The sequence below is a fragment of the Rhinoderma darwinii genome, chromosome 2 (genome assembly GCF_050947455.1).
Source record: "Rhinoderma darwinii isolate aRhiDar2 chromosome 2, aRhiDar2.hap1, whole genome shotgun sequence".
Classification (NCBI taxonomy): domain Eukaryota; kingdom Metazoa; phylum Chordata; class Amphibia; order Anura; family Rhinodermatidae; genus Rhinoderma; species Rhinoderma darwinii.
The window spans coordinates 71,683,519-71,755,607 of NC_134688.1; the positions used below are offsets into that span (position 1 = coordinate 71,683,519).

At 43.6% G+C, this 72,089-nt stretch overlaps 1 long non-coding RNA gene across 1 annotated transcript; it reads left to right on the top strand.

The window, feature by feature from the left end:
- The first annotated feature begins 26,393 nt into the window (after positions 1–26,393).
- On the top strand, positions 26,394–37,808 carry LOC142740616 (uncharacterized). The gene is made up of 3 exons (XR_012880817.1): positions 26,394–26,543; positions 35,275–35,439; positions 37,548–37,808. It is a non-coding gene; the product is annotated as an uncharacterized LOC142740616 (long non-coding RNA).
- Positions 37,809–72,089: the final 34,281 nt, after the last annotated feature.

The window sequence follows — 72,089 nt, forward strand, 5'->3', positions numbered from 1 at the left end:
CTGATGTATGATGTTGTCTGTGCTGCTTCTGTGGGTATCCTACAAAAACAAGCAAACAAAACGGCTTTTACGGGGCATCTTTTTACGCACTGTTATTTGAAAATGAGACGTAAAATCCCTAGACAACCCATTTAACTCCCACTGAGTTTGTATGTTCTTCCCTTTTTATATAGATTTCCTTTCTAGTGTCTTCTTTAGATTATGTAAAATTTTATGAAATTCTGTAAATTTCAGAAATGAATTGTTAATACACCTTGTGTAAGAGACTAAAAGGTTAATCAATGAAAAAAAATGCTGATATGAGCCTTGTGATAACTGGCATCAGTAGTCCATTTTTTTTCCAGATTAATATTGCAAAATACTTTTTTTTTTGTTAAATTGCGAAATTTACAAATTGTCTTACATCAAAATAACATTTTTTGATTTTGGCTGCTATACAATCTATAGTTTTCTTTTATATATATTTTGCATGTCTGCATACGAGGGCTGTTATTCAGTCAAAACTTGTGAGAGATAACGAGTGAATTTCCCGTATCGAACCGGCCGTCAGATTCGATTAGATCAGAATAAATTTGTCTCCAATCGATTGTGCCACGATTTCTCTGAAAGATCAATTAGAATCATATCCAACCCCTTTCGAGCTGTTCAATGCCAAGACAGCATTAGTGACATCAAAGCGACAGCAACATACAGTATATGACTATGGGTAAATGACTGGTAGCCGGTGGTAACAGCAGCCTGTTTAAAAACACTGTACTGTCATATATTTTATGTTTTTAAACTTAAATAAAACGGTCCAAAAATTATCCCTTTTTGGCGGCGATGCCAGACGGTGTTTATACACACACGATAGTATCGGAAGAAGCAATCGCTTTTTAACAAGCGGTCCATGATGTCTATTTTAGAAGGCAGTGGCACGCTATCAGCACCAGGATAATAAATAGATGTGTGGTACGCTATGACGGAATCCTTTATGGACAGGTCAGGTATTTTCGGGTAGGTGTCTCACTGATAGATGGTGTCCTTTCTTATCCCTCTTTTGGGACACGCTCTGCACCTTTATAGGTCCTTTCCTTCTTTACAGTTTGGAAAACTTTGCTAGGAAATTATTCTTCTGGTATAATATGGGCGAATGTGGACGGACCCTCCCCTACCTGGTTCCCAAATATTAGGACCTTGATAACCACCTCAAGAAACTAATGGAATGTTCCCCTCTGGCCTGCCAGGGGTGAGCTGGGCTGGGCCATTCCCCCAGTAGATTTTTAGGACCCCATCTGTCATGAACAAATATACAGTGAATAGTGAGGTCCCTGTTCTTCCCAAACCTCTGTCCCTACCTACTTGTATGACCCGACCTAAACAACGGCGCACAACTGGGCCGCGTACCCTATACTGGTAAAAGTGAAACTGACAAACAGATAATACAGAGACAGTACAAAATAACAAAGGGTCACCTGGGAAGTACACAGAGGGAGAGGCAGGGCAATTGCGCCGCGGACAAGTCCGGGCGCAAAAGGCGGAGTCAGGCAGGCAGGGTCAAACCGCGAAAGTACGCAAAAACAAAAGTCAGAAGGCAAAGAAAAGTCTCCTGAACTCTAATTACAGACAAAGGCCAACTATCCCATGCTGAACTAAATAAGGAGCGGGCGGGAGCTCAGGAACATCAGCCAGGCTTTTATTGACTGCCTCAGTCTGCCAGGCCAGACGACGCCCGAGCGAGCAACTCACGATGTCCTGGAGACCGAGGGAGCCGCAGGCAGAGAGTACGTGACACCATCATTCCCATGATCACCCCCGTGGCCGCGCTACACCTCTGAAGTCAGTTAGAATATTTTTCTACAGGGCTGGTGTTAGGAGGGGGGTCAAAGTGGGCAAATGCCCAGGGCCACCATCCCCACAGGGTCTCCTGTCGGAGGTTAAAAATATTATCCCACTGTTATCAGTGGGTCCCTCTCCCATCTGGGTCAGGTAGCAACCATTACAATCACAACTGGGCCTGGAAGAGAAGGGGGCCTGTTAATGGCAGCATTACTATATGGGGGCATAAAGGGGGCACTATTACTGTATGGGTGCACAAAGGGGGCACTATTATTGTGTGGGGCACCAAGTGGGTGGCATTACTACTCTCTGGGGCACTGTGGATGACGAGTTTGTTTAGATGATGGGGTATAGGTGGGATGAATTCAAGAAAAGCAGGAAACCAACTTGTCTGTATTTTAAATTCTGCAGAGGGGATTCATGGGTAGAAGTCGTCGTCTTAGGTTTCTGGGCAGGATGGAGAAGAAAAGGGAAAGTGAACAAATCTAATCTCAGAAGACGTCACCTGTGAGTCACTGGATGTCGCTGTGCTGTATATGGTCTACAACCCTCCTGTGTAGGACCACTATCTACCACTATATGGTCACTGGATGTCACTGTACTGTATTCACTTATATGGTCTGTAGAGCCCCTGTGTAGGACCGGCATCTATGACTATATCGTCACTATAAGGTGGTGATATTGGTTTTTGTTCAGTGGTTTTGATTCAGTAACAGTATGGTAATATTATTCAGTCACTATGTGGTCATTGTGTGGCGGAAGTATTGTGTAACTATGCAGGTAAGAGCCTATTCACATCTGCATTGGAGGCTCTGTGACAGATCTGGACGAAAATACCGGAAACCATAGCGCAGCCTGCTGCGCTTTTGTTTTTGATATAACCACGGACACCATGACGGAAACTAGGCGGTAATTTTGTGGTTTTAGTCCTCAACATAATCACTGACGCACGTGTGAACAGGCCCGAAGCGGGATTAGTTTGCGTGTACGATCCCAACCTGAAAACACAACCAGCTGCCATCTTTTAACAATTTAAAGCCCAGTTACCTCTGCTGGTACCTCTAGCGTAGGTGGAGGTAAACAGGTTAAGGACGGGCCGCTACTCTTGGTCCAGTGCTGTGTGCTTGCCCCCCTAAGCTAAAATTTGTGGCCTGCATATCAGGATATTTTTTTTTATTCAATCTCTTGGGATGCAAGGTGATCATAAAACAGCAATTTTATTTATTTTTTTAAAGCGTTCATGGCATAGACGACCTGTTAACTTTATTCGGCGTTAACTACGATTACGGCCATACCAAATTTATATGTTTCACTACTTTTTCACAATAAAAAAATTCTTACATAAAGTCGCCATATTCTGAGAGCGATAACTTTTTATTTTTCTATCTGCAGAGCTGTGAGGGCGCGTTTTTTTGCGGGACATGCTGTAGTTTTTATTGGTACCATCTTGGGGTACATTTTTTTGGTAGCTTTATATTACAATGTTTTGGAGGTGATGTGAACAAAAAACAGAATATCTGTATTTTTTTAAAATATTTTTCTTACAGCGTTTAACGCACAGGATAAATGATGTGATTATTTTTGTGTCTTTATGGATGTGGCAATACCAGTTGTGTATAGTTTTATATATTTTTCTAATAATGACTTTATAAAGAGAGAGTGGCAATTTTTATTTTTTTTATTTTTCCAAAGCATTATTTTACTTTTTTGTTCCACTAGGGGACTTAAGGATCCAATCACCTCTTAGCTGGTATAATACATTGCATTCTGGCAGGGCCTAATAGGCTTCTGTACATGGCAGGCCAGGAGGCCATTATTAGGCCTCCAGTTGCCATAGCAACCATTGGCACCCCCGCGATCGCCTGCTGTTGTACAGAAGAAGCCCCCTCCCTCTGTCAACCACTTAGTTGTTGCGATCGCTATTGACTTTGGGGACTTAGGGGTTATACGGCCTATCAGGACGCGGATCTAGTTGAAATCTATGACAGAGACCCCTGCCGTTCTCTGTTTTGTAGGATACAATCACTGCATCACGCCGCCGCTTCTGGCCGTTAACCTTAAAGGCTAAAAGAGGCCTCACCCGCTATGCTTGTTGTGCAATTCACCGGGTTGGGTGAATATAGATTTTATTTTCACATTAAAAATATTTTTAAACAAAAATAATTTGTTTTTGCATCTCCGCTTTCCAAGAGCTGTCATTTTTGTATTGTTCCGTCAATATCACTGTATAAGGGCTTGTTTTTTGCCAGATGAGTTATATTCTTTAATGGCATCATTTTTGGGTACATATAATATATAGATTAACTTTTATTATATTTTTTGTGGGGGGGTAAAAAAAAAACACTTTCGGCGTGTTTTTTTAATTTTTATGTTTTTTATGGTCTTCACCATGCTGTTTAAATATTTGTTAACTTTATTGCTTGGCTCGTTACGATTGTGGCGATACCATATATGTGTATTTTTTTTCCCACTTGTACAAAATAAAACCCACTTTTTATGAAAAAAATGGTTTTGTTTAATTTTTACTGTATATGTAAATGCCCGTGTTGTACGGTTTATGGGTGCGATTACGTTTAAGAAAGCCAGTGGAATTGACCATATTGATTTGAGAATTCTTTGAGGTGATAGAAACTTCCCCAGAGGGTGTAGTGTGACCCTACTGTCTGTATTCTTGTACCATATTACGTTTTATATGGCCACCGGTTCACTGAGATACGCTTCTTGTGATGTCATCTAGAATGTGGGCAGATTCTATTTCTCTACACTTTTTAATCTAGATGTGTTAACATCTTATGACATCATCAAGTCTATAAATTGGGGTCACACATTGACCACAGTGTCGGTTTCTCTTGCTGGCTCTCATCATGAAGGTGTCTCTGAAGAAGAGGATAGTGAAGACGTTTTTCAAGATGAGGATTGTAGAGAAAATGGAGGTTGGCGGACGTCAATTTCCTGATGATGTAGAGATGGAGGACGTGGAGGAGTACGAGAAAATGGAGGTTGGCGGACGCCAGTTTCCCGATGATATAGAGATGGAGGATGAGAAAGACAAAATGGAAGTTGGCGGATGCCAATTTCCAGAGGATGTGGAGATGGAAGACGTTTCGGGGGTTACCGTTACCACCAGGGCCTTAAACCCCCTGAAGAGAAAGTGGCCATTTTAATTCCATCTGCCACTCGGGGCCCATTTACCATCAGGGCCCCGTACCCCCGGGAGAGAAAGAGGCCTGTTCAGTTCCATCTGTCGCTCGGGGCCCATTCACCATCTTTTGTCACCCCAACATGGTGGTCTTTACCACCTAAACCATCTGAAATTGCCATGAAGACTCCTCCAGCGCTGAGAACCAGTCACGTGCAGAACAGAAGCGAGATCCGGTAAGTCCAACGTCTTCTGCTCCGTCTTCATCTCCTTGAGGTGAAGGTTTTGTGATTTTTTGCGCTAATTCAGATTTTTTGTATTTCTAGGATACAACTCTGAAAAAATTCTAAATTTTTTTAAGCTCTCTTATGATCCAGGACTGAGCTGTGTAAGGGTGGACTGGCGGCCATATCCACGTGTGAAGAAGGACCCTCCTCTTCTTCATGTCACAGATCATCACATGTTAAAGGGCTGAAGAAAACCGCACAGCAATTCTACTGGATTCTGGAATAAACATATATTTTCTTTACAATTTTTAGTGTTTTCATATATATATTGGGGAATTTATCCAGGGAGCCTTTTATCTACAGGGATCATAAGGGTGTGGAAAATTCATAGGTGTAATAATCTGCAGAATATATCAATAAGTATCTATCAGCAGGCAGAGCGATATTCTGCAGATCTCCAGAGAGATCAGTGGTGTAATAATCTGCAGAATATATCACTATGTATCTGTCAAGAGGTAGAGGAGCAATGTTCTGCAGATCTCTAGAGAGGTCAGTGGTGTAATAATCTGCAGAATATATCACTTTGTATCTGTCACAATGTAGAGGAGCAATGTTCTGCAGATCTCTAGAGAGGTCAGTGGTGTAATAATCTGCAGAATATATCACTTTGTATCTGTCACGATGTAGAGGAGCAATGTTCTGCAGATCTCTAGAGAGGTCAGTGGTGTAATAATCTGCAGAATATATCACTATGTATCTGTTAGGAGGTAGAGGAGCAATGTTCTGCAGATCCCTAGAGAGGTCAGTGGTGTAATAATCTGCAGAATATATCACTATGTATCTGTCAAGAGGTAGAGGAGCAATGTTCTGCAGATCTCTAGAGAGGTCAGTGGTGTAATAATCTGCAGAATATATCACTTTGTATCTGTCATGATGTAGAGGAGCAATGTTCTGCAGATCTCTAGAGAGGTCAGTGGTGTAATAATCTGCAGAATATATCACTTTGTATCTGTCACGATGTAGAGGAGCAATGTTCTGCAGATCTCTAGAGAGGTCAGTGGTGTAATAATCTGCAGAATATATCACTATGTATCTGTTAGGAGGTAGAGGAGCAATGTTCTGCAGATCCCTAGAGAGGTCAGTGGTGTAATAATCTGCAGAATATATCACTATGTATCTGTCAGGAGGTATAGGAGCAATGTTCTGCAGATCTCTAGAGAGGTCAATGGTGTAATAATCTGCAGAATATATCACTATGTATCTGTCAGGAGGTAGAGGAGCAATGTTCTGCAGATCTCTAGAGAGGTCAGTGGTGTAATAATCTGCAGAATATATCACTGTGTCTTTGTCAGGAGGTAGAGGAGCAATGTTCTGCAGATCCCTAGAGAAGTCAGTGGTGTAATAATCTGCAGAATATATCACTATGTATCTGTCAGGAGTTAGAGGAGCAATGTTCTGCAGATCTCTAGAGAGGTCAGTGGTGTAATAATCTGCAGAATATATCACTATGTATCTGTCAGGAGGTAGAGGAGCAATGTTCTGCAGATCTCTAGAGAGGTCAGTGGTGTAATAGTCTGCAGAATATATCACTATGTGTCTGTCAGGAGGTAGAGGAGCAATGTTCTGCAGATCTCCAGAGAGGTCAGTGGTGTACAAAAACGATGCCAATCTAAAGTAGACATATGGGAAATGTGAGCTAGTAACTATTTTGGGTGGTATAACCATCTATTTTACAAGCAGATGCATTTAAATTCTGAAAAATGCTATTTTTTATACATTTTCTCTAAATTTTGCAATTTTTCACCAATAAACACTGAATATATTGTCCAAATTTTACCACTAACGTAAAGCCCAATGTGTCACGAGAAAACAATCTCAGAATCGCTTGGATAGGTTTAAGCATTCCGACGTTATTACCACATAAAGTGAAATATGTCAGATTTCAAAAATGTTCTCTGAGCCTTAAGGCCAAAACAAGGCTGCGTCCTTTAGGGTATGTTCACACGCTGAGAGGCAGTTACGTGTGAAAAGACAGACTGTTAACAGCTGCCTCGTTTCACACGTAAAAGCTCCTCCTCGTAATTTACGAGGCGTCTGAGACGCTCGTAAACCTTGAGCCGTGCTTCATTGATTTCAATGAAGAACGGCTCAAATTACGTGGCAAAGAAGTGCCCTGCACTTCTTTGCCGAGGCAGTAAATTTACGGGTCGTCGTTTGACAGCTGTCATACGACGACTCGTAAATAACAGGTCATCTGCACAGTACGTCGGCAAACCCATTCAAATGAATGGGCAGATGTTTGCCGACGTATTGCAGCCCTATTTTCAGACGTAAAACGAGGCATAATACGCCTCGTATACGTCTGAAATTTGGCCGTGTGAACATACCCTTAGGCTGGGTTCACACGACCTATTTTCAGACGTAAACGAGGCGTATTATGCCTCGTTTTACGTCTGAAAATAGGGCTACAATACGTCGGCAAACATCTGCCCATTCATTTGAATGGGTTTGCCGACGTACTGTGCAGATAACCTGTCATTTACGCGTCGTCGTTTGACAGCTGTCAAACGACGACATGTAAAAATACAGCCTCGTCAAAAGAAGTGCAGGGCACTTCTTTCAGACGTAATTTGAGCCGTTCTTCATTGAAGTCAATGAAGAGCAGCTCAAAATTTACGGCTGTCAGAGAAGCCTCGCAAAATGCGAGGAGGAGCATTTACGTCTGAAACGAGGCAGCTGTTTTCTCCTGAAAACAGTCTGTCTTTTCAGACGTAAAAGCCTGCTACCGTGTGCACATACCCTAAGGGGTTAAAGCAGGGCTTCAAAGTAGTAAAAAGATGGCAGACCAGGGGGCCTTCATTAGGCCCCCAGGCTGCCATAACATGCATCATGCGGGAGGGGGGGCGATGGCATGTTGGGGGAGCCGCCGCCGTGAATCTATCTATTTAAATTCTGCGGTCGTGATTGACCGTGGCATGTAAGGTCTTTAACAGGCAAAATCATAGACCGTTGCAGTGAGGTTTCGGCTGTATTACACAGCCTTCACCTGCTAAGTATAGAGCGCTTTCAGCCCGTGAACCCGCTCCATACTTCCCTTTAACGGCTGTCACGTACATGTACGCGGCATGTCATTAAGGGGTTATTTATTTAAATTCGAGAAAAAACACTTTAATTTAAAAAAATTGTGTTTAGTGTTGAAATTACTTTTTTCATCTACAAAAATGTAAAATTATCATTTAGATGGTCACTGTAGTATGAACAATGTTTGTATAAATCAATAGTACCAGCGCATATTACAGACTTTGTAATATGTCTTATTAGGGAAAACTGCCTCTTTCTCCACTTTTGAGCCACTATTACCCTCCCCCTGTTTCATTCACAGCTACACTGCACATTACTGCTGTATGATGTTGTCTATGCTGCTTCTGTGGGTATGCTACAGAAACAAACAAACAAAACGGCTCATGAACTGACATACACTTCTTTTTACGTGGCGTCTTTTTACGCGCTGTTATTTGAAAATGAGACGTAAAATCCCTAGACAACCCATTTAACTCCCATGGAGTTTCTATGTTCTTCCCTTTTTATATAGATTTTTGTTTCTAGTGTCTGCTTTTCTTCATTGCAAAAAATTTAGATTATGTAAAATTTGATGAAATACTGTAAATTTCAGAAATGAATTGTTAACACACCTTGTGTAAGAAACTGAAAGGTTAATCAACTAAATAAAATGCTGATATGAGACTTGTGATAACTGGCATCAGTAGTCCATTTTTTCCCAGAATAATATTGCAAAATACTTTATTTTTTTGTTAAATTGCGAAATTTACAAATTGTCTTACATCAAAGTAAAATTTTTTGATTTTGGCTGCTATACTATCTATAATTTTCTTTTATATATATTTTGCATGTCTGCATACGAGGGCTGTTATTCAGTTAAAACGTGTGAGAGGTAACGAGTGAAATTCCCGTATCGAACCGGCCGTCAGATTCGATTAGATCAGAATAAACTCGTCTCCAATCGATTGTGCCACGATTTCTCTGAAAGGTCAATTAGAATCATATCCAACCCCTTTCGAGCTGTTCAATGCCAAGACAGCATTAGTGACATCAAAGTGACAGCAACATACAGTATATGACTATGGGTAAATGACTGGTAGCTGGTGGTAACAACAGCCTGTTTAAAAACACTGTACTGTCATATATTTTATGTTTTTAAACTTAAATAAAACGGTCCAAAAATGATCCCTTTTTGGCGGCGATGCCAGACGGTGTTTATACACACACACGATAGTATCGGAAGAAGCAATGGCTTTTTAACAAGCGGTCCATGTCTATTTTAGAAAACAGTGGCACGCTATCAGCACCAGGATAATAAATATATGTGTGGTACGCTATGACGGAATCCTTTATGGACAGGTCAGGTATTTTCGGGTAGGTGTCTCACTGATAGATGGTGTCCTTTCTTATCCCTCTTTTGGGACACGCTCTGCACCTTTATAGGTCCTTTCCTTCTTTACAGTTTGGAAAACTTTGCTAGGAAATTATTCTTCTGGTATAATATTGGCGAATGTGGTCGGGCCCTCCCCTACCTGGTTCCCAAATATTAGGACCTTGATAACCACCTCAAGAAACTAATGGAATGTTTCCCTCTGGCCTGCCAGGGGTGAGCTGGGCTGGGCCATTCCCCCAGTAGGTTTTTAGGACCCCATCTGTCATGAACAAATACACAGTGAATAGTGAGGTCCCTGTTCTTCCCAAACCTCTGTCCCTACCTACTTGTACGACCCGACCTAAACGACGGCGCACAACTGGGCCGCGTACCCTATACTGGTAAAAGTGAAACTGACAAACAGATAAGACAGACAGTACAAAATAACAAAGGGTCACCTGGGAAGTACACGGAGGGAGAGGCAGGGCAATTGCGCCACGGACAAGTCCGGGCGCAAAAGGCGGAGTCAGGCAGGCAGGGTCAAACCGGGAAAGTACGGTAAAACAAAAGTCAGAAGCCACTGTGGATGACGAGTTTGTTTAGATGATGGGGTATAGGTGGGATGAATTCAAGAAAAGCAGGAAACCAACTTGTCTGTATTTTAAATTCTGCAGAGGGGATTCATGGGTAGAAGAAGTCGTCTTAGGTTTCTGGGCAAGATGGAGAAGAAAAGGGAAAGTGAGCAAATCTAATCTGAGAAGACGTCACCTGTGAGTCACTGGATGTCACTGTGCTGTATATGGTCTACAACCCTCCTGTGTAGGACCGGTATTTACCACTATATGGTCACTGGATGTCATTGTACTGTAATCACTTATATGATCTGTAGAGTTCCTGTGTAGGACCAGTATCTACCACTATATGGTCACTGGATGTCACTGTACTGTATTCACTTATATGGTCTGTAGAGCCCCTGTGTAGGACCGGCATCTATGACTATATCGTCACTATAAGGTGGTGATATTGGTTTTTGTTCAGTGGTTTTGATTCAGTAACAGTATGGTAATATTATTCAGTCACTATGTGGTCATTGTGTGGCGGAAGTATTGTGTAACTATGCAGGTAAGAGCCTATTCACATCTGCATTGGAGGCTCTGTGACAGATCTGGACGAAAATACCGGAAACCATAGCGCAGCCTGCTGCGCTTTTGTTTTTGATATAACCACGGACACCATGACGGAAACCAGGCGGTAATTTTGTGTTTTTAGTCCTCAACATAATCACTGACGCACGTGTGAACAGGCCCGAAGCGGGATTAGTTTGCGTGTACGATCCCAACCTGAAAACACAACCAGCTGCCATCTTTTAACAATTTAAAGCCCAGTTACCTCTGCTGGTACCTCTAGCGTAGGTGGAGGTAAACAGGTTAAGGACGGGCCGCTACTCTTGGTCCAGTGCTGTGTGCTTGCCCCCCTAAGCTAAAATTTGTGGCCTGCATATCAGGATATTTTTTTTAATTCAATTTCTTGGGATGCAAGGTGATCATAAAACAGCAATATATATATTTTTTTTAAAGCGTTCATGGCATAGACGACCTGTTAACTTTATTCGGCGTTAACTACGATTACGGCCATACCAAATTTATATAGTTTTTTTTGTTTCACTACTTTTTCACAATAAAAAAATTCTTACATAAAGTCGCCATATTCTGAAAGCCATAACTTTTTATTTTTCGATTTGCAGAGCTGTGAGGGCGCGTTTTTTGCGGTACATGCTGTAGTTTTTATTGGTACCATCTTGGGGTACATTTTTTTGGTAGCTTTATATTACAATGTTTTGGAGGTGATGTGACCAAAAAACAGAATATCTGTATTTTTTTAAAATATTTTTCTTACAGCGTTTACCGCGTAGGATAAATTATGTGATTATTTTTGTGTCTTTATGGATGTGGGAATACCAGTTGTGTATAGTTTTATATATTTTTCTAATAATGACTTTATAAAGAGAGAGTGGCAATTTTTATTTTTTTATTTTTCAAAAGCATTTTTTTACTTTTTTGTTCCACTAGGGGACTTGAGGATCCAATCACCTCTTAGCTGGTATAATACACTGCATTCTGGCAGGGCCTAATAGGCTTCTGTACATGGCAGGCCAGGAGGCCATTATTAGGCCTCCAGTTGCCATAGCAACCATTGGCACCCCCGCGATCGCCTGCTGTTGTACAGAAGAAGCCCCCTCCCTCTGTCAACCACTTAGATGCTGCGCTCGCTATTGACTTTGGGGACTTAGGGGTTATACGGCCTATCAGGACGTGGATCTAGTTGAAATCTATGACAGAGACCCCGCCCGTTCTCTGTTTTGTAGGATACAGACTTTCAATCACTGCATCACGCCGCCGCTTCTGGCCGTTAACCTTAAAGGCTAAAAGAGGCCTCACCCGCTATGCTTGTTGTGCAATTCACCGGGATGGGTGAATATAGATTTTATTTGCACATTAATAATATTTTTAAACAAAAATAATTTGTTTTTGCATCTCCGCTTTCCAAGAGCTGTCATTTTTTGTATTGTTCCGTCAATATCACTGTATAAGGGCTTGTTTTTTGCCAGATGAGTTATATTCTTTAAAGGCATCATTTTTGGGTACATATTATATATAGATTAACTTTTATTATATTTTTTGTGGGGGGTAAAAAAAAAACACTTTCGGCGTGTTTTTTTATTTTTTTTACGGTGTTCACCATGCTGTTTAAATATTGTGTTAACTTTATTGCTTGGCTCGTTACGATTGTGGCGATACCATATATGTGTATTTTTTTTCCCACTTGTACAAAATAAAACCCACTTTTTATGAAAAAAATGGTTTTGTTTAATTTTTACTGTATATGTAAATGCCCGTGTTGTATGGTTTATGGGTGCGATTACGTTTAAGAAAGCTGACCACATTGATTTGAGAATTCTTTGAGGTGATAGAAACTTCCCCAGAGGGTGTAGTGTGACCCTACTGTCTGTATTCTTGTACCATATTACATTTTTTATATGGCCACCGGTTCACTGAGATACGCTTCTTGTGATGTCATCTAGAATGTGGGCAGATTCTATTTCTCTACACTTTTTAATCTAGATGTGTTAACATCTTATGACATCATCAAGTCTATAAATTGGGGTCACATATTGACCACAGTGTCGGTTTCTCTTGCTGGCTCTCATCATGAAGGTGTCTTTGAAGAAGAGGAGGATAGTGAAGACGTTTTTCAAGATGAGGATTGTAGAGAAAATGGAGGTTGGCGGACGTCAATTTCCTGATGATGTAGAGATGGAGGACATGGAGGAGGACGAGAAAATGGAGGTTGGCGGACGCTAGTTTCCCGGTGACATAGAGATGGAGGATGAGAAAGACAAAAAGGAATTTGGCGGACGCCAACTTCCAGAGGATGTGGAGATGGAGGACCTTTCGGGGGTTACCGTTACCACCAGGGCCTCAAACCCCCGGAAGAGAAAGTGGCCATTTTAATTCCATCTGCCACTCTGGGCCCATTTACCATCAGGGTCCCGTACCCCCAAGAGGCCTGTTCAGTTCCATCTGTCGCTTGGGGCCAGTTCACCATCTCTTGTCACCCCAACATGGTGGTCTTTACCACCTAAACCATCTGAAATTGCCATGAAGACTCCTCCAGCGCTGAGAACCAGTGACGTGCAGAACAGAAGCGAAATCCGGTAAGTCGACGTCTTTTGCTTCGTCTTCATCTCCTTGTGTGAAGGTTTTGTGAATTTTGGGGCTAATTCAGATTTTTTTTATTTTCTAGGATACAACTCTGAAAAAATTGAACATTTTTTTTACGCTCTCTTATGATCCAGGACTGAGCGGTGTAAGGGTGGACTGGCGGCCATATCCACGTGTGAAGAAGGACCCTCCTCTTCTTCATGTCACAGATCATCACATGTTAAAGGGCCAATGAAAACCGCACAGCAATTCTACTGGATTCTGGAATAAACATATATTTTCTTTACTATTTTTAGTGTTTTCATATATATATATATTGGGGAATTTATCCAAGGAGCCTTTTATCTACAGGGATCATAAGGGTGTGGAAAAGTCATAGGTGTAATAATCTGCAGAATATATCAATAAGTATCTATCAGCAGGCAGAGCCGTATTCTGCAGATCTCCAGAGAGATCAGTGGTGTAATAATCTGCAGAATATATCACTATGTATCTGTCAAGAGGTAGAGGAGCAATGTTCTGCAGATCTCTAGAGAGGTCAGTGGTGTAATAATCTGCAGAATTATATCACTTTGTATCTGTCACGATGTAGAGGAGCAATGTTCTGCAGATCTCTAGAGAGGTCAGTGGTGTAATAATCTACAGAATATATCACTATGTATCTGTTAGGAGGTAGAGGAGCAATGTTCTGCAGATCTCCAGAGAGGTCAGTGGTGTAATAATCTGCAGAATATATCAATAGGTATCTATCAGCAGATAGAGGGGCCAGAGCAATATTCTGCAGATCTCCAGAGAGGTCAGTGGTGTAATAATCTGCAGAGTATATCACTATGTATCTGTCACGAGGTAGAGGAGCAATGATCTGCAGATCTCTAGAGAGGTCAGTGGTGTAATAATCTGCAGAATATATCACTATGTATCTGTCACGAGGTAAAGAGGACAGAGCAATGTTCTGCAGATCTCCAGAGAGGTCAGTGATGTAATAATCTGCAGAATATATCACTATGTATCTGTCAGGAGGTAGAGGAGCAATGATCTGCAGATCTCCAGAGAGGTCAGTGGTGTAATAATCTGCAGAATATATCACTATGTATCTGTCAGGAGGTAGAGGAGCAATGATCTGCAGGTCTCTAGAGAGATCAGTGGTGTAATAATCTGCAGAATATATCACTTTGTATATATCACGATGTAGAGGAGCAATGTTCTGCAGATCTCTAGAGAGGTCAGTGGTGTAATAATCTGCAGAATATATCACTTTGTATCTGTTAGGAGGTAGAGGAGCAATGTTCTGCAGATCCCTAGAGAGGTCAGTGGTGTAATAATCTGCAGAATATATCACTATGTATCTGTCAGGAGGTAGAGGAGCAATGTTCTGCAGATCTCCAGAGAGGTCAGTGGTGTAATAATCTGCAGAATATATCACTATGTATCTGTCAGGAGGTATAGGAGCAATGTTCTGCAGATCTCTAGAGAGGTCAATGGTGTAATAATCTGCAGAATATATCACTATGTATCTGTCAGGAGGTAGAGGAGCAATGTTCTGCAGATCTCTAGAGAGGTCAGTGGTGTAATAATCTGCAGAATATATCACTATGTATCTGTCAGGAGTTAGAGGAGCAATGTTCTGCAGGTCTCTAGAGAGCTCAGTGGGGTAATAATCTGCAGAATATATCACTGTGTCTCTGTCAGGAGTTAGAGGAGCAATGTTCTGCAGATCTCCAGAGAGGTCAGTGGTGTAATAATCTGCAGAATATATCACTATGTATCTGTCAGGAGGTAGAGAGGACAGAGCAATGTTCTGCAGATCTCTAGAGAGATCAGTGGTATAATAATCTGCAGAATACAGTATATCACTATGTATCTGTCAGGAGTTAGAGAGGAGAGAGCAATGTTCTGCAGATCTCTATTTCAGTGGGAGGCGGATGCTTCTTTTTACCACTAGCTGATTTTTTCAGCTTCAGACAAAAGAAGCGTCCTGCCCGATCTGAAATGAATGAGAGTAGGAATCTTTTGACTGACGGCAGGAATAATTCTGCGGCCGATTTTGCAGCCGGACCCACCAAGCAAAATCCACCGTGTGAACATGGTCTTAGTGACCCCTTTGCGGTGCAACTTACTCGGCGGCAGCGGCAGTAAAATGGAAGAAACTAGACACCAAAAATTAAACGTTAGGCCCCCTGTGTTTTACCATAGATAAGTTAGGCCCCCTGTGTTTTACCATAGATAAGTTAGGCCCCCTGTGTTTTACCATAGATAAGTTAGGCCCCCTGTGTTTTACCATAGAGAAGTTAGGCACCCTGTGTTTTACCATAGATAAGTTAGGCCCCCTGTGTTCTACCATAGATAAGTTAGGCCCCTGTGTTTTACCATAGATAAGTTAGGCCCCCTGTGTTTTACCATATATAAGTTAGGCCCCCTGTGTTTTACCATAGATAAGTTAGACCCCCTCTGTTTTACCATAGATAAGTTAGGCCCCCTGTGTTTTGCCATAGATAGGTTAGGCCCCCTGTGTTTTACCATAGATAAGTTAGGCCCCCTGTGTTTTACCATAGATAAGTTAGGCCCCCTGTGTTTTACCATAGATAAGTTAGGCCCACTTGTGTTTTACCATAGATAGGTTAGGGCCCCTGTGTTTTACCATAGATAAGTTAGGCCCCCTGTGTTTTACCATAGATAAGTTAGGCCCCCTGTGTTTTACCATAGATAAGTTAGGCCCCCTGTGTTTTACCATAGATAAGTTAGGCCCCCTGTGTTCTACCATAGATAGGTTAGTCCCCCTGTGTTCTACCATAGATAGGTTAGGCCCCCTGTGTTTTACCATAGATAGGTTAGGCCCCCTGTGTAGAGATGAGCGAACTTATGAAAAGTTTGGTTCGGCTAGTTCGCCGAATTTCACGAGAAAGTTTGATTCGGACTGAACTAGTTCTGACCGAACCTGTAATTTCCGTGCGCCGAGCACGGTACTGTCCAGGGTGCTGATAGAGTTAATGGGCTGCACTAACTCTTTCAGCAACCTGGACAGTACCATGCTCGGCGCACGGAAAATACAATTTTAATGTAATAAAAAAAAATACGTTCATACTTACATTCCTCCTGTCCGGCCTCCAGCGATGACGTTTCATCCATGTCGCCGCTGCAGCCAATCACAGGCTGTAGTGGCGGTCACGCACGTCAGGATGATGTCAGACGGCCGGCCTCCAGGGATGGCGCTTCATCCCACGTGACCGCCTCTGCAGCCAATCACAGGCTGCAGCGGCCTCTGCAGCCAATCACACGCTCCTCTCCTGAAATACTCTGTGCTGCCTTAAACTCTGTGGACAGGTCAGGATCCTGTTTCTTTTAAATGCTGCTGGGGAACCCGCTCGATCCACTATTTATATGCTACAATGCAGCATTTAAAAGAAACAGGATCCTGACCTGTCCACAGAGTTTAAGACTGAGCTACGTAATGGTAAGAGCAGAGTTCACAGCAGCACAGAGTATTTCAGGAGAGGAGCGTGCAGATTCTGTGCTGCTGTGAACTCTGCTCTTACCATTACGTAGCTCTCAGTCTGTTACCTCTCCTCCACTCCTGTCTTCAATAACACCTTCACATGATTGGCAAGTCACCACCCCGCACAAGATCCGCACGCTCATCTCTTGAAATACTCTGTGCTGCTGTGAACTCTGCTCTTACCATTATGTGGTGACTTGCCAATCATGTGAAGGTGTTATTGAGGACAGGAGTGGAGGAGAGGTAACAGACTGAGAGCTACGTAATGGTAAGAGCAGAGTTCACAGCAGCACTGAATCTGCACGCTCATCTTCTGAAATACTCTGTGCTGCCTTAAACTCTGTGGACAGGTCAGGATCCTGTTTCTTTTAAATGCTGCACTGTAGCGCAGCCTTATATAGTGGATCGAGCGGGTTCCCTAGCAGCATTTAAAAGAAACAGGATCCTGACCTGCACCAATAAAAATTAAACTCACCTTACCTGTTCCCACGACGGCCTGATGGGTCTTGTCACAGATTTTTAGCCTCTAAATGACCGAACAATTAAACACAAAGTATATTAGAAAGTTGTAGAAATTTTTACTATATACTGAATAAACTTTAACCCCTTAAGGACACGAAACAATTTGAGTTTTTTCATTTTAGCCTTTTCCTTCACGCCTTCCAAAAGCCATAACTTTTTTTGTATTTTTTCGTCGACGTAGCCATATGAGGGCTTGTGTTTTGCGTAGTTGTAGTTTTTCATGGCACCATTTATTCTACAACATAATATACTGGGAAGCTGAATCAAAAATTATTTGTGATGTGAAATAGGCAAAAAACAGCAATTACGCCATTTTTGGGGGGTTTTGTTTTAACGGCGTCTATCAGGCGGTAAAAAAAACAACATGTTTACCTTATTCTACAGGTTGATACGATTACGGCGATACCACATTGTTATGTTTTGTTTTATGTTTTACCATTTTTAGAAAAAATAAAACTATTTGCTAAAGAAAAATAATGTTTTGTGTCACCTTATTCTGAGAGCCATAACTTTTTTTTATTTTTCCGTCACTATACCGGTGTGAGGGCTTACATTTTGCGGGGCGAGCCGTAGTTTTCACCTATACCATTTTGGGGTACAAGCGACTTTTTGATCACTTTTTATGCTATTTCTTTGGAGCGCTAAGGTGACCAAAAAACAGCAATTTGCTTTTTATATTTTATATATATATTTTTTTTTTTACGGCTTTCACCAAGCGAGTTAAATAACTCCATCTTATGATAGTTCGGACTTTTTACAGACGCGGCGACACTAGTTATGTTAACTTACATTTTTTTTTTTTACATTAGTTTATGGAGAAAAATAGGAAAAAGGGGGTGTGTGAAGTTGAAACATCTTTTTTTGGAACATTAAGAAAAACGTTAACAGTTTTTTTCCTTTTTTTATTAGTCCCCCTAGAGGACTTGAACCAGCAATCATTGGATCGCTTGCATGATATACTGCAATACCAATGTATTGCAGTATATTGCTATACTGACAGTCTCCTTTAACCCCTTCCCGCTCCTGGACGTACTATTAGGTCATGGTAGCCGTATCGTTCGCGCTCCATGACCTAATAGTACGTCACGGGAGTAACGGCCATTTCGGCCGTCTTCCCGACACATACAGGAGCTGTGACAGCTGCTGTCTCGTACAGCAGCTGCTGCAGCTCCTACAGCGGGGACCGATCGCTGTGTCCCCGCTGATTAACCCCTTAAAAGCCGCGTTCAATAGTGATCGCGGCTTTTTAGGGGTTAAGTTACCGTCGCCGGCCTGCTACACAATAGCGGCCGACGATGGTGACTATGGCAACCGGACACCTAACAATGGCGTCCGGCTATGCCATCGACGGAAAACTATGCTTGCTGTCAGTGAGTAGCTGACAGCTCTAATACACTGCACTACGCATGTAGTGCAGTGTATTAGAATAGCGATCAGGGCCTCCTGCCCTCAAGTCCCCTAGTGGGACAAAGTAATAAAGTAAAAAAAAAGTTCAAAAAAGATGTGTAAAAATAAGAAAATAAAAGTTTTAAAAGTAATAAAAGTAAAAATCCCCCTTTTTCCCTTATCAGTCCTTTATTATTAATAAAAATATATAAACAAACAAATAAACTATACATAACTAGTATCGCCGCGTCCGTATTGGCCTGAACTACAAAATTATTTTGTTATTTAACCCGCGCGGTGAACGCCGTAAAAGAAAATAATAATAAACCGTACCAAAATCACAATTGTTTGGTCACTTCACCTCCCAAAAAATGGAATAAAAAGAGATCAAAAAATCGCATCTACCTAAAAATTGTGTTGATCAAAACTACAGTTCGTTACGCAAAAAATAAGTACTCGCACGGCTTTCTTGATGGAAAAATAAAAATGTTATGGCGCTTAGAATAAGGTAACCCAAAAAGGAAATTATTTTTTACAAAAAGTATTTTATTGTGCAAACGCCATAAGAAATAAAAAAAACTATAAACATCTGGTATCGCCGTAATCGTATCGCCCCGCAGAATAAAGTGAATATGTCATTTATAGCGCACGGTGAACGCTGTAAAAAAAAATAGAATAAAAGATCAATAGTAGAATTGCTGTTTTTTAGTCACCACGCCACCTAAAAATAGAATAAAAACTGATCAAAAAGCTGCATGCACCCCAAGAAAACTACAATGAATTCCTCAAGGGGTCTAGTTTCCAAAATGGGGTCACTTTTGGGGGGTTTCCACTGTTTTGGCACCACAAGACCTCTTCAAACCGGACATGGTGCCTAATAAAAAGGAGGCCTCAAAATCCTCTAGGTGCTCCTTTGCTTCTGAGGCCGGTGCTTCAGTCCATTACCGCACTAGGGCCACATGTGGAAATTTCTCAAAACTGCAGAATCTGGGCAATAAATATTCAGTTGCGTTTCTCCGGTAAAACCTTTTGTGTTATAAAAAAAATGGTATAAAAAGGATTTTCTGACAAAAAAAAAAAAATATGTAAATTTCAACTTTACTTTGCTCTAAATTTCCGTGAAACACCTAAAGGGTTCATAAACTTTCCAAATGCTTTTGTGAATACTTTGAGGGGTCTAGTTTCTACAATGGGGTGTTTGATGGGGGTGTCTATTATATAGGCCCCTCAAAGCAACTTCAGAACTGAACTGGAACCCAAAAAAATAAATAAATTAGGCAATACTTTGCTTCTTACATTATACTGATAATGAGCTGTGCCCACCCCGAGATGACCTCAGTTTTGTTCGTTTGTATAAACGGAGACCCCTATTAGACCGTTTCAGTGCCGGTTTTCCCAAGCATACACCCCCATGAAGTGTATTCCTATTGATGAGTCCTTGGTACATTTTAAAGGGAGGCTTCAATTCCGCCAGTACCTGCCGAGTAAGAGGGCAAGGTATGGCGTGAAGATGTATAAGCTGTGCGAGAGTGCATCAGGGTATACCTACAGATTTAGGATATATGAAGGGAAGGACACCAGTATTCAGCCCCCAGAATGCCCCCCCTTACTTGGAGTTAATACAAAAATTGTGTGGGATTTGTTGCACCCACTGCTGGGACCAGGGTTACCACCTCTACCTGGATAATTTTTATACCAGCGTCCAACTCTTCAAGTGCCTCGCTTCCAGAAGTCCTGCGGCATGCGGCACTGCTAGAAGAAACCTGAGAGGCCTCCCTAAGACTCTGCTTGGGCAAACAAGAAGGGGTGAGAGCAGGGCACATTCTAGCAGCAACATATTGTGTGTCAAGTACAAGAGAGAAGTCCTTGTATTGACAACAATACATGGCCACACCAGTACCCAAGTACCTGTAAGAGGTACCAGTCCAGAGACCCCCAAACCAGACTGCATCCTGGACTACAATAGGTACATGGGAGGGGTGGACTTGTCAGATCAAGCCCTGAAGCCCTACAGCGCCATGCGGTGTGGTATAAGTAGCTGCTCCGTGCACATCATACCGATGGCATTGTGCAATGCGTACGTGCTACGTCGATGTACAGGCCAGAGGGGAACTTTCCTGGAATTTCAAGAGGTGGTTATCAAGAAATTAATTTTTAGGGAGTCGGGACCATGAAGGGGGCACCCAGCACTTCTGGAAGCGAGGCCACACGCATCGTACCAGGGCAACACTTTCTAGGAAAAGTTCCCCAAACTGGCAAGAAGGGAAAAAGTCAAAAGAGGTGCAAAGTCTGCTATAAGAGGGGGATAAGGGAGGACACAATATATCAATGTGACACGTGTGCCGAAAAACCAGGGCTCTGTATGAATGAGTGTTTTAAAATGTATCATACATCCCTTGATTTTTAATCTACCCCAGTTTTACTTACCCTGATGCACTCCGCACAGCTTATCCCCCCCTCGTCTTTCCCTTCTGAGCCCTGCTGTGTGCCCAGGCAGCTGATAACAGCCAGATGTAGGGTATTGCCATACCCGTGAGAACCCACATTACAGTTTATGGGGTGTATGTTTCCGGTCAAAATGCTCACTACACCTCTAGATGAATGCCTTAATGCATCTGGGGCTCCGCAAATGCGACATGGCACCCGAAACCAATCCAGCAAAATCTGGACTCCAAAGAACAAATAGAGCTCCTTCCCTTCTGAGGCCTCCCATGGACTCAAACGTCAGTTTATCGACACAAATGGGGTATTGCTGCACTCAAGAGAAATTGGGCAACAAAATGGGGTATTTTGCTCCCTGTGAAAATAAGAAATTGTGATGAAAAATTACATCTTATTGGAAAAATGTTACATTTTTTAATTTCACAGCCCAATTCAAATACGCGCTGTGAAAAAACTGTGAGGTCAAAATGGTAAAAACAACCATAAATTAATTCCTTGAGGGGTGTTGTTTCCGAAATGGGGTCACTTTTGGGGGATTCCTACTGTTTTGGCACCTCAACACCTCTTCAAACCTGGCATGCTGCCTAAAATATATTCTAATAAAAAAGAGGCCTCAAAATGCACTAGGTGCTTCTTTGCTTCTGAGGCTTGTGTTTTAGTCCACGAACGCACTAGAGACACATGTGGGACATTTCTAAAAACTGCTGAATCTGGACAATACATATTTAGTAGTGTTTCTCTGGTAAAACCTTCTGTGTTAGAGAATTTTTTTTTATACAATTGAAATTCAGCAAGAAAAATGAAATTTGCAAATTTCACCTCCACTTTGCTTTAATTCCTGTGAAATGCCTAAAAGGTTAAATAAACTTTCTAGTATTCAAAATGGGGTGTTTTATGGGGGTTTCTAAGACATAGGCCCCTCAAAGCCACTTCGAAACCAAACAGGTACCTTAAAAAATAGGCTTTTGAAATTTTCTTAAAAATATGATTAATTGCTGTTTATGTTCTAAGCCTTGTAACGTCCAAGAAAAATAAAAGAATGTTCAAAAAATGATGCCAATCTAAAGTAGACATATGGGAAATGTGAGCTGGTAACTATTTTGGGTGGTATAACCATCTGTTTTACAAGCAGATGCATTTAAATTCTGAAAAATGCTATTTTTTATAAATTTTCTCAAAATGTTGCAATTTTTCACCAATAAACACTGAATATATCGTCCAAATTTTACCACTAACGTAAAGCCCAATGTGTCATGAGAAAACAATCTCAGAATCGCTTGGATAGGTTTAAGCATTCCGACGTTATTACCACATAAAGTGAAATGTCAGATTTAAAAAATGGGCTCTGAGCCTTAAAGAGGCTCTGTCACCAGATTTTGCAACCCCTATCTGCTATTGCAGCAGATAGGCGCTGCAATGTAGATTACAGTAACGTTTTTATTTTTAAAAAACGAGCATTTTTGGCCAAGTTATGACCATTTTTGTATTTATGCAAATGAGGCGTGCAAAAGTCCAACTGGGCGTGTTTAAAGTAAAAGTCCAACTGGGCGTGTATTATGTGTGTTACATCTGGGCGTGTTTACTTCTTTTACTAGCTGGGCGTTCTGATGAGAAGTATCATCCACTTCTCTTCACAACCCGCACCGGTCGCTGGCAGTGCAGACACACAGTGTGTTCTCGAGAGATCACGCTGTGACGTCACTCACTTCCTGCCCCAGGTCCTGCATCGTGTCGGACGAGCGAGGACACATCGGCACCAGAGGCTACAGTTGATTCTGCAGCAGCATCGGCTTTTGCAGGTAAGTCGATGTAGCTACTTACCTGCAAACGCTGATGCTGCTGCAGAATCAACTGTAGCCTCTGGTGCCGATGTGGCCGACACGATGCAGGACCTGGGGCAGGAAGTGAGTGACGTCGCAGCGTGATCTCTCGAGAACACGCTGTGTCTGTGCACTGCCAGAAGCTGGGCGTTCTGAAGAGAAGTGGATGATACTTCTCGTCAGAACGCCCAGCTAGTAAAAGTAGTAAACACGCCCAGATGTAACACACATAATACACGCCCAGTTGTAGTTTTACTGTAAACACGCCCAGTTGTACTTTTGCAAGCCTCATTTGCATAAACACAAAAATGGTCATAACTTGGCCAAAAATGCTCGTTTTTAAAAAATAAAAACGTTACTGTTATCTACATTGCAGCGCCTATCTGCTGCAATAGCAGATAGGGGTTGCAAAATCTGGTGACAGAGCCTCTTTAAGGCCTAAACAAGGCTGCGTCCTTAAGGGGTTAATATGTGATTTTCTTCCAGGTTTTCTTCTATATTAATGATGAAGGTCAGCATTATGGAGCTGCAGTGCTGGTTTACTGTATTGCCATCTGCACCGTTAAAGTTGTTGCCTGGCATTTTATATTGATGGTCTATCCTTAGGATAGGTCATCAATATCAGATTGGTGGGGGTCAGCTCCTCCCAGTTTACAGGCACGATGCCGTACTCTTTCGTAGCGGCTTGTCCTGAGATTGCAGTACCGGTCCCATTCAAGTGAATGGGACTGAGCTGCAATCCCAGGCACAGTCGCTACGGAATTGTACAGCGCTGTGCCTGGTAAACACTAAAGAGGCAACGAATTCCATGGTCCATTCAGTCAGCTGATTGGTGGAGGTGCCGGGAGTCGGACCTCCACCGATCTGATATTGATGAACTATCCTAAGGATAGGCCATCAATATAAAATGCCCGGACAACCCTATAAATGTGTAACTATTTTTTTTCTGCACTGTTTTGCATTGTACATCCGTTATGTTTGCTGGTGTTGTTTCTGCTGCTGGTACAATGGCACTTTTGCATCAACCATATAAAAGGGCTGGAAACAGGAAGAGGAGACCAGAGTGTGGTAGAAACCACATGGACTGGTAGGAGATCCTGCTGTTCCATTGGTAGAGATAGTAGTATGCATGTTGAGAAAAGTAGCCCAGGCCGTTGTATACAGACACTGAAGCAGCGAAAGAGGGAGAGTCTGCCAAACATTTGTGCCCCTTGTGAGTGAAACTGATATGATTCTGGTTATGCATACAAACTGTACATATTGTAACCACCAAGATTTTCACCTCTGGGGAAGTAAAGTTATGTTTAAGCTTTGAATACTGTGTGGACTGCTTGCTGCTGCTCCATACTTCTGCGGGGTGATGCCCCAGACCTACCACCTCTGGTTCGGTCGCTTTACACACTGTGATTATTTTGCAGATGAGAAAAAAGACCAAGTCACTATCATTGATGAACATCGTGAACAGGCAGAACGTGGAGGCAGCTTTATTGGCTCCAAGACCTGCCTGCCTGCCTCTAAAGATGTCACCTTTTATATCAGCCCGGAGAACCTGGATCATATAAACAGTGAGTTCCTAGAGGTTTATGGCTGTTCCTTAATAAATGACGTATACAGGGAATGGACAGATATTAGAAATGACAAAATCAAAGGGCAGGAATGTTGGCTATTACTGATAACATTGCCCAGTAATGTCACCTGAAATTAATTTAAAGGGGTTGTCCACTACTGGACAACTGATGACCTATCCACTGGATAGGTCATCAGAACATGATCGGTGGGGGTTCGACAACTGGATCCCACACGGTTAAGCCGCACTGGCTGCCTCCGTTCACCAGTCGTACATGCCTGAAGCAGTTGGCTCCGGCCACGGAATAGCGGCCAAGCTGCAGTACTATAGCTCAGCTCCAATTCAAGCCAACTGCTTCCGGCTCTGTACATCGAATAATGTGCCACAACATCCGGTGCTCGGAGGTAGCCGGAGCAGCGGAACGGTGTGGGTTCCGGGAGTCGGACCCGAACCGATGATATACTGATCAGTTGTCAGGTAGTGGACAACCCCTTTAATAAACTGCACTGTATATAGATGTTAGGGCACATTGTTGCAAAGTAATGCTTTGCTCCTGGTTTTGTGCAACAGTCTACGTCCCCCTCCACATTACGTTTATCTCTTATGTGTAGTGTGCACGTTGGTAAAGCTCCCGTCATACACGCTAAACGGGACCATAGGGCTTCATTAGCCAGACGGAGGCCAAAGGAGTGTCATTTTACTGATTTACATCAGTATACCTTTCTTCTTTTTTAAGGGTCGAGTAACGTATTAGAATATGCCGTTCCATCCTGCAGGATCCCACAAATAAAAGCCCATAAAACCGCACAGTAATGTTTTTAAAAAAAAATAGAAGCCTATCGGTTACATATGCCACTGTATGGCATACATCATGTGTTTAACGTATACATCATAGGATTTTCAATAGCTTTACATGTGACGGATGCCTAATAGTGGTAACTGTTACCCTTAGACTATAATGTTATCTATTTAACATATACGTCATACGTTTAACGTATACCATTATAGTCTATGGTAACGGATACCACTGTTAGGCAACTGTCACAGCCTACATTTAACATATAGATCGGAAGCTTTTCCTGGTGTATACATCAAACTTAGGCCATATAAAGTAATGTGAACTAGGACTACAATGTATGAATGATAAGAGCTGTTGTCAGGTGGTCAGCAAAGTTTAGGCTAAAAAATGTAGCACAATGATTATACATGTGATGCGAGCGTGCAACATTCTCAGCCATATCCAAGACAGAGAACGGCCAGTCATGTGTTTAACACAGTAAATCTGTCATCATTGTGTGCACCATTTTCTAAAATACTTTTAGTCCAGAGGCGTAACTATAGGTGGTGAGCTTGTGGTCGCACCCGAGCCATGGCGGACCAAAAATGTCCCACTGCCCCATAGTGATAGTTGAGGGGAAATGTATAGTAAAATTGCCAGAGGCAATAGAAACCTGTTTTTTTCCCAACTACTTTAGGAACTTTGATGCTATTACTGGTCGGCACACATTGTAGCTTTAAATTCTATGTTGTTTGTCCCTACTTGATTTAAATAAAGGTATTTTTTACAATTTAACTATTCTACTAGGTAGCAAGTAGTTGGGAATAAAACGTTTTTCTGTTGCCTCTGATAATTTTTCTATACATTCAAAGTTTTTTACCCGCCAACTACTAGGGTCTTTTTCTATTTTTTGTTAAGCAGTTGAGGGGCAATGTTACAGATTTTGCATTGGGGCCCAGGAGCTTCATGTTACGTCTCTGTTCTATTCCACAATATCGTCTGCAATATTTCTATATGTGACTCCATATATCTGTATTACAGAAGAAAAAGAGACAAAAGGACAAGTCATCAGCACCGATAATTCTTATGAACAGGCCAAGAAAGGAGGCGGCCGTAACATCATCTACAAGCCGGCCTCCAAACACCTTAAACCCGGTCTGTACAAGAAGCCAGCCGCCTGGATTCATCCCTCTGACAGTAAGTTCTCATGTTTTATGGCCATAATTTACTGATGACATGAAAAGAAAATGGGTTAAATAGCTAAAATCAGGCACTTTCTAAGTAGATGTTTATTAGGATTGACCACAAAACTTTACCCTTTAACCCCTTCCCACATCCTGACATAACTGTACGTCGAGGTTTTGACTGACTTTGCGCACCTCCACGTGCAATTACGGTACGGCTTTCATAGCTCACTATCACAACAGACAGTGTGACAGGAGTGGGAGATCGGCTGTCCTGGACGGCTCAGACTCCCTAGCAACCGGCCTGGGACCACTGCAGTTTTTCTCAGAAGTTAATAGATCAGAGTCTGTAACATGTTGGTGTCCCCTCAGAGTGACAAATCCCATTTTACTTGTAGCACAAGTGCTTAGTTGGGGATGGTCAGGGATAGATATTTAGTGACAGCTAGTCAGGGACTTGTCTGAACAAAAAAATCTATAGTATAGGACTATATTCTTACAGTTCATTATCGTTCATTTACTGTAAAAGTTTGTCACAGTTACATATATATAAACACTACATATAAAAAGTAAACGTGACACACTAAGTTCTCATCGCTGAAGAGGGGTACGCTATGATCGGGGTGAAGGAGGACCATTGTTTATTCTGTCGTCCTCCTCAATTGATAATGAGTATCCTCCCCATAGTTGCAGATGGGTTAGTGTCAATGTTTGTCTTGTCACCATTAGTTGCCCCAACTAGCTAGACCAGTATTTTTTACTGTTGACCTGGTGCAGTTTAAAGTTGACCAAACCAATCTCTATGCCCAGCAGTTCATTTCAGCAAACTCCAATTCTTTATTTTGCCTGCCGTTACAGGTGGCATCCCACCTATAGTGCCAAAATGATGCAATTTTTAGGGTTGGTAGTAGATATGGGCCTTGCAAAAAAAAAAGCCATCAGTAAGGTACTACTGGTCACATTACATTATAAAAGGAACATATATTGATAAGTCCCCGATGCATTTTAAGGATAGGGTGAAGTTTCAGCAGTACCTACCGAATAAGCAAGCCAGGTATGGCATTAAAATATACAAATTTTCTCAGAGTCCGGATATACTCATGCATTACAGATCTATGAGGGAAAAGACAGTGTAATTGAAGACCAAGACTGCCCCCCCCCCCTTCACCCACTGCTTGATCAGGGGTACCACATGTATCCAGATAATTTGTGCACAAGTGTACCCTTTTTCAAATACCTAGCGGAGAAAAAACAGTGGCTGTCATGGTCTGTGGGTATGTGAACCCACTAGGCCACACCACCGTAGCGGGGATTCAGATAGCCAAACAACAGAGCACCCCAGCAATACAAAGTCCCACACTAGGGTACCTGAATAGTCCATACAGCGGCCGAGGCTTCGGCACGGATGGAGGTGGGTGCAGCAGTTGGCGCCAGATGTGGCGGATCACACTGGACGTGGAAGATTACACTGGACGTGGCAGGAGACACTGGACATGGCAGATGACAGCAGATGCAGTGGGACACGACTCCAACACTAACAGGGTCAGGACAATACTTGTCAATTGGTGAGAGCAGGGCACTGCACATCAAAGAGGTCCTATTTTAAAATATAAAGTCAAGAAAGATGTCTCAATGCAGCACACTTGTCCCCGCTTGTGGTACAACAGAGAGGTAGGAGAAAGTTCTGCCTGTTTCAGTGATGTCCCCAGTTGAGTGCATGAAAAACATTCTAACAAAGTGTGATAATTTTGTTAAGTGTGATATGCTCAAAAATGTAAAAAAAATATCTATTGGGGTTAAAATTAGAAGAATTGTTTTTTAATTTTTGTTTTTTTGTGTGTTTTATTACATAAATGCAAACTGTACTCACCTAAATTTCTCACCAAAAGAAAGTACAATATGTGAGAAAAAAGGATGTCAGAATTAGTTGGACATGCAAAACCATGGCCAAATTAATCTCAGATAAATTGACATATTCTAGATTTCTAAAATCTGGCTTCGTCCTGAAGCTCTAAAATTAGATTTTGCCTTAATTGGTTGCCGACACAGGTCGAGAATGCTCGTCCTGAGTGTTGGGTACTTGGCGCATTAGGATGAGCATTCTCGTCCTGTGTGACAGCCATCTGTGTGCGCGATCGAGAGTAGGGTAACGGCTGTAATACACAGCCCCGGCCCCGCTCTGACAGCGGAGAGAAGATAAACATCCTCTCTCTGCCGTTAACCCTTTGAATGCCTCGATGAAAGCTGATCGCGGCGTTCAAGGAGAGGGGACTGCACTTTGATCGCGTCACAGAAGATAACTGTGACGCGATCAAAGCCCATAACTTGTATGGCCAGACAGCCCAGGGTCCATTGAAGGACCCCAGTGCTGTCTGAACATATTTCCTGTTGTTAGGGCATACTGAGGTATGCCCTAACAACTGCCTGTGTACGATCAGTAACAGGCTAATGTACTAGCATATAGATCTATGCCAGCACATTACAGTTACAAAATCAAAATCAAAATTATAAATCCCTTTATGGGATTAAAAAAAAAAGTTAAATAAATGTAAAAAAAATTGATGATAAATAAAAGGTAAAAAAATACACAGAAACACAATTTTTTTTTAAAATAAATAAACTTTTTCAAATATAAGTCCCAAAACATGAAATAATATAGACATATTTGGTATCGCCACGACCGTAACAACCTGTACAACAAATGTATAACATTAGTTATGATGATCGGTGTAGGGTGTAAAAAAAAAAAAAATTAAAACTGCTGCGGAACTGCTTTTTTTCTGCATTTTCGCCAAAATAAAAACTTATAGAAATTAAGCGATGATGTATTTGTACCAAAAAATGGTACCTACATGAAGTACAACTCGTCCCGCAAAAAACAAAGTCTCTAGGTCATACAAAAAATGAAAGAGTTATGAGCGTCGGGATGAAAAGAGGGAAATCTAAAAAAATTGGTCTGTCCTCAAGGCCAAAATTGGCCGTGTCCTTAACCCCTTCCCACTCCTGGACGTATTGTTAGGTCATGGTAGCTGTATCGTTCGCGCTCCATGACCTAATAGTACGTCTCGGGAGTAAGGGCCGTTTCGGCCGTCCTCCCGACACATACAGGAGCTGCGACAGCTGCTGTCTCGTACAGCAGCTGTCACAGCTCCTACAGCGGGGACCGATCGCTGTGTCCCCGCTGATTAACCCCTTAAAAGCCGCGTTCAACAGCGATCGCGGCTTTTTAGGGGTTAAGCTGCCATCGCCGGCCTGCTACGCGATAGCGGCCGGCGATGGTGACTATGGCAACCGGACACCAAACAATGGCGTCCGGCTATGCCATCGACGGAAGCCTAGTGGGTCCTGACGAAGTCAGGACCCACTATGCTTGCTGTCAGTGAGTAGCTGACAGCTCTAATACACTGCACTACGCATGTAGTGCAGTGTATTAGAATAGCAATCAGGGCCTCCTGCCCTCAAGTCCCCTAGTGGGACAAAGTAATAAAGTTAAAAAAAAGTAAAAAAAAGATGTGTAAAAATAAGAAAATAAAAGTATTAAATGTAAAAATCCCCCTTTTTACCTTATCAGTCATTTATTATTAATAAAAATATATAAAGAAACAAATAAACTATACATAATAGGTATCGCCGCGTCCGTAACGGCCTTAACTACAAAATTATTTTGTTATTTATCCCGCATGGTGAACGCCGTAAAAGAAAATAATAATAAACCGTACCACAATCACAATTGTTTTGTCACTTCACCTCCCAAAAAATGGAATAAAAAGAGATCAAAAAGTCGCATGTTCCTAAAAATGGTAATGATGGAAACTACAGTTCGTTACGCAAAAAATAAGTCCTCGCACAGCTTTATTGATATAAAAATAAAAAAGTTCTGGCTCTTAGAATAAGGTAACACAAAAAGTAAATGATTTTTTACAAAACGTATTTTATTGTGCAAACGCCATAGGACATAAAAAAACTATAAACATCTGGTATCGCCGTAATCGTATCGCCCCACAGAATAAAGTGAATATATAATTTATAGCGCACGGTGAACGCTGTAAAAAAAACTGAACAAAAAAACAATAATAGAATTGCTGTTTTTTAGTCACTGCGTCACCTAAAAATAGAATAAAAACGGATCAAAAAGCCGCATGCACCCCAAGAAAACTACAATTAATTCCTCAATCGGTCTAGTTTCCAAAATGGGGTCACTTTTGGGGGGTTTCCACTGTTTTGGCACCACAAGACCTCTTCAAACCGGACATGGTGCCTAATAAAAAAGATGCCTCAAAATCCACTAGGTGCTCCTTTGCTTCGGAGGCCGGTGCTTCAGTCCATTACCGCACTAGGGCCACATATGGGATATTTCTCAAAACTGCAGAATCTGGGCAATAAGTATTGAGTTGCGTTTCTCGGGTAAAACCTTTTGTGTTATAAAAAAAATGGTATAAAGAGGATTTTCTGACAAAAAAAAATATGTTAATTTCACCTCTACTTTGCTCTAAATTTCTGTGAAACACCTAAAGGGTTCATAAACTTTCTAAATGCTGTTGTGAATACTTTTAGGGGTCTAGTTTCTAAAATGGGGTGTTTGATAGGGGTTTCTAATATATAGGCCCCTCAAAGCAACTTCATAACTGAACTGTAACCTAAAAAAATAAATAAATTATGCAATACTTCGCTTCTTACATTATACTGATAATGAGCAGCGCCCACCCCGAGATGACCCCAGTTTTGACCGTTTGTATAAACGGAGACCCCTATTAGACCGTTTCAGTTCCCAAGCATACACCCCCGAGAAGTGTATTTCTATTGATGAGTCCCTGGTACATTTTAAAGGGAGGGTTCAATTCCGCGAGTACCTGCCGGGTAAGAGGGCAAGGTATGGCGTGAAGAGAGTGCATCAGGGTATACCTGCAGATTTAGGATATATGAAGGGAAGGACAGCAGTATTCAGCCCCCAGAATGCCCCACCTTACTGGGAGTTAATGCAAAAATTGTGTGGGATTTGGTGCACCCACTGCTGGACCAGGGTTACCTCCTCTACCTGGATAATTTTTATACCAGCGCCCCACTCTTCAAGTGCCTCGCTTCCAGAAGTCCTGCGGCATGCGGCACTGCTAGAAGAAATCTGAGAGGCCTCCCTAAGACTCTGCTTGGGCAAACACTCAGAAGGGGTGAGAGCAGGGCTCCTTCTAGCAGCAACATATTGTGTGTTAAGTACAAGGACAAGAGAGATGTCACACCAGTACCCATGTACCAGTACGAGGTACCAGTACAGAGACCCCCAAACCAGACTGCATCCTGGACAACAATAGGTACATGGGAGGGGTGGACCTGTCAGATCAAGTCCTGAAGCCCTACAGCACCATGCGGTGTGGTATAAGAAGCTGGCCGTGCACATCATACCGATGGCTTTGTACAATGTGTACGTGCTACGTCGATGTACAGGCCAGACGGGAACTTTCCTGGAATTTCAAGAGGTGATTATCAAGAACCTAATCTTTAGGGACCAAGAAGGGGAGGGGCACCCAGTACTTCTGGAAGCGGGGCCACACGCATCGTACCAGGGCAACACTTTCCAGGAGAAGTTCCCCAAACTGGCAAGAAAGGAAAAAGTCAAAAGAGGTACAAAGTCTGCTATAGGAGGGGGATAAGGGATGACACAATATATCAATGTGACACGTGTCCCGAAAAACCAGAGCTCTGTATGAAAGAGTGTTTTAAAATTTATCATACATCCCTTGGTTTATAATTTACCCCAATTTTACTTACCCTGATGTACTTCGCACAGCTTATCCCCCCTCGTCTTTCCCCTCTGGGCCCTGCTGTGTGCCCAGGCAGCTGTTAACAGCCACATGTAGGGTATTGCCGTACCCAGGAGAACCCACATGACAGTTTATGGGGTGTATGTCTCCAGTCAAAATGCTCACTACACCTCTAGATGAATGCCTTAAGGGTGTAGTTTTTAAAATGGGGTCACTTCTAGCGGGTTTCACCTGTACTGGTACCTCAGGGGCTTCTGCATACATGACTTCGCACCAGAAAATCCCCAGTAGGCCAAATGGTGGTCCTTTCCTTCTGAGCCCTCCCATGGGCCCAAACGGCAGTTTATCACCACAAATGGGGTATTGCGGCACTCAGAACAAATTGCGCAAAAGAATGGGGTATTTTGTTTCTTGTGAAAATAAGAAATTTTCAGCCAAAACTACATATTATTGGAAAAAATTAATTTTGTTTTAATTCCCAGCCCAACTCAAATAAGTTCTGTGAAAAAACTATGGGGTCAAAATGTTCACAACACCCATAAATGAATTCCTTGAGGGCTGTAGTTTCCAAAATGGGGTCATTTCTGGTTGGTTTCCATTGCTTTGATACCTCTGGGGCTCTGCAAATACGACATGGCACCCTAAAACCAATACCGCAAAATCGGCACTCAAAAGAACACACAGCGCTCCTTCCCTTCTGAGGCCTACCATGGGCCCAAACGTCAGTTTATCGCCACAAATGGGGTATTGCTGACCTCAGGAGAATTTGGGCAACAAAATGGGGTATTTTGTTCCCTGTGAAAATAAGAAATTTTGATAAAAAATGACATCTTATTGGAAATAATTTCATTTTTTTCATTTCACAGCCCAATTCAAATAGGTGCTGTGAAAAAACTGTGTGGTAAAAATTGTAACAACAACCATATTTGAATTCCTTGAGGGGTGTAGTTTCCAAAATGGGGTCACTTCTGGTGGGTTTCCATTGCTTTGATACCTCTGGGGCTCTGCAAATGCGACATGGCACCCGAAAACCAATCCAGCAAAATCTGGACTCCAACAAACACATAGCGCTCCTTTCCTTCTGAGCCCTCCCCTGGGCCCAAACGGCAGTTTATCACCACAAATGGGGTATTGCCGCACTAAGTAAAAATTGGGCAACAAAATGGGGTATTTTGTTCCCTGTGAAAATAAGAAATTTTGATCACAAATGACATTTTATTGGAAAAAATGTTTTTTTTTTTAATTTCGCAGCCCACGTCAAATAGGTGCTGTGAAAAAATTGTGCAGTCAAAATGGTAACAACAACCATAAATGAATTCCTTGAGGGGTGTAGTTTCCAAAATGGCGTCACTATTGGGGGATTACTACTGTTTTGGCACCTCAACACCTTTTCAAACCTGGCATGCTGCCTAAAATATATTCTAATAAAAAAAAGAGGCCTCAAAATGCACTAGGTGCTTCTTTGCTTCTAGGGCTTGTGTTTTAGTCCACGAGTGCAGTAGAGCCACATGTGGGACATTTCTAAAAACTGCAGAATCTGGACAATACATATAGAGTAGTGTTTCTCTGGTAAAACCTTCTGTGTTACAGAAAAAATTTAATAAATTTGAAATTCAGCAAGAAAAATGAAATTTGCAAATTTCAGCTCCACTTTGCTTTAATTCCTGTGAAATGCCTGAATGGTTAAAAAACTTTCTAAATGCTGTTTTGAATACTTTGAGGGATCTAGTTTTTAAAATGGGGTGTTTTATCAGGGTTTCTAATACATAGGCCCCACAAAGCCACTTCAGAACTCAAGAGGTACCTTAAAAAAAAGGCTTTTGAAATTTTCTTAAAAATATGAGAAATTGCTGTTTATGTTCTAAGCCTTGTAACGTCCAAGAAAAATAAAAAAATGTTCAAAAAACGATGCAAATCTAAAGTAGACATATGGGAAATGTGAACTAGTAACTATTTTGGGTGGTATAACCATCTGTTTTACAAGCAGATGCATTTAAATTCTGAAAAATGCTATTTGTTTCTAAATTTTCTCAAAATTTTGCAATTTTTCACCAATAAACACTGAATATATCGACCAAATTTTACCACGAACATGAAGCCCAATGTGTCACGAGAAAACAGTCTCAGAATCGCTTGGATAGGTTTAAGCATTTCAACGTTATTACCACATAAATTGTAATATGTCAGATTTGAACAATGGGCTCTGAGCCTTAAGGCCAAAACTAGGCTGCGTCCTTAAGGGGTTAAGGGGTAAGGGAGTTTTCCCTTCCTCTGGATCAACATTGCAGGATAATAGGCTGAACTGAACAGACATATGTCCAACTTACAAGCTATGCTACCATTGTCATGTCTTATGGCGCAACAAAATTCACTCCAAGATGGTGTCAGGGCTGTTTCTCTCATCGCCGTTTAAAAACATTGTGAGTCACCATTCCCTAACACAAAAAGGTACATTACAATTCATTAAAAACTTATAGATATACGCATTATAGCAGCATCTCTTCTCTTCCAGTCCTCCCAGGATCCAGACCTGTAGGGGATAGGACAGGCAAACACAAATCTATACATTTAAAGAGAGAGTAACATCTATTTCAACATTAATTAGGAAATAAATAATAGAAATATTAGTGAAATTTGTGTATAGAGTGGAATTATCTCTTTAATGTCTCCATGCCCGTATACTGCTCCAGTTCTTATTCTATAGATTCTGGCATAAACTTCACAGGCCTCTGTGAACACTTACATTACCATATTTCGATCATTTTGAATTACTTCTACATTTACTTACAAATGTGAGGTGCTTAGCGCACATCTTGATCAAATTGTGTGAGCTCACCTGCCACAACTGATGGGCTTACACAATTATTTTATGTGAATTTTATATGTATTGTTTGCAGTCACAGTGTTTGTGCACTTGCACATTTGTATTTTTTTTTACAATGTGCTGATCTTTATTTATTTTTTGTGTTTTTGTGATATACTTCACAGGTGACAACGGTTTATCAGAGGACCTGACTTCATTGTACAATGGGACTTGTTCTCAGGCTTCTCTGCCTTATCTACTGTGCAAGTCATCAGACTGTATATGCTATGGGGAGAATAATTTCTCCAATGGCCTAGATGAAGAAGACACTTGATATTGCAGCAATGCAGGTAACACAAGATAAAACTACAGTTCATATAAAATTGTTATCAAAACACATCCTCATTGAACTGATACAGATGCATGTACATTTAGGACCCCTCCCCTGGCTTCACCTCGGGGTCTTGAATATTCAGTTAGATGCAGGGGCTCCCCTTTATAAGATTGAGATGATCACAGTAGTACCAATGAAATAGTTGCAGTAGAACAAAAGCTTTTTATTTCCTATACAACAGTGTGGTGCTTTACTTGAACGATTCTCTTGAGGTAGTACAAAAAAGCATATAGTTACTGAAATTAGCTGATCCTTTAAAGGGGTGGAGGATAATGGAAAACGTCACCAATCCACCAAGGTTGGGTTACGTCCTAAGTGACTGCTGGCTGGCACCAGTCCTACAGTGCTGCTATGGATCACAAAGAGGCACCCCTATCCCAGCCTGCTCAACCTTCACGAAACCTGCGTAGTTTACCCAGTTACTTCATTTAGATGTGCCCTACAGTGGGTTCTTGTGGTTGCTACATTACTCTATTACCTTTCACAGAATAGCCCAACCACCCACGGGTGTGACCGTGTAGAGTACATGACACACAACACATAACGCAACAAATGTTTTATAGAGAACAGTCCCAGATCACTGGGTGGTATACGCAGTCCAGTACAAGCTATGACCGGCTCCTGTGAACCTGCCATAGACATTATTATTTATTCCGCAGACTCCACCATTAAAGTCTAATGCTAATGTGCGTTCACCTTTGGAGGAATGATAGGTGTGTTGCTTTTCACAACCAGTTCTTAGCATTATTCCTGAAGGTCTCTTGCAGCCGTCCATCCTTCTCATCTTCATTATTTCAGAGGAAACCATTACTCAAAGACATGAACAATTATAGTCACCAATACCAAAATAATGATGTAGTATTGATATTGCTGACTATGCAGCATCACACTTACGTTATCACATTTTCCTTCTAATATCCCTGTCTCCCTTTAGTTTACATAACACTTATTAGTATCTGGATGTTGTACACTGCTTTCTATTTATTTTGTCATTATTTATTTTGCTATGTGCAGGCATAGATTTGGTCAGTTTTAGGCTTCCCATGTCAGCTTTTCTAGTCGCTTTCCAAATTTGGCTAGCAATGAGAAAAATTTTACATTTTGCTTCAAATTTGCCACACTTTGCGACTTTTTCTGTCATAGTTACAAAGAAAACTGGCGTAAACGCCATGATAAATGCAGGCCTTTGCCTTCTACATTCTTGAATAACTAAAAGCTTTTTGCTTCAAGCTGCTATGGCTCTCAGAACTCTATAAAGAATATTTGGGAAGATTTACAATTCAAAATGGCCCAGAGTTCTGGCGCACATGCCATATACCACATTTATTAACGGTTTTGGACACTTTTTGTGCCTTGCTCGAAAAGGCGGTGTGCCACATTGCACCAAAATTTGGACACAAAAAAGTTGTCCTAAGGTAAGCCAAGTAGGGTCACTCAAAGCGGTCAATATATGGACCATTGGCTGTGTTCATATTAAATGTCCAAAATGTACCAATGCTTGAGTTTCTAGGTACTCTGACACTATTCAGGGAGCGTGTTACTACTGTGGATCCTCAAGTCCATGTTGAAACTTCTACTGCATTAATATATAAGTTTGATAATGGCCCAACCAATTTTAGCTAATTTATTGGCATAGTTACTGTCATGAAACTCTTTTTTAACTTTGCATTGTTCCATATCCTCTGTTATTCCTCTTGTAAATGTATGAATACATTGATAACTTGGCATTACCATTCCTTTTTTTCTATATAGGGTGCATCCCTACACAGTTTGGCTCTGTCAGCACTGATTGGACATTGTAGACTGTGTAGGAACACACCCCATTAAGTAGATAAATGGTAACATCTAATTGTCAATTTATGTATACATTTCCAAGTGGAATAGCAGAGGAACGGAACAAAAAGATGCATGAAATGTCAGTTTCTCTAAAAGCTGACTAGATTTACTAATTATTATTATTTACGAATTATTATTGTAAATTATAAAAGCATACATTGGACAAAACAAGAATTGTTTATAAACTTGTAACTTTTTATTTGTTTCCCCATCTCCATTATGAAATAGACACCAGGCTCTAGCCGTTGATAAGGAAATGATATTCTCCTTGAAGATATCTCTGGTCACATGAAGAACTCACCAGGGGAGTTGTTTGCTGTCGGCTGCATTACTTCATCTAGATGTTTCCACCTTGTATGTTGGCATTTGAAGCGTCCTCACTCCTGTACATTATCCTACAGAGAAACAAATAATGTAGAATATTAATTCCAACACACTGATTTGTTCTATATTATAAAATCTAATGCTGAAATGTCAACAGCATTTTAATACCGTATGGATTTTTGTTTAAAAAAAAAAATAAAAATGGTGACCCCGTATAGTGATTGTTCCCCTTATGGCAATTTCTTAAAGGGGTTTCCCAGAATCATAACTGATGACCTTTCCATAGAATAGGTGATAATTTTCTGATCGCTGGGAGCCCCACTGCTGGGACCCCAACGATTGTGAGAATGGGGCTCTCAAACCCCTTATGTCTCCTCACTGCTCGACCGCAGAGAGGAGAACATTGACTGGAGCGGGGGTCGAGCATGCGCGCTGTAGATCATTCAATGTCTATGAGAATTATGGAAACAGCCGAGTTCTGTACTCAGCTGTTTCCGTCATTCTCATAGACATTGACTAAAGGGTTAGGCCCATGTTCAGCTGCCCCTTCATTCAAGCTTCTCCTCACTGCAGGGGATACAGTGAGGAGCATCTGGGGGTTCAAAACCTCAATTTGCCCGAAATCATTGGGGACACCAGTGTTCAGAAAATTATCACCTGTTCTGTAAATAAGTGATAATTTATGATTTTGGGAAAACCCCTTTACTGGGTCCGCACTATACGCTGCGATTTTTAGCTATATATTACAGGCTGTTCTAACTGTTGGCATTTAAAATTACTCTGATCCCAGCTGTTTAAACCCTTAGATGTCTCGGTCAATAGCAACCGCGGCATCGAAGCTGTTGAAAGAGGGGGTCAGCCCCCTCTGACAACCCATCAGCCCCCAGCTCTGCCAGCTTTGTGCTTCTATTAAGCACTGCCAGAGGCAGGGCTTCAATGAAGCTAGAAAAAAACACAATATACTGCAATACATAAGTATTGCAGTATATTGTTCAAGTGATCCAATAATCGCTGGCTCAAGTCCCCTACGGGGACTAATGAAAAAAGTTAAATAAAGTTTTTTTTTTATCAAACCCCCCCCCCCCCTTTCCCATTTCCGGGCATTTATTTCTGTGAGCCTGGACCGCAAAACATGGCCGTAATAAGACATGTCCTATCTTTTTGTGGTCCAGGCTCCTGGGCAATGCACGGACCGTGGAAACAACAGCCATGTGCATGGGCCCATAGAAATGAGTGGGACCGCAATTCACCCACAAATTTGCGGGTGAATTGCGGCTGCAAAAACACGTTCGTGTGCATGGGGCCATAGAGTTACATCAATAACTCTTGGTTGCCTTACACTGTGTAACTAGTTAATTCTCTAACTCTGTGCATAAAAAGTAACATGCTCCATGTTTTATTATCCCAATTGATACGTACAGATAGAACTACTACATATGCTGAAAGGAAATCCTAGTGATAATGCTCCATTCCCACAGTCCCCGCAGTCCCCATTCAGTGGAATCACAAAGACTTTACTGATTTACAACGACATCGCAAGTTATAGAGAATTCAGGAGCAATATGTCCTCTGCAAGCTTTGTAGATGTTCATTTCATCTCTTATAATTAACTCTTATTAATCACTGACATTTTTTTTATGTTTTTTTATAAAGCGCTACTAATGTAACTGGAATTCTGATAATTGTGTCCGTTTTACCCGACAGCAGTAATTATCAATGTTTATCTCCATTCATCATGTACTTTGTATCTTTTCTATTTAGATCTCAACAGTAACACATTAAATATACAGTACATTGAGGAAATGTCATCATTTGACATCTTGCTAGTTACAGAAGTCAGCGCTAAATAATATATATTTTTGAACAACAATGATCTATTTCAAATAAATCCCATGTGTACAATAAAGCTATAATCACATTAATCAGAACTACACAAACATAGAACAGAAACCGGAACAGTAAAAAAAACTATTTTCAGAATATTTTACCATTGTCCATCTTTCTGAATACTTGTCTTAGGTCTCATGTACACTGGAGAACCATGTGCATAGAGCCTGTATAATTAATTAAAGGCCCTTTTGCATGGGCCAATGATTGGGCGTAGCAGTGTCCGTAAGAGCGCTCGCTCCCATTCATTGCCCTGTGAAAACAGAGCATTTATCAGCCGGCGACCGCTCATTCATCAGCCGATCGCATCTTTTATGCGGCCTATAAAATCTCTTGTTGAGAGCACATCTCCCTGTGTAAACAGGGGATGTGTGGCCAACAAGATATGAATATATGGGAAAAACGATCCGATTACCGATGGTTGATGGGCAACTCGGAGCCGCCCAAAGTAGCATAAATACTAAGCAGTGCGGGTGATGTAGCAGGAGCTAAGAAAATAGGGGCAGCCGTGTAGCTTTTTATCCATGGGTGTATTGTGGCCCACAGCACCAGGGAGCCCAGATTATTTTTACAGACTTTATTCTGTGAAGCAGTGAAGAAGAGAGATCTGGAGCCGGGTCTTTCATTAATAGAGCTGCATCTCTCTACTTGCCTTTTGAGCAGACAGTTTTGCTGGGAATACAGTTTTGCCATCACCAAAATGTCCTGTTTATAGAGATGATTGCAAGCCTTTAAACACTCCCTGTGTGGCTTCCAGCTGGAGAGAATACAAACTGAGAAGAAACAATGGCCCCTGTATGGTTGTATTTTTGGACTGTAATATGTGAAGATTGCATCCCCAAGTAGAATAGTGGCAGTTGTATTGTTCTGATTATTGTAACGTCCATGGCCGCGGGCCGTCGGGTTTACTCACGGGGGTGACGCCCACAGCCATGGATCCGTGAGCGCTGGTCCCTGTCTACTTCCTAGGAGACGCCACGCTCACTTCCGCTCCGTCCTGCTGTGTCCCGTAGGGTGCGCGCGCTCGCGCACTGCCTTAAAGGGCCAGCGCGCGCACAAATTATTCGTCATCATCATCAACTGCCCTTATTTCCTGGTCTATAAGAAGGCCCCAGGCCTTCTGATCCTTGCCTGAGCGTTGTTAGTCTATCGCAGTCTGTCTCGCAAATGGTCCCTTAGTGTTTCCCGTTCCAGCTGTTACCCGTGCCCTGTTACCCGTTCCTGTATTCCGTATTGTTCTAGTTCCTGTGCCTACCTGCGTTGGAGTAGTGTCTTTTGCCACGTCCAGTGTCGTCTGCCACGTCCAGTGTCGTCTGCCACGTCCAGTGTCGTTTGCCACGTCCCGTGTCTTCTGCCACGTGCTGTGTCTTCTGCCACGTCCAGTGTCTTCTGCCACGTCCAGTGTCTTCTGCCACGTCCAGTGTCTTCTGCTTCATCGGATACTGCCCGACACGTCTGGCGCGACCTGCCGCACCAGCCTCCATCCGTGCTGAAGCCACAGCCACCGCCTGGACTATTTCAGGTATCCAAGCGTTGCGGCTCATGGTGTGGTGTTCACTCTAAGGATTATTATGACTTATACTGGTTGGTACATTCTTTGGGACCGGGTTTGAACCTCGGTTACTCCATTGGTATACTGTTCACACACATACCAGTGTGTTATGTATGTTTCCTTCCTTTTATACTCGCTGTTCATCTATTGATTGTGTCATTGTATTGGCATGGCAACTTACATCACAGCTGTGGTTTCTGGATTTTTCCATTAATAGTATGCCTTTCTGAACTACCTTTCATACATTGTTTTTTCTGAGTATATTTTATTGTGTCATAATCGGGTGTTCCCCACTTCTTTGTATTTTAACTGTGTGTCTCATTTTAGGTCTTGATGGCCAATATGTTTTTCTATGTATTTCAATAAAGCTATGTGATTATTACAACGTACATATTTGTGCTTGGTTCTATTTTTCTTCCTTTGTGGATGCGTGATTTGTCCACATGTACATTTATAGGTATTCATCCAAGCGTTACTGTCTGCCATTGACTTTCGCATAGACTGTGACCTGGTCAGCTGCCTCCCCGCTACGGCGGAGCGGCCTAGTGGGTCCACATACCCTGTGTCCGTGACAATTATGTTCTAGTGTTTCTAGTGTCCATATATGTTCTGTGCCTAGTTAACTGGTACTATGCCTTTAAGTACCCGTATTTTGTCTGTTGTTCTGGCTATATAGTATTCCCTCCACTATAGATGGTACTTGTATTTTAGAAAAAACATCCAATATCAGACAAAGATTGGAAGAGACAAGCTACATGGAGTAGATGGGTGTCCAGCTGACAACGAAGACAGCGTGTAAAACGTTTGATTTTGGTGTTTATACAAACTAGGGTGAGGCAGATACTGGCTTGTTGTAACTTAAACATTGGTGCCTGGATGTACAGCTCATCTTAGGCTGCGTCTGTTAGAGGGAGAGCGAGAGACTGGAACTGAGAAGCCCAAAGGAGACTGGTGAGAACCGGGTTATGCTGCACCCCTTGTTAGATTGTGGTGGCAGCAGGTCCTGAAGAGCGAGCAGTGGGTGGGGTGGCAGTACACATTGTACGGAGACACAGCTAGGTGGCTAGATTGAGAACATCTAGCGGGACCTACCGGCAGTGGCCAGCAACAGGAGAAAGACTAAAGAGAAGAGCTGCTCCCAAATTAGGCCTATAGAGGCCTTTATATTAAGCAGCCAGCCAACACTGTGTAAAGGGGCAATAGGCCTGAACTACACAGATGCAGCTACCATCTTTTTATGCCTATAAGGTCCAAGCAGATGGCTTTTGCATCAAGGGGGGTGCCTCTTACTGCAAGTCTGCCGGTCACACAGAACAACAAGCCAGCCATCTTGCCAACCTGCTCCACCTGTATATAGTTGTAACTAAGTGCTGTACCTCCCACACTGGGAAGAATGTATATATTTGTGGTCAAGTGCATCACCAGCAAAAGCAAACCAGCTGTACATATTGTTAAATTGATAGTAACATCCTGCTTCATTTCATCTTTTGCCGTTGCATTCCTGCGGGGGCTTCACCATCTCACCTCAGCCACCCCCACCACCTTACAGGACTCTGGAATCTCATGTGAGCTTTGTAGAATGGTTGTATATGGGCTCTGTATGGCAGTATTATATGGGCTTTGTATTTAGCTCTTATTTGAGCTCTGTATTGTGGTATTATATGGCACTTTATGTCCATAAATAACTTCAGCTGTCCATGAGTTTTTGTTAAATTTTCAGTAAAAATGTAAACTGAGGTTGACAACTCTGGGTAAGACCCCCAGAGACTTCTATGGCATTTCTATTGCTTAGTAAGTTATTAGGAAACCCTTTTAAGGGGGGATTCACACGAACGTGTATTGGGTCCGTGCGGGCCGCGTTGTTTTCACGCGCCACGCACAGACCAATACAAGTCTATGGGGTAGTACAGACAGACCGTGCTTTTTGCGCAGCGTTTGTCCGCTGCGCAAAAAGCGCGACATGTTCAATATCTCCACGTATTTCACGCATCACGCACCCATTGAAGTCAATGGGTGCGTGAAAACCACGCAGGTCGCACGGAAGCACTTCCGTGCGATCTGCCTGTTTCGCGCACCAGCTGTCAAAAGGATAAATGTAAACAGAAAAGCACCACGTGCTTTTTTGTTTACAAACATCCAAACGGAGTGTCTTTGAGATGAGCGAACCCGGACAACCGAACCGAATTTCACCGGGTTCGGCCGAACTAGTTTTGGCCGAACCCGGCAAAAAATTTTCCGGTACGCGACGTCAGGAGATAGTCACTGTCCAGGGTGCTGAAAGAGTTAAACTGTTTCAGCACCCTGGACAGTAACTTCCGATCCCAATATACATGAACGTGTAAAAAAAAAAAGAAGTTCTGACTTACCGATAACTCCAGGCTTCTTCCTCCAGTCTGACCTCCCGGGATGACAATTCAGTCCAAGTGACAGCTCCAGCCAATCACAGGCCAAGCACAGGCTGCAGCGGTCACATGGACTGCGGCGTCATCCAGGGAGGTGGGGCCCGATGTCAAGAGAGGCGCGTCATCAAGGACGCGTCACCAAGGCAACGGCCGGGAGGGAAGTTCTCGGTAAGTACGAACTTTTTCTTTTTTTTTAACAGGTTTCTCGATATTGTGATCGGCATTCACTGTCGAGGGGGCTGAAAGAGTTAACTGACGATCAGTTAACTCTTTCATCACCCTGGACAGTGACTGACGTCGACTAGACTCATCTCTATGATGGCGGCTGCGCGAAAATCACGCAGCCGCGCATCATACACGGATGACACACGGAGCTGTCAAGTGGTTTTTGCGTGTGCAAAACGCTGCGTTTTTTGCGCGCGCAAAAACGCAACGTTCGTCTGAATCAGCCCTAAGTGTGAACAAGTACAATCTATAGATGCCAATGATTCTCCAGCTAAAGCAAAACAGGTATGTGGGAAACCAGTAAAAAGCTGGTAAGTCGAACTGGGCCACCAGAGTACCAGAAGATCTTCTGGTGGAACTTTTCCCAGACTCTGATCCAAAAATAGGCAAAATAATATAAAAGGGTGCAAAAGGTCCAGCAGAAGACAACCCCATTTAAAGAGGAATATGGGGTCAATCATTTGTCAGTGGTGTCTATTTTTATGGCTTCATTCATAAATAACCTATTAGACCTTATTGATGATATGTCCTGCGTGTGCAACGATATCAACAAAGATTAAAAGTGGGAGCACACTTGTTCTGTGTAGATAGTGGGGGTATCAGAATAATCACTGATACTGGCTGTATAGTATGTATAATAGAGACCTTTTTAAAATATTTAGAATAAGTGGAGAAGAGTTCATGACAAATATAAGTTTTAGAATGAAACCTACTACTTGATCAAAAACAAATCAGACAGGAAAACTGTGAAATGTGAGCTGTGTCAAGCAGGATCCCCATGGATGAAGAATTAGATCAGGCCAGACCTCATTACAGATACATTCAAGGAGCAGGTGGTAAAGGTGGCACTGTAACAAAAGTTAATGAGCAAAGATCAAGCAATTGAGTGGAAAGCACAGACAGTGTCAGAGAAGATTGAAGATCATCTACCGGAGATAATCAATGCCATGCTCAACTGTGGCATGAATTAGAAAAAGCTAAGGCCAAATTGACTGGTTGTTAAAGCACAGTCAGAATCACAGGGACATTTCAGGTTATTGTTAGTTCCAGGGTGATGTGACTGCGTTGATCAATGTGTACACTTTTGTATCAATACTAAAATGGCAGGAAATGTAATAAAAAAGCCTAGTATGATAAAATATTTGTTAAATACACAGCATTTAACCCCTGCCAGCCGCAGACATTTTTCAGATTTTCATTTTCGTTTTTTCCTCCCCACCTTCCAAAAGCCATAACTTTTTTATTTTTCTGTCGATATAGTCCTATGAGAGTTTGATTTTTGCGGGACGAGTTATATTTTTTTTTAGTACCCTTTATTATGCCATATAATGTACTAGGAAACGGAAAAAATATATATTTGTGTGGTAGAAAATGAAAAAAACCGATTCCTCCATTGTTTTTTTGCGCTTTGTTTTTACGGAATTCACTGTGCAATTAAAACAACGTGTTAACGACGATACCAAATATATATAGTTTTTTCTATATTTTACTACTTTTACAAGTAAAAACCTAAGTGTAAAAAATAAAATGTATTTTGTGCCGCCAAATTCCGAGAGTCATAACTTTTTTATTTTTCCGTCGATTAAGTGCTATGAGGGCTTATTTTTTGTGGGATAAACTGTCGTTTTTAATGATACCATTTTGGCATACATGTGACGTTTTGATTACTTTTTATGTCATTTTTTGTGGGAGATGAGGTGACCAAAAAAATTGAGATTCTGGCGTTTACATTTTTTTTTACGGCGTTCACGGTGCGGGTTAAATAATGATATATTGTAATAGTTCAGACTTTTACAGATGCGGTGATACCAACTCTGTTTATTTTTTTATTTTTTTACTATGCTCTTGGGCAGAGGCGTAGCTGTGTTCTCCAGCACCCGGGGCAAAGATTCAGTTTGGCGCCCCCCCCAAACCACTTTCCCGACTTCTTCTTCTCCCTCGCCATATTTGCTTTCTCTACCAATCAATGAGATGTAATTTGTCTTTCCACTTTCTTTCGAGCATAAAACCACTTGTACATTTTACAAGCAATATAGTTATATAAAGTAGTTAACATCACAATTAATTAAAAGCAAATAAGTAAAGAGGTCAGTGCCGGACTAAACAGATTGTATATCTGAGGCTAATGAGACTATATGGTGACATAATTAACAGTCTCCTGTAGATAGTGCCACACCCCCCCCCCCTGTAGATAGTGCCACACACCCTCCTGTAGATAGCACTACACCCCCCCTCCCTGTACATAGCTCCATTGGGGCTTCCTAGAGGTGCCCCTGACGTCACTGTCCATATATGGATAGTGAACTCAGGGGCTTCTCCAGGAGTGGAATCCCCGGTAAAAGCGTCGGCAACGCTTTGGCCGGGGATTCATCTATACCTCCCAACTTTCAAGTGTCACAAAGAGGGAGAACCGATGAGGCGCGCATAGCAACACAGTATAATGCCCTCTAGCTGCCTCCACACAGTATAATGCCCCCATAATGTATAATGCCCCTATAGCTGTCACCATACAGCATAATGCCCCCATAGATGCACCTATACAGTATAATGCCCACACAAATTCTCCCATGCAGTATATTTCCCACACATATGCCCCTGTACTGTACAATGCCCACACAGATGCCCCCATGAAGTATAATGCCAAATCAAATTCCCCCATACAGCTTAATGCGCCCAAGGCTGCCCCCATACAGTATAATGCCCTATAGCTGCCTCCATAGAGTATAATGCCCCTACAGCTGCCCCATACAGTATAATGCCTCCTATAGCTGCCCCATACAGTATAATGCCGCCATAGCTGCCCCATACAGTATAATGCCGCCTTAGATGCCCCCATGCCGTAAAATGCCCCCTTAGATGCCTCTAGTGTCAGTGCCCACGTAGATAGTGCCCACAGAAAGTACCCATGTAGCTAGCGCCAGTGTCCTCTGTAGATAGTGCCCTTATATAGTGCCACTGTACCCATGTAGATGGTGCCACACCCCCCTGTAGATAGCGCTACCCCCTCCCCCCTGTAGATTGTGCCATTGAGACTCCTTCTAGGAGCGGAATGAACAGCCAGAGCATAGGCTGGGGATTCCGCTCCTAGTTGATACTGTTCATTTATGTACAGAGAAGTCACTGATATTACTGTCCATATATGGACAGTGACGTCAGGGGCTACTCCTGGAGCGGAATCCCCTGTCAGAGCGTCAGCAACGGGGATTCCGCTTCAGAGGAGTCACTGAAGTCACTGTCCTTATATGGACAGTGATGTCAAGGGCTTCCCTGGGCACAGCTCCCTCTGCTCCTCCACTCTTAACTAATGCTTCAGCATTAAGTTCAATTGTATCTGTGTCCTGAGGATGCAGATACAGTTGACTGCGGGACATACCCCCGGCCGTCAGGGACAGCGGGAAGTATGATTCCTCTCCTGCTGGAGGGGTCCCTGACGTCACTGCCGATAAATGGATAGTGACATCAGGGGGATTCCGCTCCAGGAGGAGTATGCAATCGTATCTGCACCTGAGGGGCCAATTCAAGCATTTTTGCCACCTGAGGCAAAAACTTAAATGGCACCTCTGTTGAATTTCAGAAAACATTGGTGTGCACATACACGTATGCAAAGACTACTAAGCGGTTTCACACTATGCTGAGGTATATGGTTTTTTTTGGGGGGGGGGGGGGGGTTTGCATCTGTTTTTGGGTGTCATGAAACTGTATACTACTGGAGGATTTGTAACTTGTGTCCATTTAAGCTATGTACGCATGGATCAAATTTGCTGCAGAAAATTGAGCAGCAAATCCAAACCAGAAATCACAGGGAAATCTGCCAGAAACTCTGCACCAAATCGTGCTGTGGAAACCAGAGGAGAAAAAAAAAAAAAAAAAAAGACTATACTCGCATTTGGCGACACAAAATAAATTTTCTTTTTTACACTTAGGTTTTTACTTGTAAAATATAGAAAAAAAACATATATATTTAGTATCGCCGTAATCGTATTGACCCACAGAATAAAGTTAACATGTTGTTTTGATTTCACAGTGAATTCCGTAAAAACGACGCACAAAAAAACATGGAGGAATCGCTGTTTTTTTCATTTTCTACCCCACAAATAATTTTTTTCCCGTTTCCTAGTACATTATATGGCACAATAAATGGTGCTACGAAAAACTACAACTTGTCCCGCAAAAATCAAGCCCTCATAGCACTATATTGACGGAAAAATCTAGAAGCTATGGCTTTTAGAATGTGGGGAGGAAAAAACTAAAATGAGAATCTAAAAAATGGGGGGGTTTTCATATTTCAGCAAATGTAGATAACACTATTCGTTGTATAATGAAAAGTTATTTTCTAATATACGTTTTAGATTCAATTACATCCAGTTTTCAAGATCTTTCCTAGTAGCCATTCAACTGGAACCGTCTCTGTTTAACCCCTTAGTGACCAAGCTTGTTTGGACCTTAATGACTAAGCCAAATTTGTCAAATCTGGTATGTCTGACTTTATCAGAGAATAACTCTGCGAAAGTTTTGCATATCCAAGTAATTCTGACATTGTTTTTTCGTCACATGTTGTACTTTATTTTAGTGGTAAAAGTAGACTCATACGATTTGCGTAAATTAATAAAAAAATAGAAAAATGGAAGAAATTTTGTAAAAATCAAAATTTTTCCCTATTTTTTCCCTATTTTTAACTGCAATATGTCACATTTGTACATACATACTGTACAATTTTTTTAATTAAATATATATTTCCATCTGTTTACTCTATTTTGGCAGCACTTTAAAAAAAAATAAGCACCAAGCCAGGTTTTCAGAGGCTCATAGGTGTCAGAATGATGGGAACCACCACAAATGACCTTTTTGAAAACTACACCCCTTAAGGCATTTATTAAGGGGTGTTGTAAGTATTTTGACCCCACAGTTTTTTTGTAAGAATTCATGTAAAGCAGGCATAAAAAAACATAATTACATTTTTTTCACAAATGTGTCATTTTAAAGACCGATTTCTTTATAAAGCGAACAATGAGAATGAAGAAACACACCACAAAATCAATCACCCTGTTTCTCCTTTTTTCAAAAATACCCCCATTGTGGCCCTAATGCGTTGCCTGGACCAACGGCAGGGCCAAAAATGAAGGGAGCACCCGGAGGCTTTCAGGACTCATATTTTGCTTCAAAATGTTTTATGCCCCACTGTACATTTGGTGAGGCTTTGAGCTGCCAGAACAATAGAAACTCCCCATAACGACCCCATTTAGAAAACTAGACCCCTTAAGGTATTTATCTAGGGGTGTAGTGAGTATTTTGACCCCACATTTTATTGGTACATTTAATACAAAGAGAGTAAAAAAAAAATCGAAAGTAGAAAAAATAGATTCAGCGCTGAGACTTGTATATCTATCAAAATGGGAAACTTCTTCCAAGTTTTATTCCAGAAATAGTTAAAAATTGACACGAGTGTTTCCAGAGTACAATTGGTAGTTGGTAGTAAAGGCGGTGCCTATTCATTTCAGATGCAGACTGCGTTCTTAGTCATGGCTTATTGTGTTACTCTGACTTGCAATCCCGGAGTTTATATCCGGTCATTCATATGTAATTAATTGCGGTCCAGTCGGGAGAACCCTTTGGAACGCATATTATTTTTATGAACAGCAAGATCATTTAGATGAAGGAAAAGACAAGAACTGACACAAACTAATCAGGTAGGTGTAAAGGATCTGCCAGACACAACTTCTGTGTCGACGCCCATAGGTAATCAGTCTGCACCTGCTTCTATGTCTGTGAGACTGACTCCATCTTCCACCACCCAGGATGGCAGGCTTAGGAGTGGGAGAGCCTATCACAGCCTGGCCAGACGGAGCTAGATCCCGCCCTCTGTCTATTTATACCTGCCTTTCCTGTTCCTCCTTTGCTTGTGATTCGTCTCTGTTTGTTTCCTGGCCCTGCTGCAGCTTCTTGAAATACTGATCCTCTGCTTGTGATTGACCTTGGCTTTTCTGACCACTCTTCTGTTCTGCGTTTTTGTACCTCGCTCATCTCCTTGTTTGACTCGGCTCGTTCACCTCGCTTGTTGCTCACGGTGTTCCCGTGGGCAACTTCCCCATTTCCCTGGCTTCTTTGTACCCTTGTCTGTTTGTCTGTCGTGCACCTATTGAGTGTAGGGACCGTCACCCAGTTGTACCCCGTCGCCTAGGGTGGGTCGTTGCAAGTAGGCAGGGACTGAGTGGCGGGTAGATTAGGGCTCACTTGTCTGTTTCCCTACCCCGACATTACATAATCACAAGCCCATATACCTAGTCTACCCTGGTCCCTGACACTACTATGGACCCCCTTGAGACCCTGGCTCAGCAAATGCAGGGCCTCTTCCTACAGGTCCAGGCCCTGGCTCAGAGGGACAACCAGCCTGATGCTACCCTGGTAGTGCCCCTCACCTCACCTCTTGAACCCCACCTCAAGTTGACTGACCGGTTCTCAGGGGACCGGAAGAATTTTTCTCCTTTCGGGAGAGTTGTAGGCACTATTTTCGCTTAAAGCCCCACTCCTCTGGTTCTGAGAGCCAGCGGGTGGGTATAATTATGTCCCGGCTCCAGGACGGGCCCCAAGAATGGGCCTTCTCCTTGGCTCCTGACGCCCCTGAACTTTCCTCCGTTGATCTTTTCTTTTCTGCTCTCGATCTCATTTATGACGAGACTGACAAGACTGCCTTTGCCGAGAGTCAGCTGGGGACCTTCCATCAGGGTAAGAGACCTGTTGAGGAGTATTGTTCTGACTTTAGGAAGTGGTGCGTAGCTTCTCGGTGGAATGACCCTGCCTTAAGGTGCCAGTTTAGATTGGGTCTGTCGAACGCCCTGAAAGACCTGCTAGTTAGCTATCCCTTTTCTGACTCCCTAGATCAGGTTATGGCTTTAGCGGTACGACTTGACCGACGTCTCAGGGAACGACGACTTGAACGTGTTTGTGTATTCTCCTCTGACTCCCCCATGTTGCCTCCCGAGGTTCCGTTGCTTTGTTCTTCCACGGAAGACTCGGAGGTACCTATGCAACTCGGGGCCTCCGTGTCCCCCCAACAGTGTAGAGAGTTCCGCAGGAAGAATGGTCTCTGCTTCTACTGTGGGGATGACAAGCATCAAGTGAACAACTGTCCTAGGCGTAAGAATAAGCAGCCGGAAGAACTTCCGCGCCTAAGTGACCATCGGGGAGGTCACTTGGGCGCACAGGTATTTCCCGTAAATATGAAACGTAATAAAATCTTGCTTCCCTTTCAGGTCTCTTTTGGTGGTAGGTCTGCTACCGGCAGTGCCTTCGTGGATTCAGGGTCTTCTGCTAATATTATGTCTGTGGAATTTGCTATGTCTCCAGCTATGCCTTTGATTGATTTGCCTAAACCTGTCCCGGTAGTGGGTATCGACTCCACTCCTCTTGCTAATGGTTATTTTACACAGCATACCCCTGTTTTTGAACTCCTTGTGGGCTCCATGCATTTGAAGCAGTGCTCTGTACTGTTGATGCAGGGATTATCGTCCGATTTGGTTTTAGGCCTTCCCTGGTTGCAGTTGCATAATCCCACTTTTGACTGGAATACTGGGGATCTTACCAAATGGGGTAATGAATGCATGATGTCATGTTTTCCTGTTAATTCTATTTCTCTCCCTGAGGAGGTGAACACTCTACCTGAGTTTGTTCAGGACTTCGCTGATGTTTTCTCTAAAGAGGCCTCCGAATTGTTACCACCTCATAGAGAATATGATTGTGCAATTGAATTGGTACCAGGAGCTAAGCTCCCTAAGGGTAGGATATTTAATCTCTCTTGTCCCGAACGTGAAGCCATGAGAGAGTATATCCAGGAATGCCTGGCCAAGGGTTACATTCGCCCCCTCTATTTCTCCGGTAGGTGCTGGCTTCTTCTTCGTAGGGAAGAAGGATGGTGGTCTTAGGCCATGCATTGACTACCGAAACTTGAATAAGGTCACTGTAAGGAACCAGTATCCCCTTCCTTTGATTCCTGATCTCTTCAATCAGGTTCAGGGGGCCCAATGGTTCTCTAAGTTTGATCTACGGGGGGCTTATAACCTTATCCGCATCAAAGAGGGGGATGAGTGGAAGACTGCGTTTAACACGCCCGAAGGTCATTTCGAATACCTCGTCATGCCCTTTGGGTTGTGTAATGCTTCCGCGGTCTTCCAGAATTTCATAAATGAGGTTTTAAGAGACTACCTGGGGGTATTTCTTGTAGTGTATCTTGATGACATACTTGTGTTTTCCAAGGACTGGTCCTCCCACATTGAGCAGGTCAGGAAGGTGCTCCAGGCCCTTCGGGAAAACAAACTGTTTGCTAAGACCGAAAAATGTGTGTTTGGGGTGCAGGAGATACCATTTTTGGCTCAAATCCTCACTCCTCATGAATTCCGCGTGGACCCCGCCAAGGTCCAGGCTGTGGCGGAATGGGTCCAACCTGCTTCCCTGAAGGCGTTACAGTGCTTCCTGGGGTTCGCTAATTATTACACGAGATTTATTGCTAACTTCTCGGTCATCGCTAAGCCTCTTACGGATCTCACTCGCAAAGGTGCTGATCTCCTCCACTGGCCTCCTGAGGCTGTCCAGGCTTTTGAGGTCCTTAAGAAGTGCTTTATCTCGGCCCCAGTGCTGGTTCAGTCCAACCAAATGGAGCCATTTATCGTGGAGGTTGACGCGTCCGAGGTAGGAGTGGGGGCTGTCTTGTCCCAGGGTACCAGGTCCCTCACCCATCTCCGCCCCTGTGCCTACTTCTCCAGGAAGTTTTCGCCCACTGAGAGTAACTATGATATTGGCAACCGCAAACTCTTAGCCATTAAATGGGCATTTGAAGAGTGGCGCCACTTCCTGGAGGGGGCTAGGCACCAGGTTACGGTCCTTACCGACCACAAGAATCTGGTTTTCCTAGAATCTGCCCGGAGGCTAAACCCGAGACAAACTCGATGGGCGTTATTTTTTACCAGATTCAACTTTTTGGTCACCTATAGGGCTGGGTCTAAAAATATTAAGGCTGATGCACTGTCGCGTAGCTTCATGGCCAGCCCTCCTTCGGAAGAAGATCCTGCTTGTGTTTTGCCTCCAGGTATAATCATTTCCTCTATTGATTCTGATTTAGTCTCTGAAATTGCAGCGGATCAAGGTTCAGCTCCCGGGAACCTTCCTGAGAATAAGCTGTTTGTTCCCCTGCAATTCCGGCTAAGGGTACTTAGGGAAAATCATGACTCTGCACTATCTGGCCATCCAGGCATCCTGGGTACCAAGCACCTCATTGCCAGAAACTATTGGTGGCCTGGGTTGCTCAAAGACGTTAAGGCCTACATCGCCGCTTGTGAAGTTTGTGCTAGGTCCAAGACTCCCAGGTCCCAACCAGCGGGCTTACTATGTTGTTTGCCCGTTCCCCAGAGACCTTGGACCCATATATCCATGGATTTCATCACCGATTTGCCTCCATCTCAAGGCAAGTCGGTGGTGTGGGTTGTAGTAGACCGCTTCAGTAAGATGTGCCACTTTGTGCCCCTCAAGAAACTACCCAATGCTAAGACGTTAGCTACCTTGTTTGTCAAACACATCCTGCGTCTCTATGGGGTCCCTGTCAATATTGTTTCTGACAGAGGGGTACAATTTGTTTCATTGTTTTGGAGAGCCTTCTGTAAAAAGTTGGAGATTGATCTGTCCTTCTCCTCTGCCTTCCATCCTGAAACTAATGGCCAAACTGAGAGGACTAATCAGTCTCTAGAACAATATTTAAGGTGTTTTATCTCTGACTCTCAATATGATTGGGTCTCATTCATTCCCCTCGCCGAATTTTCCCTTAATAACCGGGTCAGTAACTCGTCAGGGGTCTCCCCCTTTTTCTGTAATTTTGGGTTTAATCCACGATTCTCCTCCGTTTCACCTGGTAGTTCCAACAATCCCGAGGTAGATGTCGTTCATCGGGAACTGTGCACAGTCTGGGCCCAGGTTCAGTAGAACCTAGAGGAGTCCCAGAGCATACAAAAAAACTCAGGCAGATAGACGTTCTGCTAACCCCTTGTTTGTGGTCGTGGATCTGGTGTGGCTATCGTCAAAGAATTTGCGCCTTAAAGTCCCGTCCAAGAAGTTTGCTCCCCGGTTTATAGGGCCATACAAGGTCATTGAAGTCCTTAACCCTGTCTCCTTCCGACTGGAGTTGCCCCCGTCTTTTCGAGTACACGACGTGTTTCATGCCTCCCTCCTTAAACGCTGCTCCCCGTCCTTGGCTCCCTCGAGGAAACCTCCGGTCCCTGTTCTCACCCCTGAGGGGGTAGAATTCGAGGTGGCCAAGATTGTGGACAGCAGGATGGTGTAAGGCTCCCTGCAGTATCTGGTCCATTGGAGGGGATACGGGCCTGAGGAGAGGACTTGGGTACCTGCCTGGGATGTTCACGCTGGGGTATTGCTCAGGAGGTTCCACCTTCGTTTCCCCAATAAACCAGGTCCACCTAGAAAGGGTCCGGTGGCCCCTCATAAAAGGGGGGGTACTGTAAAGGATCTGCCAGACACAACTTCTGTCTGCACCTTCAGTCTGCACCTGCTTCTATGTCTGTGAGACTGACTCCAACTTCAGTCTGCACCTGCTTCTATGTCTGTGAGACTGACTCCATCTTCCACCACCCAGGATGGCAGGCTTAGGAGTGGGAGAGCCTATCACAGCCTGGCCAGACGGAGCTAGCTCCCGCCCTCTGTCTATTTATACCTGCCTTTCCTGTTCCTCCTTTGCTTGTGATTCTTCTCTGTTTGTTTCCTGGCCCTGCTGCAGCTTCTTGAACTACTGATCCTCTGCTTGTGATTGACCTTGGCTTTTCTGACCACTCTTCTGCTCTGCGTTTTTGTACCTCGCTCATCTCCTTGTTTGACTCGGCTCGTTCACCTCGCTTGTTGCTCACGGTGTTCCCGTGGGCAACTTCCCCATTTCCCTGGCTTCTTTGTACCCTTGTCTGTTTGTCTGTCGTGCACCTATTGAGTGTAGGGACCGTTGCCCAGTTGTACCCCGTCGCCTAGGGCGGGTCGTTGCAAGTAGGCAGGGACTGAGTGGCGGGTAGATTAGGGCTCACTTGTCTGTTTCCCTACCCCGACATTACAGTAGGTTATTTGTATTTAGGTCAGTCTTTGTCTATATAGTTATGTCAGTAATTTAAGATATTTTTAGTCATGTCTTGACCGTGATCTGGAGAGAATGACGGGATAACAATCTGACCTGTCAATGCGGTCTGTGTGACAGAGTATAGAATAAAAACTTGTGTGTGTGTGTATGTAACGTGCTGAGTTAAAAAAAAATTTATTGTTGGAGATGCAATTAGGAAAATAATACAAGTTGGTTATTTGGAATATAGCATGTACTAACGTCAAATTGCGTATGTTAACATCAGGACAAAGGGTACTAGATTGTGTATTTATTACTGTTTATCAATTCTAGTACTATGGAATAAACGTGGCAAAAAGAGGAGATGTGATATGTATTTTCTTCCATTGCCTAATGAGATTTGTGATTTGCTTAATTGAAAAATGTATTATAGTCGTAAAGGCTTATTGATGCGACTTATCAATAATGATTATTATTCTGGGAAAAGATGTATTGAGCATAATTAATAGTGAAACATTAGTTCTTTTTTTAAATTAAGACCCTTTGGTACTCTTGTTTGTAATCTATATATCGAGTATGCTTCTCTTGTATGTGTTTTATGTTTGATGTCGCCTCCTCTCTTGGGAGTATGAATTTTTTCTATGGCATAACATATGAAATTGTTTATTGATCTATTATGTTGATAAATGAAATGCTTGGCAGCATTTGAAATGTTTACAATGTTCGGATTGCGAATGTAACTTAGATGTTCCAATATCCTTGTTTTAAATTTCCGATTCGTGCAATTCAATGTATTTAAAGTTGCATTGAGTACATTCAATAATGTAGATGACTGATTCTGAGTTACAATTGATGTAATTATTTATTGTAAAGGTGTTGGTATTGTTTGAGCCAGAGAAAACTTTTTTTGGGGTCGCAAATGAGCAAACTTTGCATGGGTTATTACCGCATTTGAAGAAACCTTTTTGTTCCAACCATGTGGTTTTGATCTCTTTAGAACTAAAAAAGGAAGGAGAGAGGGAGCTGCCAAGAGAGGGAGCTTTTCGTGCCACGACTCTGCATCCCTCCTTGAGAATGTCATCCAAGACGACATCCTCCCTCAACATGGGTAAGAGTTTAGTGATAATTTTCTTTATATCGTTATATTGACTGCTTTGCTGGAGGACTAAAGTAGGTTTGCTAAATTCTGGTGTTAGAAAAGAATTTTCTTGGAATAGTAGGACATTCCTGGATTTTTTGGAAGTTATGTTGTTTGCTCTTGTTAGAGACCAGTCTGGATATCCTCTATTGTGTAACCTGTTGCAGATCTGCTGTTTTTCTAGTTTGTATTGTGTGTCAGAGCTACAATTCCGTTTGGCTCTGCACATCTCCCCGACTGGAATCAATGCGATAGTCTGCTTGGCATGGTTGCTATTCACATGTAATATTGTATTGCCGGTTATTGGTTTTCGGAAGGTTTTTGTTTGTATGGGTAATCCTCCTATTCCTTGAAGTTCTAAATCTAGATATACAATACTGTTTTTATCCCATAGATAAGTGAATCTGAGATTAGATGTGTGTTGGAGTTGAGGAACTTAATGAATTCGGGTACGGCAGACACGTCCCCATCCCATATGAATAGGAAGTCATCTATATATCTGCCATACCAATGGGGGGGGGGGTAACATTTTTATGAGTTTTGGGGAGGGCATGCATGATGGGTGTAATAGGGTGTTCTACATACATGTATTCTGCTTGTTTCTGCGTAAGCGAACCTCCTCCTAATCCATCATTGATCAACTGTTTTATTTCTCTTTGAAATTTTGCTGTCGGGTTATGTTCTAACAATTTGTATGTGTCTTGGTCTGACAATAGACCTTTAATTTGCATTTTATAATCATCTTTGTCCATTATTGTGATGCTACCCCCCTTATCCGACATTTTAATGATTATGTTAAGGATCTGCCAGGCACAGCTTCTGTATCCACGCCCATAGGTAATCAGTCTGCACCTGCTTCTATGTCTGTGAGACTGACTCCATCTTCCACCACTCAGGATGGCAGGCTTAGGAGTGGGAGAGCCTATCACAGCCTGGCCAGACGGAGCTAGCTCCCGCCCTCTGTCTATTTATACCTGCCTTTCCTGTTCCTCCTTGCTTGTGATTCTTCTCTGTTGGTTTCCTGGCCCTGCTGCAGCTTCTTGAATTACTTGTCCCTGCTTCGTATTGACCCTGGCTTACTGACTACTCTTCTGCTCTGCGTTTGGTACCTCGTACACTCCTGGTTTGACTCGGCTTGTTCACTACTCTCCTGCTCTGCGTTTGGCACCTCGTACTCTCCTGATTTGACTCGGCTCGTTTACTACTCTTGTTGCTCACGGTGTTGCCGTGGGCAACTGCCCCGTTTCCCTTTGTTCTGTGTTTCCTTGTCTGGTTGTCTGTCGTGCACTTACTGAGTGTAGGGACCGTCGCCCAGTTGTACCCCGTCGCCTAGGGCGGGTCGTTGCAAGTAGGCAGGGACTGAGGGGCGGGTAGATTAGGGCTCACTTGTCTGTTTCCCTATTCCTGTCATTACAGATTATATCTCTGTTGTTTTGAAGAGATTTGGCTGCTTTTCTTAGCCTGATGGGAAGATTTGATTTCTCTTTTTGTTTCTTGTGGCTTTCTGATAAATATTGAAGGTCTTTTTCAATAGCTGTTTGGAAACGGTCCATTGCTTCTGTCCTCGATATGATTGGGTAGAATTTGGGATTGGTAGTTTTAAAGGACTTTTTTGTCCTTATACTTTAGGACCAGCACCCCGTCATTAGACATCGTCCTGCTCTCGCCTCGCTTCAATTTCTGGGCTATGAGGGTCTTTGGAAGGCCTCGCTGGTTCTTACGGACCGTTCCACAGGCCACTGTTTGCTTCAGGGCAAGACTTTTAAAAAGCGGGACACTGGTGTAAAAGTTATCTAGGTACAAGTGGTAGCCCTTTTCAAGGAGGGGGGGCATGAGGTCCCAGACAATTTTCCCACTTGTACCTAGATAGGGGGGGGGCAATCTAGGGGATTTATTTTTCTGTCCTTCCCCTCATATATTCTGAAGGTATGTGTGTACCTGGATTCTGATTCACACAGCTTATAAATTTTAATGCCATATCTGGCCCTTATATTTGGAAGGTACTGCCTACATTTTAATCTTCCCTTAAAGTGAACAAGGGACTCATCGATTGAGATGTGCTTCTGAGGGGTGTATAATTCTTTAATTTTTTTTGTAAAATGGGCAATGACTGGTCGAATTTTAAAGAGGCGATCAAAGTTTGGGTCATCTCTGGGTGGGCACTGGGTATTATCATTGTAGTGTAAAAATTTAAGAATGGCCTCAAACCTTCCTCTGGGCATTGCAGCACGATACATTGGTGTATGATGTAACACATCTGTTGACCAGTATGATCGTATTGTTGGCTTCTTTTTCAGGCCCATATTCATCAGCAACCCCCAGAATTTTAACATTTCGGTTGCATCAGTGGGATGCCACCTGAATTGTCTGGCAAAAAAGGATTGCGGGTTTGCATTAATAAATTGTTGTGCGTAGAGGTTAGTTTGCACAACCACTGAATTAATAAAATAATCAGTTATATAAAGTTTGAAAAATTCAAACTCATTTAGCCCTGTTGTATCCACTCTGATTCCTGAGGCACCAATAAATTCAGGAATTTGAGGGTTAAAATTACATGGGGGTGCGCAATCCTCTTCACTTGTGCCAGGCAGGGCTTGATGGCTTCTCATTTCAGAGGTTTGAGGGGTTTCCTCATCGTCACTGGAGGAAGTTGAAAGGTGAAATATGGATCCCCCCTCACTGGCAGAATCGGTATCAGAATAGAGCATTTGAAATGCCTCTTCTGTGGTATACAGTCGCTTTGCCATAATGATTTTTATAATATATATATATGTGAAATATAATACAGTAAACTGTTCTGTATTAGTGATCTAGGTGAACGTACCTATAATATGTAATCTGTTACAGTAAACTCTACTGTAACAGTAATATAATGTAACAAAGTTGTTTTTTTAATATATTATATTATTTTTTTTATTTTTTTTAAATAAAACGTTCCTAACAAACGTACAACTATCCCTAATGGACAATGGCAGGTGATGGTGAGTCACAGTACAGGGCACGTCACCCTGGGTTCCTCACTGGGTAGAGCAGGGAAGGGGCACTGAACAATGGCAGGTGATGGAGATTCACAGCACAGGATATGCCACTCTGGGATCTGTACTGGGTAGAGCAGAGAAGGGGCACTGGACAATGGCAGGTGATGGTAATTCACAGTACAGGGCACGTCACTCTGAGATCTGTACTGGGTAGAGCAGGGAAGGGGCACTGGACAATGGCAGGTAATGGTGATTCACAGTACAGGGCACGTCACTCTGGGATCTGTACTGGGTAGAGCAGGGAAGGGGCACTGGACAATGGCAGGTGATGGAGATTCACAGTACAGGGCACTTCACTCTCTGGGTACTTTACTGGGTAGAGCCGGGAAGGGGCATTTGTCAGTGACACTGGCAGGGAATTGATATAATTCTGTGTTCTCTGTCTTCTCTCACGGTCTATCACTAACACACGTCTGATCTCCTCACTCTCTCTCTCTCACAAAAGGAGGAGATCAGACACTGTGAGCAAAAGTTGATGCCCAGAAACTGGCATCAATAAGCTGTAACATAAAAGTGACAATCTGCTGTCTTTGACAGCATTTGTCACATTGTGAACTCCTCCCCTGGCTCTTTCTGCCAGGTAACTCTTAGACTGCTGTGATTGTTCAGTCACTACTACTGACCAATCACAGAGATCGCAAATGAGGGACTATGATTGGTCCCCACTGCTTGTCAGTGACGATCTGTCACTGCTCTTTCTGCCGGGTTACGCTGTGATGTCATTCTTCTGTCACCATGTCTTTTGACATGGTGACAGTTTTTAGACATGACATAACTGTACCTCATGGTGCCTTAATGCAGGGCAAACCATGACGTACAGTTGCGTCATGGTACGTTAAGGGGTTAATGTAGATGTTCACTGTGGATGCAAATCTGTCCTGGTCATGTTATGCTAGTTGCAGTACAGCTATCAAAGCTGAGTCTTGTACCAAACCAACAATATTCACTTACTGGTACTCATGTTCTTGATATTTTTGAGAACTGTTTTTGGGAAACACTTTGACAAATTAAAGCAAAAACCTAAAAAGTTGCAGATTTATCCTATCATATGTTAATGAGACTTCTGGAGTGGTGAGTTGTCTAGAAGTCTTCGCATTCCCAAGTGAGTTTTACATTTGTTGTTGATGCTTCTAACCACCAACGTGATTCTGAATTTGAAGTCATTGTGTAATGGACTTTATGAATTTGACTCTGGTCTTCAATCTCTCCATTTTCATGTTGTAACTTGTTTTGTTATTATTTTCCCTGAAGTCGTATCTCCAGTGGCCCACTTAAAAAGCATTTTAGAATATGCACCACAGTGTAAATTCAAGTTTCTAAAATAATCTGCATGTAAGTAGAGTGAACTAAATGTCCCCTTCCCCAAACTACAGCCTACGGACTGTGAAAAGTATCCTTTGTAAATACGTCCCTTTAAGAACCGGTGTAGCGCGGCACTAAGGAGAGGTTTCTTTCATTACATTTTAATGTGAACTACAGTAGTAATGCTGTACACGGATTGGTCAAATGGAGGCCGGGGACCTCAACCAAACGCAGGAGTTTCACACTGTACCGGTTGCGTTTATTATTCGTGTCTGACCGGGCATTCGTTGTTCCTACACCACTTCCATGGGTCACTGTGGGAACCACCCCACTACCTCATGGCCTACTCAAAGAGTAAGGGAGGAGCTCTCTGCTCTTGGTTGCGCAGGGAATTTAGTGAACGTCGCTGCAACGCCACTGCGGGTCCTAGTGGTGGTTAACTACTACCTTTCACAGTATCACCGGTAACACTCGAGCGGTTGCTTGTAAACGTCGCAAGCAACCCACTTCACGGTGCCAACAGGGAAACGATGCCACATCATTAGAACTTGTGCAATCGTTCTCCCTGTCTCCACACGTGTGCTCCACGACACACACACTCTCTCACTTCCTGCCAGACAGCTCTATCTCTTAAGTCACTGGTACCGCAGTGACACCTAGTAGCTGCAGATGACATGGCAGGCATACATCAGATAACACATAGATAAAGAAATAGTCATCACTCCACATAGGAGGGAACACAGAATGAAGGAACCAACATGACTGATGGATGATAGAGTTCGGTCCTAGTGATCCTTCTACTCCCCCTAATGAGGCCAACCCCCCAATCACATCCTTGTACCACTATTTCCCCCAATAAAGACAGACTCATGATTGGATAAAGTTGGCCACAGCATCCATTTTATTGACAAACAATAACAAATAAAAATATTACCATCAAATATAAAAAAATCAACATTATCAAAATTGTCACCCATAACAAACATTCAGAGGAAAGAGATCCTTGGAGCTAAGAAGGAGGTCTGCTCAGCCAATCTGCCCATAAGTGCAGTATTTACCCCCAGCCGATTCCGCACAGGCTCAGGGACAGGTTATCCAACTGCAGATGGCCAATAATTCACCCTTGCTCCCCGGGATACCACCCAGCAGGAGCCCAAAAATAGGTCGAGCCTTCATATTGCACAATTTGGGAAGGACCATACCCACGATGTGTCCCCCCCCACCAATTTAACACCAACTCCAAGGACCTCCAAACTGCCACAATGAGCATACTCTGAACATCTTCAGGTATGTGAGCTACCCCACACAAGCAACGCACGTTCAATACCTTCCTAGATCCTAAGCCCCCACAGGTCAATGCCCATCGCATTAAAGTGCACGTCGCCTGTCAACCAGAATTGGCCCTGACTGTCCTCAAATTCATAGTGGCGTACAAAAACACCACCGTTCCAAACAACAAATGTACAGACCACCCTGTTGACCTACACCCTAGCACGGTTCAGGTTGGACACCGATCGAGCCAACCGCCATGTTCTACGAGGCACAATTTCTGACCACACCGTCACCGCATTAGGATACTGGGCCCACAATCGTATCAGGTCGTAACAAATGCCCCTGATAAGTTCTTCAAAAGGCCGAACCCCCACATGCAAGACCAACACCTCCGGCACCCAATGCAGTCCCGCGCAACATTGAAACTCCGACAGGACGCGATTCCATGTCACCCCCCTCTGCGCCAACAAACGTAGCACTGCCACAACCCTGCGGAAATACAGTTGGCTTCCATCCGGCCGAACATCCGCATGATGTGCTCCACAGTGGACATAAGAATGCTCCAGGATCCAAACCAGGCGAGTAGATCCACCTACATAAAAGACACAAACAAAATCGAAAAAGGACAGAACATAAAAAAGAAGAAAAAGAAGTGGGGGGGGGGAGGTAAGGAACGTAAGACCAAAATGAAAACAACTTGCACAATCAGCTTATACATCCACAAACATCCCATACAACCAAATACCCCACAAGAAATGTAACCACAACCACCCCCTCTCTAAACACTAAGGTGGGGCGAACATAGGACATATGGCGTCTAGCTTTCCATCTACTCATCTGCCGCACTACATCAAGACCAAGACCCCATCCAGCCGGCTCTGTTGATGCGCCAATGCGAACTAATGGGGTGAAAAAACTGAACCATCCAGTCCCAATTCCTGCAAACATTTGCGAAAGACCCACGTAAACTGGTAATGGGAGAGAAAAGACCCATCCACGTGGTGCAACAATTGATCGGGCGCCAAACGAGCGCCCGATACAATAACGGCAAGCGCAATCCACGGGGCACATCCATGCCCCAGGAGAAATACCCAACACAACCCGCTTCCCCTACCCAGCTGATCAATCTTTGTATGCCAAATCCAAAATTCCACCCTGTCTCCCAGCACCACAACGTCCCCAGAGAGCAGACTCCCTTGTCTCGTACCACTGGGCGCAACTAACTCACCAATCCGCACAATGGACCAAAGAATGCCCATGAAAAGCCCAACTGGAACAACGGAACCTCATACTGTGAACTGCAAATCACATTCAACACTACCCCCAGCCGCTCAAGCAAAGCAAAAGGCACAGGCCGACGACTGTCAGAGACGACCTACTACTCTGGTACCCCTCAGGGCCTGGCCACCAGAAAATCCTTTGTAATGTCCCTAACCGCGCCAGATTTAAAGCCAAAGGCCGGGGCCGGCACAAAGCGATTAACCTTCTAAATTGACCAGCCTGCAACTGACACATGACCCAAAAAACTCAACAAGGCCACCACACGATCAGCATCCGTACACACGTCATCCAAAACAGACAGCTAGTCAACCCACTCATGCCGAGCCAATTCATAAGAACGCCAAGTCCCAGGCACCAGGAACGAGCGAATCAGACCATCTGCCCACTGTAGACCAAGTGCCAGAGCCGTGAAGGGCATTCGATTCCCACCACGTACGCGTCCAGGGCCAAGCAACGGAAACAATCCCACTGCAACCGAGAAAGAGAATTGGCTGTAGAAATCGTAACTCTTGGAACATGAACAGCTACCACCCATGCATTCAAGGACAGGCAGAGGAGCACAAGGCATCCTAAAAGCTGAACCATAGGGGGGGAGGATGCCGACGTGTTATTAATCGCCAACACCACCCCAATGTTGTCACAATGAAAGCAAATCTTCCCGAGCCCCCTAAATTGTCACCGCAACCAAAATAGGGAACAGTTCCAGGAGAGGAAGATTCCTGATGAGACCCTCCCTAAACCACTCTTGAAGCCAGCGTGATGCACACCATTGTCCCTGAAAGTACGCACCGAACCCCACGCTCCCAGACGCATCCGTAATCAACTCCCAATCAAAACTGTCCATCACCGGGGCCATGATGAGCGACCGACCATTGTACATCCCCAAAAATTTCTTCCAAACCCCCAAATCATCCCTGTGATCCTTCTTCAACCGCACAAAATGATGGGGAGACCGAACGCCCGCCGTAGCCCCAGCCAGGGGCCGTAGCCCCGCCGGCAAGAAACTCAACCCATGGGCATAATGCGGCAGGCAAAGTTAAGCTTCCCAAGTGGGTACAGTGGGTCCCTCAAACAGACCTTACGCACCCCCTTGACCTGAGACACCACCTCCCGCAGATCCGACAGTTTATCCACCGGCAGCCTACATTCCATACGATTGGAATCAATCAGGATTCCTAAAAACACTAACTCGGATGCTGGACCTTCTTTTTTTTCTGGGGCTAAAGGGACACCGAAACACCACGTCACCCATTCCACAGTAGCCAGCAGAAGGAAACAAACAGAGGAGCCCGCAGGGCAAACACAGAGAAAATCATCCAAGTAGTGGATAAGAGGCGCAATACCAGCTGTGTCGTGCACTACTGACTCAAGGAATGAGCTAAAAGCCTCGAAATAGTCGAAGGAAATCAAGCAGCCCATTGGGAGACACCTATCAGCAAAGTAAGCTTCGTCCCAGAAATATCCCAACAGCCAAACGCTGTCCGGGTGCACAGGGAGGAGACGAAAAGAAGACTCGATATCTGTTTTGGCCATGAGCTTTGCCTCCTCCTTCTTCTTCCAACCGCTTGCTCTTGTCTAAATTGAACTTTTCAAGAGGGAGGAGGGAGAAAATGTAAACCTCGACTTTCGCTTTATCATCTAATTGAACAATATCCACCTCCCTATCCTTATCAGTCTGTACCAACACCGCTACGACCCTCCAATCGCCATCCCACTACTCACTGACAGGAAAACCAAACCTGGTGGGCTAACCCACGCTGGGACCCGAGAAGAACCTCCCCGACGCCCCTCTCCCATCATAGTGGGCCAAGAACTCACACACACTTCCCAACACTTCACACAAAGACTCACCAGGCTGCGGGAGCGATGTGACCCCGCCAGCTAGAAGAACCAGGACATCCAGAAGTCCAGCATGAACCACCTCAATCATCTCGAAGTCATCCGCACTGCCCGACAGGGCGGGCCGGAGCCGGTACCACAGGAGGGACACTGCAAGCAAGATCCCGGGAGCCGTCGTGCTTCACCTGTAGCCTGTGACAATGACATCGCACCTCCTGGGCCAGTGGGGTGCCACCCACCACCGACACTCCGTGGCACTACTGAGTGCAGTCCCCTCGGCCCGACCGGCCCGTCATCCTGTTCTCTGGTGGGACCCCCGACCGGGACATCGCCAGGATGACTCTACATTCCGACAACTAGGGCCATTGGGCGACCCCCGAGACAGGGGGAACGACCCTCACAGCTCCACAAAGCCCGGCCTGGGAGGCAGGATTCTTGCCAGACCGGAACCTGCGGCCTCATGCAGAGGATGCAGGACCCCGGCACCGGACTATAGGTGTATCTTCAGGGCTAGGGCAGACGGGCAGGACCTGCGAGACCGCCGTGGCCAGCTAGACCAGTGCTCGCTGCCCCCCCTGTGCAATCACTACCTGAGCAGCTAGCCCAGTCTCAACAGGCAGAGAGACCGCTACTGCAGGGCCACCGGCCAAACCTGCCAGCTGCTCAAGCAGCCAGTCCGTGCCCCGCTGACCAGTAAGAGACCGAAATCTCTCAAACACCGCTTCCATGTCCGCCATGACAGAATAAGGAGTGTGCAGGGAGAAAAATCTCACAGCAAAACTTCCCCTGCGTGTGCTTCTCCTCCAAATGGCGCCAGGCACTGCCTTTGCGCTACTATAATCCTCAGACTCCGCCCCGTAACCCCTCCCCTGCCTATCACCCCCGTCATGTGGCCTCCTCCTATGTCCTGCGATCTGGATCCAGCCTTTCTAACATGGAGAATGCACAGGCAAGACAGTTCAATTTAAAGGGCAGTATCACCCCTTACACAGAGACGTAGCTAGGTTCTACTGCACCCGGGGGAAAGATTCAGATTGGCGCCCCCCAACTTATTTCCCGACATCTCCTTCCCCCTTGCCAAGTTTGCTTTCTCTACCAATTAATGAGGTGTAATCTTTTTCCACAATTTTTTTAATGTATCTGGAGGATAAAAGCATTTCTACATTTTACAAGCGATATAGTTATATAACGTAGTTAACATAAAAATAAATTAAAAGAAAATATATTAAAGAGGCCACACACAGTCCCCTATAGATAGCGCCACACACAGCCACCCCTTGTAGTTAACGCCACACAGCCCCCCTGTTGTAGATAGCACCACACAGCCCCCCTTGTAGATAGCGCCACACAGTCCCCCTTGTAAATAGCGCCACACACAGCCCCCCTTGTAGATAGTGCCATACACAGCCCCTCTTGTAGATAGCGCCACACACAGCCCCCCTTGTAAATAGCGCCACACATCCCCCCTTGTAGATAGTGCTACACACAGCCCGCTTCCCCCTTGTAGATAGCGGCACACTCCACCCCTTGTAAATAGCGGCACACTCCCCCCCCTTGTAGATAGTGCCACACAAAGCCCGCTGCCCCTTTGTAAATAGCGCCACACTCCCCCCCTTGTAAATAGTGCCACATTTCCCCCATTTTCAATAGCGCCACACTCCCCCCATTGTACTTAGCGCCACACAGTAAATAGAGTGGCGAACGGTAGCCTACCGCTACCACTCTTCGCTCTGCATGACGTGACTTACCGGAGGAGCCGAAGAGGTCATGTGGCGCAGGCAGCGGCACAGTTCCTTCTGACTAGGGTCGGTGACAGCCTGGGCCCAGTAGGCATTACCTGCAGTCCTATGTAACACCACAGATAACACAGTGATAACTCTCTGAGTACAGATAATGTAGTGGATGTTATCTGCAGTCCTATGTAACACCACAGATAACATTGTGATAACTCTCTGAGTACAGATAATGTAGTAGTGTTACCTGCAGTCCTATGTAACACCACAGATAACACACAGTAATAACTCTCTGAGAACAGATAATGTAGTAGATGTTACCTGCAGTTCTATGTAACACCACAGATAACACAGTGATAGCTCTCTGAGTACAGATAATGTCGTAGATGATAACTATACCTACAGACACATATAAACATACACACAGAGGCATATATATAAGGGCAGCAGAGTATATAAGGGGCAGCAGGGTATATAGGGGTCAGCAGGGTATATAGGGGTCAGCAGGGTATATAAGGGGCAGCAGAGTATATAAGGGGCAGCAGAGTATATAAGGGGTAGCAGGGTATATAGGGGCAGCAAGGTATATAAGGAGCGGCAGGGTATATAAGGGGCAGCAGGGTATATAGGGGCAGCAGGGTATATAAGGGGCAGCAGCGTATACAGGTTCAGCAGTGTATATAGGGGAAGCAGGGCATATAGGGGCAGCAGGGCATATAAGGGGCAGCAGGGTATATAGGGCAGCAGCGTATATAAGGGGCAGCAGGGTATATAAAGGTCAGCATGTTATATAAGGGGCAGCAGGATATATAGGGGACATAAGGGTATATAGGCGCAGAAGGGTATATAGGGGCAGCAGGGTATATAGGGGCAGCAGGAGATATTTGCATTTTATCTGTTCTTCTTTAATATTGAACACACACTTTTACAAAGAGGCATAAACACATGCAGAGACATGTACACACACACACACACACACACACACACACACACACACACACACACACACACACACACACACTGTAACATATACACATACAAACACAGAGACACATACTGTATAACCACTACACACACATATACACACACGGACACACATAGACACTCACCATGTCTCCTTGCTGACAGGATCACAGGTATCTTGCAGGACGGCCTGTGGGCGGAGCTTCCTCTTCTTCTCGGCTGTTATTTACTCTGTATCTGTAACAACAGTGCACAGAGTAGAGGCAGAACCCAGTGGCACTCCCTACATGCTGGGAGGGCCGACCCTGGTGACAGCCTGGGAGTGGACCAGTCCAATCACCTGACCTGAGTCATCTGACCTCATGTCACTGACGTGAGGTCAGTTGACAGGTCAGGTGACTGGACTGGTCCACTCCCTGGCCGTCACAGATCCCAGTCAGAATGCCGCTGCATGATCTCCTGGCTCTTCCTAAAGCTGATCACTGCTGCAGGTGTCCGACATACAGGGCGCCTATCAGCAGCTATCAGATGCTTTGCGGCGCAACCCCCTTCCCTACCACCTAGTTGCGCCCAGTGCACATGCCCCGCCTGCCACCCCGTAGCTACGCCCCTGCTTCACAACTGCCCAGATGCCAGATAAACTGCTGTTTTGATGTTTTGTCTTGTAGGTCCCTGGAGGAGGCATGTTGCGATACTCTGCAGCACTGTTGGTGGTGTGGCACAGGTACAGGGGAGGAGAGAGGGATATGGCACGCCCTGGAAGAGCCTTGTAAGAGTGTGGGGGACAATTCCCAACTTCTAAAGGAAATTTGCTTTGCCTTAATGTATAGTTGGTATATGTTGTAGATATTCAGTATATTGTCTATTTATTATGCACTGTTTTGATGCCTGTTTTATGCTGTTTTCCCCCTAGGTGGCCTCCTGCAAGAGAAGAGTCCTGTCTGGCCTACTGGACTTATGTTGTGTTGCTTGTGTTTATTGCACTGTAAAGTTGTGACTATTTATTTTCTAAGTGTTTGATGGTTGGCTCGCTGGCTTGGTCTAAATTGCTTGGCGCTAGAATGTACAGCCCGAACGCCATCTTTACTAAGTTTCATAACATAGCAGCACCAGGATGATGCTGGGGGCATCACCGATTCTATAAGACAGTGGTAATCCCACCGAACTGTGTTCAGTGTTTGGGTGGAAGAGTAGGAACCTGGCTGTGACACTGAGAAAGAAAGGGAGCTGCTGTGGAGAGCTGCTAGAAAAGCAATGGCACTTTCTTTGGGCCTGAGTCTGTTTCTGGAGAGAGTTGAGGTGATGCTCCCTGTAATGTGCAAGATTCATGTGAGCAGTGGTGGATATGTGTACAGCAAGCATGCAAGTACAGCGCAGCCAGTTGCGGACTGTGAGATTTGAAATTGCGGGACCAACTCCTGCATCAGGCAGGAGCGCCCTTGGTACTGTCCATAACAAAATGTGAGCCAGCAAGCCTTAATTCGCCTGCCTGTGCCTTCTCTAATAACTATGCCTCTCATATTGAGAAGTTTTATTGTTTTTTTTCCTGTGCCATTAACACTGCCCTAGTTAACTTGATTTTGCAAGAAATCTCCTGTCTTCGTACCATCTTTGCCACAACATACCTCCAGTGAGCTGTACACCACTGCGGCCTACCTGACAGTCTGATTGTCCCATAGTGAGATTGCCTATTGGATGTGCTGAGTAAAGAACCAATGAGATTTAGGAAACTGTGGTACAGAGCGGAACACTTGAGATTCAGGGAACAGCAGCTAAAGGAGAAAACCCTTAAGAGTAAGGTCAAGAGGGACAGAGACCTTGAAGTCAGAGCCTGGAGACTAACCCCTTTATCAAAGCTGGGGAATTAATAAATTTCTGTTGATCGGTGTATACTGTAAAAAAAATAACTGAAAACTCCAGTGGAACTGCTTTATTTTATGTATTTTTATCAAATTGAAAATATATAGAAATTAACCCCTTCCCGACATTTGTCCTATGGATACGTCATGGAAAGCCAGTGCTTCCTGCAAAATGCTGTATCCATAGGACAAATGTATGGCTTGGGCTCAGAAGCTGAGTCCTTGCCATCAGCCATGGGTTTCAGCTGTATGTTACAGCTGACACCCTGTTGTAATGGCGGGGACCGAAGTTAGCTCCGATCCCCACCATTAACCCCTCAAATGTAGCGGTCAAAAGCGACTGCTGCATTTAAAGAGGTTTTTCCATGAAGGACATTTATGTCATATCCACAGTCATCAGCAGCGGGTGTCAGCTGCTGATGTTACATCTGACACCCTGTATTTTACAACTGACTCCGTGCTGTAATGGCAGGGACTGGAGCTAGCTCTGATCCCTGCTATTAACCACTTAGATGCAGAGATCAAAAGAGATCACTGCATCTTAGTGGTTTGTAGTCAAATCAGCACCTCTGCAAAGTGATCACAGGGGTGCCGACGGCTACTATGGCAACAGGAGGCCTAACAATGGCCTCCTGCTCTGCCAATTACGGAAGCCGATTAGGCCCCACCCGGAGGTGGGGCCTAATCGTCTTGCTGTCGGTGAATGACTGACAGTTCTAATACATTGCACTACATAGGTAGTGCAATGTATTAGGACATAAATCAAATAGTTGGACCTTCAAGTCCCCTAGTGGGACTAAAAAAAAATATATAAAAAAAAGTTACAAAAAATTGGAAAAAATAAAATAAAAGTTTCAAGTAAAAAATAAAACACAATCGCCCTTTTGCCTTATCAAGTCCTTTATTATTGAAAAATATAAATAAACCCTACATATTTGGTATTACCGCATCTGTAATGGCCTGAACTATAAAAATATAATGTTATTTGTCCTGTGCCTTCCAAAAATTTGAATAAATAGTGATCAAAGGATAAATTTAGGATAGTTTCCTAAATGGAGTAACTCTTGGGGAGTTTCCACTGTACTGGTACCTTAGGGGCTTTGCAAATGAAACATGGTGCCGGGAAACCAATCCAGCAAAATCTGGTTTGGAATCACAAGACCTCTTTAAACCTGACATGGTGCCTATAATATAATCTAATAAAAAAAGGGCCCAAAATCCTTTAGGCCGCATTCACACGACAGGGTTTCCCGGCCGGGTGCCGGCCGTTCATAAATCGGCTGGCACCCGGCTGCATTAGGAATAATAGACCCCTAATGGGGCTATTCACACGACCGATTTTTTGACGGCCGGGAAAACCGGCCGTCAAAAAATAGGACATGCTCTATGTTCGCCCGGGTACCCGGCCGCCCGGCTCCCATAGAAGTCTATGGGGCCATGTAATACACGGCCATCACCGGGATGTGTCCCGAGTGATGGCCGGGTTTTCCGGAGCTTGCGCTCTATCTCCTCCTCCTCACAGCGCAGAGTGCATGTGAGGAGGAGGAGTTGATGCCATTCTGACAAATGGCATCGCTGTACACTGTGTGGCAGGGCCGGGGTGTACAGCAGGTGGAAGGGAGCGCTGCGCTGGCTCCCTTCCCCTGCTTGAAAAGCACCCTGGCCCGGCGACACCTTCGATGGCGCCGCTAGCAGCTGCAGCTGCTGCGGCTGCTACTACTGTAGCGACGCCACTATAGCAGAGCGGGGAGGTATCTCCCCGCTCTGCTATGTGCTAGCCGCACTTTAGCTCCTTGAAGGAGCGGAATCCCCGTGTTTTCGGGGATTCCGCTCCTGGACAGAGCGCTTGATGTCTCTGTCCATATCTGGGCAGTGACATCAGGGGAAACTCCTGAAGCGGAATCCCCGAACACATGGGGATTCCCCTTCAGGAGTTACCGCTGATGTCACTGTCCGGATCTGCCCGGCCCGGCACGGATGCAAAACTTAATGCAAACCGGCCGGGAAAAATGGCCGATTTTACCGGCCGACACTCGGGCTCAGGAACGACCCGGTCGTGTGAATCCCACCTTAGGTGCTCCATTGCTTCTGAGGCCAGTGTTTCAGTACATCAGCACAATAGGGCCACATTTTGGGATATTTATAAAAACTGCAGGATCTGGGCAATAAATATTGAGTTGCGTTACTCTGGTAAAACCTTCTGTGTTACAGAAAAAAATTGATTAAAGATGAATTCCAGAAAAAAAAATGAAGTTTGTAAATTTCACCTCTACTTTGCTTTAATTGCTGTGAAATGCCAAAAGGGTTAAGAAACGTTCTAAATACTGTTTTGAATACTTTGCGGGGTGCAGTTTTTAAAATGGGGCAAATTATGGGGGTTTGCATCGTATGGGCCCCTCAAAACCACTTCACAACTGAACTCGTCCCTGTAAAACTAGCCTTTGGAAATTTTCTTGAAAATGTGAGAAATTTCTGCTAAAGTTATAAGACTTGTAACGTCCTAGAAAAATAAAAGAATATTCATAAAACTATGCCAATCTAAAGTAGACATATGGGAAATGTGAACTAGTAACTATTTTATGTGGTATAACTATCTGTCTTACAAGCAGATACATTTAAATGTATAAAAAGGCATATTTTTTGTGTTTTTCACAATTAAATACTGAATCTATCAACCAAATTTTACCAGTAGTTCAAAGTCTAATGTGTCCCGAGAAAACAGTCTCAGAATCGCTTGGATAGGTAAAAGAATTCTAAAGTTATTACCATATAAATTGACACGTCAGAATTGAAAAATAAGGCTCAGAAGTGTCTGCAGCAGAAAGGGGTTAAACGATAATGTAAATGTAGCAAAAAA